This window comes from Heptranchias perlo, chromosome 39, assembly GCF_035084215.1.
Source record: "Heptranchias perlo isolate sHepPer1 chromosome 39, sHepPer1.hap1, whole genome shotgun sequence".
Taxonomy (NCBI): Eukaryota; Metazoa; Chordata; class Chondrichthyes; order Hexanchiformes; family Hexanchidae; genus Heptranchias; species Heptranchias perlo.
In genome coordinates this window covers 20981156-21053244 of record NC_090363.1, presented here as the reverse complement: position 1 = coordinate 21053244, position 72089 = coordinate 20981156, and positions in this window count along the sequence as shown.

Here is a 72089-nt window from a genome sequence, read left to right as displayed (position 1 = left end):
CTCTCTCACTGATCCACTCTCTCTCTCTGATCCACTCTCTCTCACTGATCCACCCGCTCACTGATCCACTCTCTCTCTCTGATCCACTCTCTCTCACTGATCCACTCTCTCTCTCTGATCCACTCTCTCTCTCTGATCCACCCTCTCACTGATCCACGCTCTCTCACTGATCCACTCTCTCTCTCTGATCCACTCTCTCTCACTGATCCACTCTCTCTCTCTGATCCACTCTCTCTCACTGATCCACTCTCTCTCACTGATCCACTCTCTCACTGATCCACTCTCTCTCACTGATCCACTTTTTCTCACTGATCCACTCTCTCAGTGATCCACTCTCTCTCTCTGATCCACTCTCTCACACTGATCCACTCTCTCTCACTGATCCACTCTCTCTCTCTCTGATCCACTCTCTCTCACTGATCCACTCTCTCACTGATCCACTCTCTCTCTGATCCACTCTCTCTCACTGATCCACTTTTTCTCACTGATCCACTCTCTCACGGATCCACTCTCTCTCTGATCCACTCTCTCTCACTGATCCACTCTCTCTCACTGATCCACTCTCTCTCTCTCTGATCCACTCTCTCTCTCTGATCCACTCTCACTCACTGATCCACTCTCTCTCTGATCCACTCTCTCTGATTCACTCTGATCCACTCTCCCTATGATCCACCTCTCCTATCCTCTCTTTCTGATCCACTCTCTCACTGATCCACTCTCTCTCACTGATCCACTCTCTCTCACTGATCCACTCTCTCTCTGATCCACTCTCTCACTGATCCACTCTCTCTCACTGATCCACTCTCTCTCACACATCCACTCTCTCTCACAGATCCACACTCTCTCACTGATCCACTCTCTCTCACTGATACACTCTCTCTCACTGATCCACTCTCTCTCTCTGATCCACTCTCTCTCACTGATCCACCCTCTCACTGATCCACTCTCTCTCTCTCTGATCCACTCTCTCTCACTGATCCACTCGCTCTCACTGATCCACTCTCTCTCACTGATCCATCCTCTCACTGATCCACTCTCTCACACTGATCCACTCTCTCTCTCTGATCCACACTCTCTCTCTGATCGACTCTCTCTCACTGATCCACTCTCTCTCACTGATCCACCCTCTCACTGATCCCCTCTCTCTCACTGATCCACTCTCTCTCTCTGATCCACTCTCTCTCACTGATCCACTCTCTCTCACTGATCCACACTCTCACTGATCCACTCTCTCTCACTTATCCACTCTCTCTCTGATCCACTCTCTCTCACTGATCCACTCTCTCTCACTGATCCACTCTCCCTCACTGATCCACTCTCTCTCAATGATCCACTCTTTCTCACTGATCCACTCTCTCACTGATCCACTCTCTCTCTCTGATCCACTCTCCCTCACTGATCCACTCTCTCTCACTGATCCACTCTCTCACTGATCCACTCTCTCTCTGATGCACTCTCTCTCACTGATCCACTCTCTCTCACTGATCCACTCCCTCTCACTGATCCACTCTCTCACTGATCCACTCTCTCACTGATCCACTCTCTCTCTGATCCACTCTCTCTCACAGATCAACTCACTCTCACTGATCCACTCTCTATCTCTGATCCACACTCTCTCACTGATCCACTCTCTCTCACTGATCCACTCTCTCTCACTGATCCACCCTCTCACTGATCCACTCTCTCTCACTGATCCACTCTCTCTCTGATCCACCCTCTCACTGATCCACTCTCTCTCACTGATCCACTCTCTCTCACTGATCCACTCTCTCACTGATCCACTCTCTCTCACTGATCCACTCTCTCAATGATCCACTCTCTCTCTCTGATCCACTCTCTCTCACTGATCCACTCTCTCTCACTGATCCACTCTCTCTCTCAGATCCACACTCTCTCACTGATCCACTCTCTCTCACTGATCCACTCTCTCTCACTGATCCACTCTCTCACTGATCCACTCTCTCTCACTGATCCACTCTCTCACTGATCCACTCTCTCTCTCTGATCCACTCTCTCTCACTGATCCACTCTCTCTCTCTGATCCACTCTCTCTCACTGATCCACTCTTTCTCACTGATCCACTCTCTCTCACTGATCCACTCTCTCTCACTGATCCACTCTCTCTCTCTGATCCACTCTCTCTCACTGATCCACACTCTCTCACTGATCCACTCTCTCTCTGATCCACTCTCTCTCTCTGATCCACTCTCTCTCACTGATCCACTCTTTCTCACTGATCCACTCTCTCACTGATCCACTCTCTCTCTCTGATCCACTCTCCCTCACTGATCCACTCTCTCTCACTGATCCACTCTTTCTCACTGATCCACTCTCTCACTGATCCACTCTCTCTCTCTGATCCACTCTCTCTCACTGATCCACTCTCTCTCACTGATCCACACTCTCTCACTGATCCACTCTCTCTCACTGATCCACACTCTCTCACTGATCCAATCTCTCTCTGATCCATTCTCTCTCTCTGATCCACACTCTCACTGATCCACTCTCTCTCTCTGATCCACTCTCTCTCACTGATCCACTCTCTCTCTGATGCACTCTCTCTCACTGATCCACTCTCTCTCACTGATCCACTCCCTCTCACTGATCCACTCTCTCACTGATCCACTCTCTCACTGATCCACTCTCTCTCACTGATCCACTCTCTCTCACAGATCAACTCACTCTCACTGATCCACTCTCTCTCTCTGATCCACACTCTCTCACTGATCCACTCTCTCTCACTGATCCACTCCCTCTCACTGATCCACTCTCTCACTGATCCACTCTCTCACTGATCCACTCTCTCTCACTGATCCACTCTCTCTCACAGATCAACTCACTCTCACTGATCCACTCTCTCTCTCTGATCCACACTCTCTCACTGATCCACTCTCTCTCACTGATCCACTCTCTCTCACTGATCCACTCTCTCTCACTGATCCACCCTCTCACTGATCCACTCTCTCTCACTGATCCACTCTCTCTCTGATCCACCCTCTCACTGATCCACTCTCTCTCACTGATCCACTCTCTCTCACTGATCCACTCTCTCACTGATCCACTCTCTCTCACTGATCCACTCTCTCACTGATCCACTCTCTCTCTCTGATCCACTCTCTCTCACTGATCCACTCTCTCTCACTGATCCACTCTCTCACTGATCCACTCTCTCTCTCTGATCCACTCTCTCTCACTGATCCACTCTCTCTCACTGATCCACTCTCTCACTGATCCACTCTCTCTCACTGATCCACTCTCTCACTGATCCACTCTCTCTCTCTGATCCACTCTCTCTCACTGATCCACTCTCTCTCTCTGATCCACTCTCTCTCACTGATCCACTCTTTCTCACTGATCCACTCTCTCTCACTGATCCACTCTCTCTCTCTGATCCACTCTCTCTCACTTATCCACACTCTCTCATTGATCCACTCTCTCTCTGATCCACTCTCTCTCTCTGATCCACTCTCTCTCACTGATCCACTCTTTCTCACTGATCCACTCTCTCACTGATCCACTCTCTCTCTCTGATCCACTCTCTCTCACTGATCCACTCTCTCTCACTGATCCACTCTATCTCACTGATCCACACTCTCTCACTGATCCACTCTCTCTCACTGATCCACACTCTCTCACTGATCCAATCTCTCTCTGATCCATTCTCTCTCTCTGATCCACACTCTCACTGATCCACTCTCTCTCTGATCCACCCTCTCACTGATCCACTCTCTCTCACTGATCCACTCTCTCACTGATCCACTCTCTCTCACTGATCCACTCTCTCACTGATCCACTCTCTCTCTCTGATCCACTCTCTCTCACTGATCCACTCTCTCTCACTGATCCACTCTCTCACTGATCCACTCTCTCTCTCTGATCCACTCTCTCTCACTGATCCACTCTCTCACTGATCCACTCTCTCACTGATCCACTCTCTCTCTCTGATCCACTCTCTCTCACTGATCCACTCTCTCTCACTGATCCACTCTTTCTCACTGATCCACTCTCTCACTGATCCACTCTCTCTCTCTCTGATCCACTCTCTCTCACTGATCCACTCTCTCTCACTGATCCACTCTCTCACTGATCCACTCTCTCTCACTGATCAACTCTTTCTCACTGATCCACTCTCTCTCTGATCCACTCTCTCTCACTGATCCACTCTCTCTCACTGATCCACTCTCTCTCTCTCTGATCCACTCTCTCTCCCTGATCCACTCTCTCTCACTGATCCACTCTCTCTCACTGATCTACACTCTCTCACTGATCCACTCTCTCTCTGATCCACTCTCTCTCTCTGATCCACTCTCTCACTGATCCACTCTCTCTCTCTGATCCACTCTCTCTCACTGATCCACTCTCTCTCACTGATCCACTCTCTCACTGATCCACTCTCTCTCACTGATCAACTCTTTCTCACTGATCCACTCTCTCTCTGATACACTCTCTCTCACTGATCCACTCTCTCTCTCTGATCCACTCTCTCTCACTGATCCACCCGCTCACTGATCCACTCTCTCTCTCTGATCCACTCTCTCTCACTGATCCACTCTCTCTCACTGATCCACTCTCTCTCTCTGATCCACTCTCTCTCTCTGATCCACCCTCTCACTGATCCACGCTCTCTCACTGATCCACTCTCTCTCTCTGATCCACTCTCTCTCACTGATCCACTCTCTCTCTCTGATCCACTCTCTCTCACTGATCCACTCTCTCTCACTGATCCACTCTCTCACTGATCCACTCTCTCTCACTGATCCACTTTTTCTCACTGATCCACTCTCTCAGTGATCCACTCTCTCTCTCTGATCCACTCTCTCACACTGATCCACTCTCTCTCACTGATCCACTCTCTCTCTCTCTGATCCACTCTCTCTCACTGATCCACTCTCTCACTGATCCACTCTCTCTCTGATCCACTCTCTCTCACTGATCCACTTTTTCTCACTGATCCACTCTCTCACAGATCCACTCTCTCTCTGATCCACTCTCTCTCACTGATCCACTCTCTCTCACTGATCCACTCTCTCTCTCTCTGATCCACTCTCTCTCTCTGATCCACTCTCACTCACTGATCCACTCTCTCTCTGATCCACTCACTCTGATTCACTCTGATCCACTCTCCCTATGATCCACCTCTCCTATCCTCTCTTTCTGATCCACTCTCTCACTGATCCACTCTCTCTCACTGATCCACTCTCTCTCACTGATCCACTCTCTCTCTGATCCACTCTCTCACTGATCCACTCTCTCTCACTGATCCACTCTCTCTCACACATCCACTCTCTCTCACAGATCCACACTCTCTCACTGATCCACTCTCTCTCACTGATACACTCTCTCTCACTGATCCACTCTCTCTCTCTGATCCACTCTCTCTCACTGATCCACCCTCTCACTGATCCACTCTCTCTCTCTCTGATCCACTCTCTCTCACTGATCCACTCGCTCTCACTGATCCACTCTCTCTCACTGATCCATCCTCTCACTGATCCACTCTCTCACACTGATCCACTCTCTCTCTCTGATCCACACTCTCTCTCTGATCGACTCTCTCTCACTGATCCACTCTCTCTCACTGATCCACCCTCTCACTGATCCCCTCTCTCTCACTGATCCACTCTCTCTCTCTGATCCACTCTCTCTCACTGATCCACTCTCTCTCACTGATCCACACTCTCACTGATCCACTCTCTCTCACTGATCCACTCTCTCTCTGATCCACTCTCTCTCACTGATCCACTCTCTCTCACTGATCCACTCTCCCTCACTGATCCACTCTCTCTCAATGATCCACTCTTTCTCACTGATCCACTCTCTCACTGATCCACTCTCTCTCTCTGATCCACTCTCCCTCACTGATCCACTCTCTCTCACTGATCCACTCTCTCACTGATCCACTCTCTCTCTGATGCACTCTCTCTCACTGATCCACTCTCTCTCACTGATCCACTCTCTCTCACTGATCCACTCCCTCTCACTGATCCACTCTCTCACTGATCCACTCTCTCACTGATCCACTCTCTCTCTGATCCACTCTCTCTCACAGATCAACTCACTCTCACTGATCCACTCTCTCTCTCTGATCCACACTCTCTCACTGATCCACTCTCTCTCACTGATCCACTCTCTCTCACTGATCCACCCTCTCACTGATCCACTCTCTCTCACTGATCCACTCTCTCTCTGATCCACCCTCTCACTGATCCACTCTCTCTCACTGATCCACTCTCTCTCACTGATCCACTCTCTCACTGATCCACTCTCTCTCACTGATCCACTCTCTCACTGATCCACTCTCTCTCTCTGATCCACTCTCTCTCACTGATCCACTCTCTCTCTCTGATCCACTCTCTCTCACTGATCCACTCTTTCTCACTGATCCACTCTCTCTCACTGATCCACTCTCTCTCACTGATCCACTCTCTCTCTCTGATCCACTCTCTCTCACTGATCCACACTCTCTCACTGATCCACTCTCTCTCTGATCCACTCTCTCTCACTGATCCACTCTCTCTCTCTGATCCACTCTCTCTCACTGATCCACTCTTTCTCACTGATCCACTCTCTCTCACTGATCCACTCTCTCTCTCTGATCCACTCTCTCTCACTGATCCACACTCTCTCACTGATCCACTCTCTCTCTGATCCACTCTCTCTCTCTGATCCACTCTCTCTCACTGATCCACTCTTTCTCACTGATCCACTCTCTCACTGATCCACTCTCTCTCTCTGATCCACTCTCCCTCACTGATCCACTCTCTCTCACTGATCCACTCTTTCTCACTGATCCACTCTCTCACTGATCCACTCTCTCTCTCTGATCCACTCTCTCTCACTGATCCACTCTCTCTCACTGATCCACACTCTCTCACTGATCCACTCTCTCTCACTGATCCACACTCTCTCACTGATCCAATCTCTCTCTGATCCATTCTCTCTCTCTGATCCACACTCTCACTGATCCACTCTCTCTCTCTGATCCACTCTCTCTCACTGATCCACTCTCTCTCTGATGCACTCTCTCTCACTGATCCACTCTCTCTCACTGATCCACTCCCTCTCACTGATCCACTCTCTCACTGATCCACTCTCTCACTGATCCACTCTCTCTCACTGATCCACTCTCTCTCACAGATCAACTCACTCTCACTGATCCACTCTCTCTCTCTGATCCACACTCTCTCACTGATCCACTCTCTCTCACTGATCCACCCTCTCACTGATCCACTCTCTCTCACTGATCCACTCTCTCTCTGATCCACCCTCTCACTGATCCACTCTCTCTCACTGATCCACTCTCTCTCACTGATCCACTCTCTCACTGATCCACTCTCTCTCACTGATCCACTCTCTCACTGATCCACTCTCTCTCTCTGATCCACTCTCTCTCACTGATCCACTCTCTCTCACTGATCCACTCTCTCACTGATCCACTCTCTCTCTCTGATCCACTCTCTCTCACTGATCCACTCTCTCTCACTGATCCACTCTCTCACTGATCCACTCTCTCTCACTGATCCACTCTCTCACTGATCCACTCTCTCTCTCTGATCCACTCTCTCTCACTGATCCACTCTCTCTCTCTGATCCACTCTCTCTCACTGATCCACTCTTTCTCACTATCCACTCTCTCTCACTGATCCACTCTCTCTCACTGATCCACTCTCTCTCTCTGATCCACTCTCTCTCACTGATCCACACTCTCTCACTGATCCACTCTCTCTCTGATCCACTCTCTCTCTCTGATCCACTCTCTCTCACTGATCCACTCTTTCTCACTGATCCACTCTCTCACTGATCCACTCTCTCTCTCTGATCCACTCTCTCTCACTGATCCACTCTCTCTCACTGATCCACTCTATCTCACTGATCCACACTCTCTCACTGATCCACTCTCTCTCACTGATCCACACTCTCTCACTGATCCAATCTCTCTCTGATCCATTCTCCCTCTCTGATCCACACTCTCACTGATCCACTCTCTCTCTCTGATCCACTCTCTCTCACTGATCCACTCTCTCTCTGATGCACTCTCTCTCACTGATCCACTCTCTCTCACTGATCCACTCCCTCTCACTGATCCACTCTCTCACTGATCCACTCTCTCACTGATCCACTCTCTCTCACTGATCCACTCTCTCTCACAGATCAACTCACTCTCACTGATCCACTCTCTCTCTCTGGTCCACACTCTCTCACTGATCCACTCTCTCTCACTGATCCACTCTCTCTCACTGATCCACCCTCTCACTGATCCACTCTCTCTCACTGATCCACTCTCTCTCTGATCCACCCTCTCACTGATCCACTCTCTCTCACTGATCCACTCTCTCTCACTGATCCACTCTCTCACTGATCCACTCTCTCTCACTGGTCCACTCTCTCACTGATCCACTCTCTCTCTCTGATCCACTCTCTCTCACTGATCCACTCTCTCTCACTGATCCACTCTCTCACTGATCCACTCTCTCTCTCTGATCCACTCTCTCTCACTGATCCACTCTCTCTCACTGATCCACTCTCTCACTGATCCACTCTCTCTCACTGATCCACTCTCTCACTGATCCACTCTCTCTCTCTGATCCACTCTCTCTCACTGATCCACTCTCTCTCTCTGATCCACTCTCTCTCACTGATCCACTCTTTCTCACTGATCCACTCTCTCTCACTGATCCACTCTCTCTCTCTGATCCACTCTCTCTCACTGATCCACACTCTCTCACTGATCCACTCTCTCTCTGATCCACTCTCTCTCACTGATCCACTCTTTCTCACTGATCCACTCTCTCACTGATCCACTCTCTCTCTCTGATCCACTCTCTCTCACTGATCCACTCTCTCTCACTGATCCACTCTATCTCACTGATCCACACTCTCTCACTGATCCACTCTCTCTCACTGATCCACACTCTCTCACTGATCCAATCTCTCTCTGATCCATTCTCTCTCTCTGATCCACACTCTCACTGATCCACTCTCTCTCTGATCCACCCTCTCACTGATCCACTCTCTCTCACTGATCCACTCTCTCACTGATCCACTCTCTCTCACTGATCCACTCTCTCACTGATCCACTCTCTCTCTCTGATCCACTCTCTCTCACTGATCCACTCTCTCTCACTGATCCACTCTCTCACTGATCCACTCTCTCTCTCTGATCCACTCTCTCTCACTGATCCACTCTCTCACTGATCCACTCTCTCTCTCTCTGATCCACTCTCTCTCACTGATCCACTCTCTCTCACTGATCCACTCTTTCTCACTGATCCACTCTCTCACTGATCCACTCGCTCTCTCTGATCCACTCTCTCTCACTGATCCACTCTCTCTCACTGATCCACTCTCTCACTGATCCACTCTCTCTCACTGATCAACTCTTTCTCACTGATCCACTCTCTCTCTGATCCACTCTCTCTCACTGATCCACTCTCTCTCACTGATCCACTCTCTCTCTCTGATCCACTCTCTCTCCCTGATCCACTCTCTCTCACTGATCCACTCTCTCTCACTGATCTACACTCTCTCACTGATCCACTCTCTCTCTGATCCACTCTCTCTCTCTGATCCACTCTCTCACTGATCCACTCTCTCTCTGTTCCACTCTCGATCTCTCGGATTCTCTCCCCCTCTATTTTGCTCTCTTTCTCTCTGAACCTCTCTGATCCATTCCAAATCTCTTACTCTGATCCACTCAATCTCTCTCTGATGCTCTCTCTCAGATCCACTCTCTCTCTCTGATCCACTCTCTTTCTCTGATTCAGTCTCTCTGATCCTCTGATCCACACTCTCTCTCTGATCCACACTCTCTCTCTGATCCACTCTCTCTCTGATCCACACTCTCTCTCTGATCCACACTCTCTCTCTGATCCACTCTCTCTGTCTGATCCACACTCTCTCTCAGATCCACTCTCTCTCACTGATCCACTCTCTCTCTCTGATCCACACTCTCTCTCTGATCCACTGTCTCTCTGATCCACTCTCTCTCTCTGATCCAATCTCACTCTCTGATCCACTCTTTCTCACTGATTCTCTCTGATCCACTCTCCCTCTGATCCACCTCTCCAATCCTCTCTTTCTGATTCACTCTCTCACTGATCCACTCTCTCTCTCTGATCCACTCTCTCTCACTGATCCACTCTCTCACTGATCCACTCTCTCTCACTGATCCACTCTCTCTCACAAATCCACTCTCTCTCACAGATCCACTCTCTCTCACTGATCCACTCTCTCTCACTGATACACTCTCTCTCACTGATCCACTCTCTCTCTCTGATCCACTCTCTCTCACTGATCCACCCTCTCACTGATCCACTCTCTCTCTCTGATCCACTCTCTCTCACTGATCCACTCTCTCTCACTGATCCACTCTCTCTCTCTGATCCACCCTCTCACTGATCCACTCTCTCTCACTGATCCACTCTCTCTCACTGATCCACTCTCTCTCACTGATCCACTCTCTCTCTCTGATCCACTCTCTCTCACTGATCCACTCTCTCACTGATACACTCTCTCTCACTGATCCACTCTCTCTCTCTGATCCACTCTCTCTCTCTGATCCACCCTCTCACTGATCCACTCTCTCTCACTGATCCACTCTCTCTCTCTGATCCACTCTCTCTCTCTGATTCACTCTCTCTCACTGATCTACTCTATCTCACTGATCCACCCTCTCACTGATCCACTCTCTCTCACTGATCCACTCTCTCTCTCTGATCCACTCTCTCTCTCTGATCCACTCTCTCTCACTGATCCACTCTCTCACTGATCCACTCTCTCTCTGATCCACTCTCTCTCACTGATCCACTTTTTCTCACTGATCCACTCTCTCAGTGATCCACTCTCTCTCACTGATCCACTCTCTCTCACTGATCCACTCTCTCTCACTGATCCACTCTTTCTCACTGATCCACTCTCTCTCTATCTGATCCACTCTCTCTTTCTGATCCACTCTCACTCACTGATCCACTCTCTCTCTGATCCACTCTCTCTGATTCTCTCTGATCCACTCTCCCTCTGATCCACCTCTCCTATCCTCTCTTTCTTATCCACTCTCTCACTGATCCACTCTCTCTCACTGATCCACTCTCTCTCTGATCCACTCTCTCTCACTGATCCACACTCTCTCACTGATCCACTCTCTCTCTCTGATCCACTCTCTCTCACTGATCCACTCTCTCTCACTGATCCACTCTCTCACTGATCCACTCTCTCTCTGATCCACTCTCTCTCACTGATCCACTTTTTCTCACTGATCCACTCTCTCAGTGATCCACTCTCTCTCTCTGATCCACTCTCTCTCACTGATCCACTCTCTCTCACTGATCCACTCTTTCTCACTGTTCCACTCTCTCTCTATCTGATCCACTCTCTCTCTCTGATCCACTCTCACTCACTGATCCACTCTCTCTCTGATCCACTCTCTCTGATTCTCTCTGATCCACTCTTCCTCTGATCCACCTCTCCTACCCTCTCTTTCTGATCCACTCTCTCACTGATCCACTCTCTCTCACTGATCCACTCTCTCTCTCTGATCCACTCTCTCTCACTGATCCACACTCTCTCACTGATCCACTCTCGCTCACTGATCCACTCTCTCTCTGATCCACTCTCTCACTGATCCTCTCTCTCTCACTGATCCACTCGCTCTCACTGATCCACTCTCTCTCTCTGATCCACACTCTCTCACTGATCCACTCTCTCTCACTGATCCACTCTCTCACTGATCCACTCTCTCTCACTCATCCACTCTCTCTCTCTGATCCACTCTCTCTCACTGATCCACTCTCTCTCTCTGATCCACTCTCCCTCACTGATCCACTCTCTCTCACTGATCCACTCTTGCTCACTGATCCACTCTCTCACTGATCCACTCTCTCTCTCTCTGATCCACTCTCCCTCACTGATCCACTCTCTCTCACTGATCCACTCTTTCTCACAGATTCCCTCTCTCACTGATCCACTCTCTCTCTCTGATCCACTCTCTCACTGATCCACTCTTTCTCACTGATCCACTCTCTCTCACTGATCCACTCTCTCTCACTGATTCACTCTCTCTCTCCGATCCACTCTCTCTCACTGATCCACTCTCTCTCTCACTGATCCACTCTCTCACTGATCCACTCTCTCTCTGATCCACTCTCTCTCACTGATCCACTCTTTCTCACTGATCCACTCTCTCACTGATCCACTCTCTCTCTCTGATCCACTCTCTCTCACTGATCCACTCTCTCTCACTGATCCACTCCAACTCACTCATCGACTCTTTCTCACTGATCCACTCTCTCTCTCTGATCCACTCTCTCTCTCTGATCCACTCTCAATCACTGATCCACTCTCTCACTGATCCACTATCTCTCTCTGATCCACTCTCTCACACTGATCCACTCTCTCACTGCTCCACTCTCTCTCTCTGATCCACTCTCTCTCACTGATCCACTCTCTCACTGATCCACTCTCTCTCTGATCCACTCTCTCTCACTAATCCACTCTCTCTCACTGATCCACTCTCTCTCTCTGATACACTCTCTCTCTCTGATCCACACTCTCTCACTGATCCACTCTCTCTCACTGATCCACACTCTCTCACTGATCCACTCTCTCTATGATCCATTCTCTCTCTCTGATCCACTCTCTCACTGATCCACTCTCTCTCTGATCCACTCTCTCTCACTGATCCACTCTCTCTCACTGATCCACTCTCTCTCACTGATCCACTCTCTCTCACTGATCCACTCTCTCACTGATCCACTCTCTCTCTCTCTGATCCACTCTCTCTCTCTGATCCACTCACACTCACTGATCCACTCTCTCACTGATCCACTATCTCTCTCTGATCCACTCTCTCTCACTGATCCACTCTCTCACTGATCCACTCTCTCTCTCTGATCCACTCTCTCTCACTGATCCACTCTCTCTCACTGATCCACTCTTTCACTGATCCACTCTCTCTCTGATCCACTCTCTCTCACTGATCCACTCTCTCTCACTGATCCACTCTCTCTCACTGATCCACTCTCTCTCTCTGATCCACACTCTCTCACTGATCCACTCTTTCTCACTGATCCACACTCTCTCACTGATCCACTCTCTCTTTGATCCATTCTCTATCTCTGATCCACTCTCTCACTGATCCACTCTCTCTCTCTCTGATCCACTCTCTCTCACTGATCCACTCTCTCTCTATGATCCACTCTCTCTCACTGATCCACTCTCTCTCACTGATTCACTCTCTCTCACTGATCCACTCCCTCTCACTGATCCACTCTCTCACTGATCCACTCTCTCACTGATCCACTCTCTCTCACTGATCCACTCTCTCTCTCTGATCCACTCTCACTCACTGATCCACTCTCTCACTGATCCACTATCTCTCTCTGATCCACTCTCTCTCACTGATCCACTCTCTCACTGATCCACTCTCTCTCTCTGATCCACTCTCTCTCACTGATCCACTCTCTCTCTCTGATCCACTCTCTCTCACTGATCCACTCTCTCTCACTGATTCACTCTCTCTCACTGATCCACTCCCTCTCACTGATCCACTCTCTCACTGATCCACTCTCTCACTGATCCACTCTCTCTTACTGATCCACTCTCTCTCTCTGATCCACTCTCACTCACTGATCCACTGTCTCACTGATCCACTCTCTCTCACTGATCCACTCTTTCACTGATCCACTCTCTCTCACTGATCCACTATCTCTCTGATCCACTCTCTCTCACTGATCCACTCTCTCTCACTGATCCACTCCCTCTCACTGATCCACTCTCTCACTGATCCACTCTCTCACTGATCCACTCTCTCTCACTGATCCACTCTCTCTCACAAATCCACTCACTCTCACTGATCCACTCTCTCTCTCTCTGATCCACACTCTCTCACTGATCCACTCTCTCTCACTGATCCACTCTCTCTCACTGATCCACCCTCCCACTGATCCACTCTCTCTCACTGATCCTCTCTCTCTCTGATCCACCCTCTCACTGATCCACTCTCTCTCACTGATCCACTCTCTCTCACTGATCTACCCTCTCACTGATCCACTCTCTCTCACTGATCCACTCTCTCTCACTGATCCACTCTCTCACTGATCCACTCTCTCTCACTGATCCACCCTCCCACTGATCCACTCTCTCTCACTGATCCACTCTCTCTCTGATCCACCCTCTCACTGATCCACTCTCTCTCACTGATCCACTCTCTCTCACTGATCTACCCTCTCACTGATCCACTCTCTCTCACTGATCCACTCTCTCTCTCTGATCCACCCTCTCACTGATCCACTCTCTCTCACTGATCCACTCTCTCTCACTGATCTACCCTCTCACTGATCCACTCTCTCTCACTGATCCACTCTCTCTCTCTCTGATCCATCCTCTCACTGATCCTCTCTCTCTCACTGATCCACTCTCTCTCAGTGATCCACTCTCTCACTGATCCACTCTCTCTCACTGATCCACTCTCTCACTGATCCACTCTCTCTCACTGATCCACTCTCTCTCACTGATCCACTCTCTCACTGATCCACTCTCTCTCTCTGATCCACTCTCTCTCACTGATCCACTCTCTCTCACTGATCCACCCTCTCACTGATCCACTCTTTCTCACTGATCCACTCTCTCTGATCCACCCTCTCACTGATCCACTCTCTCTCACTGATCCACTCTCTCTCACTGATCCACTCTCTCACTGATCCACTCTCTCACTGATCCACTCTCTCTCTCTGATCCACTCTTTCTCACTGATCCACTCTCTCTCACTGATCCACTCTCTCACTGATCCACTCTTTCTCACTGATCCACTCTCTCTCACTGATCCACTCTCTCTCTCTGATCCACTCTCTCTCACTGATCCACTCTCTCTCACTGATCCACTCTTTCTCACTGATCCACTCTCTCACTGATCCACTCTTTCTCTCTGATCCACTCTCTCACTGATCCACTCTCTCACTGATCCACTCTCTCTCACTGATCAACTCTTTCTCACTGATCCACTCTCTCTCACTGAACCACTCTCTCTATCTGATCCACTCTCTCTCACTGATCCACTCTCTCTCTGATCCACTCTCTCTCTCTGATCCACTCTCTCTCACTGATCCACTCTCTCTCACTGATCCACACTCTCTCACTGATCCACTCTCTCTCTGATCCACTCTCGATCTCTCGGATTCTCTCCCCCTCTATTTTGCTCTCTTTCTCTCTGAACCTCTCTGATCCATTCCAACTCTCTTTCTCTGATCCACTCAATCTCTCTCTGATCTCTCTCTGATCCTCTCTCTCAGATCCACTCTCTCTCTCTGATCCACTCTCTTTCTCTGATTCAGTCTCTCTGATCCTCTGATCCACACTCTCTGTCTGATCCACTCTCTCTCTGATCCACACTCTCTCTCTGATCCACACTCTCTCTCTGATCCACTCTCTCTCTGATCCACCCTCTCTCACTGATCCACTCTCTCTCACTGATCCACTCCCTCTCACTGATCCACTCTTTCACTGATTCACACTCTCTCACTGATCCACTCTCTCTCACAAATCCAGTCTCTCTCACTGATCCACACTCTCTCTCTGATCCACACTCTCTCACTGATCCACTCTCTCTCACTGATGCACTCCCTCTCACTGATCCACTCTCTCTCACTGATCCACTCTCTCTCACTGATCCACTCTCTCACTGTGAGAGAGTGGATCAGAGAGAGAGAGACTGGATCAGTGAGAGAGTGGATCAGTGAGAGAGAGTGGATCAGTGAGAGAGTGGATCAGTGAGAGAGAGTGGATCAGTGAGAGAGAGTGGATCAGTGAGAGAGTGTGGATCAGTGATCCACTCTCTCTCTGATCCACTCTCTATCTCTGATCCACTCTCTCACTGATCCACTCTCTCTCTGATCCACTCTCGATCTCTCGGATTCTCTCCCCCTCTATTTTGCTCTCTTTCTCTCTGAACCTCTCTGATCCATTCCAAATCTCTCTCTCTGATCCACTCAATCTCTCTCTGATCTCTCTCTGATTCTCTCTCTCAGATCCACTCTCTCTCTCTGATCCACTCTCTTTCTCTGATTCAGTCTCTCTGATCCTCTGATCCACACTCTCTGTCTGATCCACTCTCTCTCATCCACTCTCTCTCTGATCCACACTCTCTCTCTGATCCACACTCTCTCTCTGATCCACTCTCTCTCTGATCCACTCTCTCTCACTGATCCACTCTCTCTCTCTGATCCACTCTCTCTCTCTGATCCACACTCTCTCTCTGATCCACTCTCTCTCTCTGATCCACTCTCTCTCTCTCTGATCCACTCTCTCTCTCTCTGATCCACCCTCTCTCACTGATCCACTCTCTCAATGATCCACTCTCTCTCTCTGATCCACTCTCTCTCAGTGATCCACTCTCTCTCACTGATCCACTCTCTCTCTCTGATCCACTCTCTCTCAGTGATCAACTCTCTCTCACTGATCCACTCTCTCAATGATCCACTCTCTCTCAGATCCACACTCTCTCTCTGATCCACACTCTCTCTCTGATCCACACTCTCTCTCTGATCCACACTCTCTCTCTGATCCACTCTCTCTCTCTGATCCACACTCCCTCTCTGATCCACTCTCTCTCACTGATCCACTCTCTCTCTGATCCACTCTCTCTCTCTGATCCACACTCTCTCTCTGATCCACACTCTCTCTCTGATCCACACTCTCTCTCTGATCCACTCTCTCTCTCTGATCCACACTCCCTCTCTGATCCACTCTCTCTCACTGATCCACTCTCTCTCTGATCCACTCTCTCTCTCTGATCCACTCTCTCTCTCTGATCCACTCTCTCTCACTGATCCACTCCCTCTCACTGATACACACTCTCTCACTGATCCACTCTCTCACTGATCCACTCTCTCTCTGATCCACTCTCTCTCACAAATCCAGTCTCTCTCACTGAACCACACTCTCTCTCTGATCCAAACTCTCTCTCTGATCCAAACTCTCTCACTGATACACTCTCTCTCACTGATACACACTCTCTCACTGATCCACTCTCTCACTGATCCACTCTCTCTCACAAATCCAGTCTCTCTCACTGAACCACACTCTCTCTCTGATCCAAACTCTCTCTCTGATCCAAACTCTCTCACTGATACACTCTCTCTCACTGATCCACTCCCTTTCACTGATCCACTCTCTCTCACTGATCCACTCTCATTCTGATCAACCCTCTCACTGATCCACTCTCTCTCACTGATCCACTCTCTCTCACTGATCCACTCTCTCACTGATCCACTCTCTCTCACTGATCCACTCTCTCACTGATCCAGTCTCTCTCTCTCTGATCCACTCTCTCACAGTGATCCACTCTCTCTCACTGATCAACTCTCTCTCTGATCCACTCTCTCTCAGTGATCCACTCTCTCTCACTGATCCACTCTCTCACTGATCCACTCTCTCTCTCTGATCCACTCTCTCTCACTGATCCACTCTCTCTCACTGATCCACTCTTTCTCACTGATCCACTCTCTCACTGATCCACTCTCTCTCTCTCTCTGATCCACTCTCTCTCACTGATCCACTCTCTCTCACTGATCCACTCTCTCACTGATCCACTCTCTCTCACTGATCCACTCTCTCACTGATCCACTCTCTCTCTATGATCCACTCTCTCTCTCTGATCCACTCTCTCTCACTGATCCACTCTCTCTCTGATCCACTCTCTCTCACTGATCCACTCTTTCTCACTGATCCACTCTCTCACTGATCCACTCTCTCTCTGATCCACTCTCTCTTCCTGATCCACTCTCTCTCACTGTCCACTCTCTCTCTCTGATCCACTCTCTCTCTCTGATCCACTCTCTCTCACTGATCCACCCTCTCTCAATGATCCACTCTCTCTCACTGATCCACTCTCTCTCTCTGATCCACTCTCTCTCACTGATCCACACTCTCTCTCTGATCCATTCTCTATCACTGATCCACTCTCTCTCACTGATCCACTCTCTCTCACTGATCCACACTCTCTCACTGATCCACTCTCTCTCTGATCCACTCTCTATCTCTGATCCACTCTCTCACTGATCCACTCTCTCTCTGATCCACTCTCGATCTCTCGGATTCTCTCCCCCTCTATTTTGCTCTCTTTCTCTCTGAACCTCTCTGATCCATTCCAAATCTCTCTCTCTGATCCACTCAATCTCTCTCTGATCTCTCTCTGATTCTCTCTCTCAGATCCACTCTCTCTCTCTGATCCACTCTCTTTCTCTGATTCAGTCTCTCTGATCCTCTGATCCACACTCTCTGTCTGATCCACTCTCTCTCATCCACTCTCTCTCTGATCCACACTCTCTCTCTGATCCACACTCTCTCTCTGATCCACTCTCTCTCTGATCCACTCTCTCTCACTGATCCACTCTCTCTCTCTGATCCACTCTCTCTCTCTGATCCACACTCTCTCTCTCTGATCCACTCTCTCTCTCTGATCCACTCTCTCTCTCTCTGATCCACTCTCTCTCTCTCTGATCCACTCTCTCACACTGATCCACTCCCTCTCACTGATCCACATTCTCTCACTGATCCACTCTCTCTCACAAATCCAGTCTCTCTCACTGATCCACACTCTCTCTCTGATCCACACTCTCTCACTGATCCACTCTCTCTCAGTGATCCACTCCCTCTCACTGATCCACTCTCTCTCACTGATCCACTCTCTCTCTCATCCACCCTCTCACTGATCCACTCTCTCTCACTGATCCACTCTCTCTCACTGATCCACTCTCTCACTGATCCACTCTCTCTCACTGATCCACTCTCTCACTGATCCACTCTCTCTCTCTGATCCACTCTCTCTCAGTGATCCACTCTCTCTCTCTCTGATCCACTCTCTCTCAGTGATCCACTCTCTCTCACTGATCAACTCTCTCTCTGATCCACACTCTCTCTCTGATCCACACTCTCTCTCTGATCCACTCTCTCTCTGATCCACACTCTCTCTCTGATCCACTCTCTCTCACTGATCCACTCCCTCTCACTGATCCACTCTCTCTCACTGATCCACTCTCTCTCTGATCCACCCTCTCACTGATCCACTCTCTCTCACTGATCCACTCTCTCTCACTGATCCACTCTCTCACTGATCCACTCTCTCTCACTGATCCACTCACTCACTGATCCACTCTCTCTCAGTGATCCACTCTCTCTCAGTGATCCACTCTCTCTCTGATCCACTCTCTCTCTCTGATCCACTCTCTCTCACTGATCCACTCTCTCTCACTGATCCACTCTTTCTCACTGATCCACTCCCTCTCTCTGATCCACTCTCTCTCACTGATCCACTCTCTCTCACTGATCCACTCTCTCACTGATCCACTCTCTCTCACTGATCCACTCTCTCTCACTGATCCTCTCTCTCTCTATGATCCACTCTCTCTCTCTGATCCACTCTCTCTCACTGATCCACTCTCTCTCTGATCCACTCTCTCTCACTGATCCACTCTTTCTCACTGATCCACTCTCTCTCACTGATCCACTCTCTCACTGATCCACTCTCTCTCTGATCCACTCTCTCTTCCTGATCCACTCTCTCTCTCTGATCCACTCTCTCTCACTGATCCACTCTCTCACTGATCCACTCTCTCTCACTGATCCACTCTCTCTCACTAATCCATTCTCTCTCTATGATCCACTCTCTCTCTCTGATGCACTCTCTCTCACTGATCCACTCTCTCTCTGATGCACTCTCTCTCACTGATCCACTCTTTCTCACTGATCCACTCTCTCTCATTGATCCACTCTCTCACTGATCCACTCTCTCTCTGATCCACTCTCTCTTCCTGATCCACACTCTCTCACTGATCCACTCTCTCTCTCTGATCCACTCTCTCTCTCTGATCCACTCTCTCTCACTGATCCACCCTCTCTCAATGATCCACTCTCTCTCACTGATCCACTCTCTCTCTCTGATCCACTCTCTCTCACTGATCCACACTCTCTCTCTGATCCACTCTCTCTCACTGATCCACTCTCTCTCACTGATCCACTCTCTCTCACTGATCCACTCTCTCTCTGATCCACTCTCTCTCTCTGATCCACTCTCTCACTGATCCACTCTCTCTCTGATCCACTCTCGATCTCTCGGATTCTCTCCCCCTCTATTTTGCTCTCTTTCTCTCTGAACCTCTCTGATCCATTCCAACTCTCTCTCTCTGATCCACTCAATCTCTCTCTGATCTCTCTCTGATTCTCTCTCTCAGATCCACTCTCTCTCTCTGATCCACTCTCTTTCTCTGATTCAGTCTCTCTGATCCTCTGATCCACACTCTCTGTCTGATCCTCTCTCTCTCTGATCCACTCTCTCTCTGATCCACACTCTCTCTCTGATCCACACTCTCTCTCTGATCCACTCTCTCTCTCTGATCCACACTCTCTCTGATCCTCTCTCTCTCACTGATCCACTCTCTCTCTCTGATCCACTCTCTCTCTCTGATCCACACTCTCTCTCTGATCCACTCTCTCTCTCTGATCCACTCTCTCTCTCTGATCCACTCTCTCTCACTGATCCACTCCCTCTCACTGATCCACAGTCTCTCTCAAATCCAGTCTCTCTCACTGATCCACACTCTCTCTCTGATCCACACTCTCTCACTGATCCACTCTCTCTCACTGATCCACTCCCTCTCACTGATCCACTCTCTCTCACTGATCCACTCTCTCTCTCATCCACCCTCTCACTGATCCACTCTCTCTCACTGATCCACTCTCTCTCACTGATCCACTCTCTCACTGATCCACTCTCTCTCACTGATCCACTCTCTCACTGATCCACTCTCTCTCTCTGATCCACTCTCTCTCAGTGATCCACTCTCTCTCTCTCTGATCCACTCTCTCTCAGTGATCCACTCTCTCTCACTGATCCACTCTCTCACTGATCCACTCTCTCTCTGATCCACACTCTCTCTCTGATCCACACTCTCTCTCTGATCCACTCTCTCTCTGATCCACTCTCTCTCTCTGATCCACTCTCTCTCTGATCCACTCTCTCTCTCTGATCCATTCTCTCTCACTGATCCACTCTCTCTCTCTGATCCACTCTCTCTCTCTGATCCACACTCTCTCTCTGATCCACTCTCTCTCTCTGATCCACTCTCTCTCTCTGATCCACTCTCTCTCACTGATCCACTCCCTCTCACTGATCCACTCTCTCACTGATCCACACTCTCTCACTGATCCACTCTCTCTCACAAATCCAGTCTCTCTCACTGATCCACACTCTCTCTCTGATCCACACTCTCTCACTGATCCACTCTCTCTCTGATGCTCCCTCTCACTGATCCACTCTCTCTCACTGATCCACTCTCTCTCACTGATCCACTCTCTCACTGATACACTCTCTCTCACTGATCCACTCTCTCACTGATCCACTCTCTCTCAGTGATCCACTCTCTCTCTGATCCACTCTCTCTCAGTGAACCACTCTCTCTCACTGATCCACTCTCTCACTGATCCACACTCTCTCTCTGATCCACACTCTCTCTCTGATCCACACTCTCTCTCTGATCCACTCTCTCTCTCTGATCCACACTCCCTCTCTGATCCACTCTCTCTCACTGATCCACTCTCTCTCTGATCCACTCTCTCTCTCTGATCCACTCTCTCTCTCTGATCCACTCTCTCTCACTGATCCACTCCCTCTCACTGATACACACTCTCTCACTGATCCACTCTCTCACTGATCCACTCTCTCTCTGATCCACTCTCTCTCACAAATCCAGTCTCTCTCACTGAACCACACTCTCTCTCTGATCCAAACTCTCTCTCTGATCCAAACTCTCTCACTGATACACTCTCTCTCACTGATACACACTTTCTCACTGATCCACTCTCTCACTGATCCACTCTCTCTCACAAATCCAGTCTCTCTCACTGAACCACACTCTCTCTCTGATCCAAACTCTCTCTCTGATCCAAACTCTCTCACTGATACACTCTCTCTCACTGATCCACTCCCTCTCACTGATCCACTCTCTCTCACTGATCCACTCTCATTCTGATCAACCCTCTCACTGATCCACTCTCTCTCACTGATCCACTCTCTCTCACTGATCCACTCTCTCACTGATCCACTCTCTCTCACTGATCCACTCTCTCACTGATCCAGTCTCTCTCTCTCTGATCCACTCTCTCACAGTGATCCACTCTCTCTCACTGATCAACTCTCTCTCTGATCCACTCTCTCTCAGTGATCCACTCTCTCTCACTGATCCACTCTCTCACTGATCCACTCTCTCTCTCTGATCCACTCTCTCTCACTGATCCACTCTCTCTCACTGATCCACTCTTTCTCACTGATCCACTCTCTCACTGGTCCACTCTCTCTCTCTCTCTGATCCACTCTCTCTCACTGATCCACTCTCTCTCACTGATCCACTCTCTCACTGATCCACTCTCTCTCACTGATCCACTCTCTCACTGATCCACTCTCTCTCTATGATCCACTCTCTCTCTCTGATCCACTCTCTCTCACTGATCCACTCTCTCTCTGATCCACTCTCTCTCACTGATCCACTCTTTCTCACTGATCCACTCTCTCACTGATCCACTCTCTCTCTGATCCACTCTCTCTTCCTGATCCACTCTCTCTCACTGTCCACTCTCTCTCTGATCCACTCTCTCTCTCTGATCCACTCTCTCTCACTGATCCACCCTCTCTCAATGATCCACTCTCTCTCACTGATCCACTCTCTCTCTCTGATCCACTCTCTCTCACTGATCCACACTCTCTCTCTGATCCATTCTCTATCACTGATCCACTCTCTCTCACTGATCCACTCTCTCTCACTGATCCACACTCTCTCACTGATCCACTCTCTCTCTGATCCACTCTCTATCTCTGATCCACTCTCTCACTGATCCACTCTCTCTCTGATCCACTCTCGATCTCTCGGATTCTCTCCCCCTCTATTTTGCTCTCTTTCTCTCTGAACCTCTCTGATCCATTCCAAATCTCTCTCTCTGATCCACTCAATCTCTCTCTGATCTCTCTCTGATTCTCTCTCTCAGATCCACTCTCTCTCTCTGATCCACTCTCTTTCTCTGATTCAGTCTCTCTGATCCTCTGATCCACACTCTCTGTCTGATCCATTCTCTCTCATCCACTCTCTCTCTGATCCACACTCTCTCTCTGATCCACACTCTCTCTCTGATCCACTCTCTCTCTGATCCACTCTCTCTCTCTGATCCACTCTCTCTCTCTGATCCACACTCTCTCTCTGATCCACTCTCTCTCTCTGATCCACTCTCTCTCTCTCTGATCCACTCTCTCTCACTCTGATCCACTCTCTCACACTGATCCACTCCCTCTCACTGATCCACATTCTCTCACTGATCCACTCTCTCTCACAAATCCAGTCTCTCTCACTGATCCACACTCTCTCTCTGATCCACACTCTCTCACTGATCCACTCTCTCTCAGTGATCCACTCCCTCTCACTGATCCACTCTCTCTCACTGATCCACTCTCTCTCTCATCCACCCTCTCACTGATCCACTCTCTCTCACTGATCCACTCTCTCTCACTGATCCACTCTCTCACTGATCCACTCTCTCTCACTGATCCACTCTCTCACTGATCCACTCTCTCTCTCTGATCCACTCTCTCTCAGTGATCCACTCTCTCTCTCTGATCCACTCTCTCTCAGTGATCCACTCTCTCTCACTGATCAACTCTCTCTCTGATCCACACTCTCTCTCTGATCCACACTCTCTCTCTGATCCACTCTCTCTCTGATCCACACTCTCTCTCTGATCCACTCTCTCTCACTGATCCACTCCCTCTCACTGATCCACTCTCTCTCACTGATCCACTCTCTCTCTGATCCACCCTCTCACTGATCCACTCTCTCTCACTGATCCACTCTCTCTCACTGATCCACTCTCTCACTGATCCACTCTCTCTCACTGATCCACTCACTCACTGATCCACTCTCTCTCAGTGATCCACTCTCTCTCAGTGATCCACTCTCTCTCTGATCCACTCTCTCTCTCTGATCCACTCTCTCTCACTGATCCACTCTCTCTCACTGATCCACTCTTTCTCACTGATCCACTCCCTCTCTCTGATCCACTCTCTCTCACTGATCCACTCTCTCTCACTGATCCACTCTCTCACTGATCCACTCTCTCTCACTGATCCACTCTCTCTCACTAATCCTCTCTCTCTCTATGATCCACTCTCTCTCTCTGATCCACTCTCTCTCACTGATCCACTCTCTCTCTGATCCACTCTCTCTCACTGATCCACTCTTTCTCACTGATCCACTCTCTCTCACTGATCCACTCTCTCACTGATCCACTCTCTCTCTGATCCACTCTCTCTTCCTGATCCACTCTCTCTCTCTGATCCACTCTCTCTCACTGATCCACTCTCTCACTGATCCACTCTCTCTCACTGATCCACTCTCTCTCACTAATCCATTCTCTCTCTATGATCCACTCTCTCTCTCTGATGCACTCTCTCTCACTGATCCACTCTCTCTCTGATGCACTCTCTCTCACTGATCCACTCTTTCTCACTGATCCACTCTCTCTCATTGATCCACTCTCTCACTGATCCACTCTCTCTCTGATCCACTCTCTCTTCCTGATCCACACTCTCTCACTGATCCACTCTCTCTCTCTGATCCACTCTCTCTCTCTGATCCACTCTCTCTCACTGATCCACCCTCTCTCAATGATCCACTCTCTCTCACTGATCCACTCTCTCTCTCTGATCCACTCTCTCTCACTGATCCACACTCTCTCTCTGATCCACTCTCTCTCACTGATCCACTCTCTCTCACTGATCCACTCTCTCTCACTGATCCACTCTCTCTCTGATCCACTCTCTCTCTCTGATCCACTCTCTCACTGATCCACTCTCTCTCTGATCCACTCTCGATCTCTCGGATTCTCTCCCCCTCTATTTTGCTCTCTTTCTCTCTGAACCTCTCTGATCCATTCCAACTCTCTCTCTCTGATCCACTCAATCTCTCTCTGATCTCTCTCTGATTCTCTCTCTCAGATCCACTCTCTCTCTCTGATCCACTCTCTTTCTCTGATTCAGTCTCTCTGATCCTCTGATCCACACTCTCTGTCTGATCCACTCTCTCTCTGATCCACTCTCTCTCTGATCCACACTCTCTCTCTGATCCACACTCTCTCTCTGATCCACTCTCTCTCTCTGATCCACACTCTCTCTGATCCACTCTCTCTCACTGATCCACTCTCTCTCTCTGATCCACTCTCTCTCTCTGATCCACACTCTCTCTCTGATCCACTCTCTCTCTCTGATCCACTCTCTCTCTCTGATCCACTCTCTCTCACTGATCCACTCCCTCTCACTGATCCACAGTCTCTCTCAAATCCAGTCTCTCTCACTGATCCACACTCTCTCTCTGATCCACACTCTCTCACTGATCCACTCTCTCTCACTGATCCACTCCCTCTCACTGATCCACTCTCTCTCACTGATCCACTCTCTCTCTCATCCACCCTCTCACTGATCCACTCTCTCTCACTGATCCACTCTCTCTCACTGATCCACTCTCTCACTGATCCACTCTCTCTCACTGATCCACTCTCTCACTGATCCACTCTCTCTCTCTGATCCACTCTCTCTCAGTGATCCACTCTCTCTCTCTCTGATCCACTCTCTCTCAGTGATCCACTCTCTCTCACTGATCCACTCTCTCACTGATCCACTCTCTCTCTGATCCACACTCTCTCTCTGATCCACACTCTCTCTCTGATCCACTCTCTCTCTGATCCACTCTCTCTCTCTGATCCACACTCTCTCTCTGATCCACACTCTCTCTCTGATCCATTCTCTCTCACTGATCCACTCTCTCTCTCTGATCCACTCTCTCTCTCTGATCCACACTCTCTCTCTGATCCACTCTCTCTCTCTGATCCACTCTCTCTCTCTGATCCACTCTCTCTCACTGATCCACTACCTCTCACTGATCCACTCTCTCACTGATCCACACTCTCTCACTGATCCACTCTCTCTCACAAATCCAGTCTCTCTCACTGATCCACACTCTCTCTCTGATCCACACTCTCTCACTGATCCACTCTCTCTCTGATGCTCCCTCTCACTGATCCACTCTCTCTCACTGATCCACTCTCTCTCACTGATCCACTCTCTCACTGATCCACTCTCTCTCACTGATCCACTCTCTCACTGATCCACTCTCTCTCAGTGATCCACTCTCTCTCTGATCCACTCTCTCTCAGTGAACCACTCTCTCTCACTGATCCACTCTCTCACTGATCCACTCTCTCTCTCTGATCCACTCTCTCTCACTGATCCACTCTCTCTCTCTGTTCCACTCTCTCTCAGTGATCCACTCTCTCTCACTGATCCACTCTCTCACTGATCCACTCTCTCTCTGATCCACACTCTCTCTCTGATCCACACTCTCTCTCTGATCCACTCTCTCTCTGATCCACTCTCTCTCTCTGATCCACACTCTCTCTCTGATCCACACTCTCTCTCTGATCCACTCTCTCTCTCTGATCCACACTCTCTCTCTGATCCATTCTCTCTCACTGATCCACTCTCTCTCTGATCCACACTCTCTCTCTGATCCACACTCTCTCTCTGATCCACTCTCTCTCTGATCCACTCTCTCTCTCTGATCCACACTCTCTCTCTGATCCACACTCTCTCTCTGATCCATTCTCTCTCACTGATCCACTCTCTCTCACTGATCCACTCTCTCTCACTGATCCACTCTCGCACTGATCCACTCTCTCTCACTGATCCACTCACTCACTGATCCACTCTCTCTCAGTGATCCACTCTCTCTCAGTGATCCACTCTCTCTCTGATCCACTCTCTCTCTCTGATCCACTCTCTCTCACTGATCCACTCTCTCTCACTGATCCACTCTTTCTCACTGATCCACTCCCTCTCTCTGATCCACTCTCTCTCACTGATCCACTCTCTCTCACTGATCCACTCTCTCACTGATCCACTCTCTCTCACTGATCCACTCTCTCTCACTGATCCTCTCTCTCTCTATGATCCACTCTCTCTCTCTGATCCACTCTCTCTCACTGATCCACTCTCTCTCTGATCCACTCTCTCTCACTGATCCACTCTTTCTCACTGATCCACTCTCTCTCACTGATCCACTCTGTCACTGATCCACTCTCTCTCTGATCCACTCTCTCTTCCTGATCCACTCTCTCTCTGATCCACTCTCTCTCACTGATCCACTCTCTCACTGATCCACTCTCTCTCACTGATCCACTCTCTCTCACTAATCCATTCTCTCTCTATGATCCACTCTCTCTCTCTGATGCACTCTCTCTCACTGATCCACTCTCTCTCTGATGCACTCTCTCTCACTGATCCACTCTTTCTCACTGATCCACTCTCTCTCATTGATCCACTCTCTCACTGATCCACTCTCTCTCTGATCCACTCTCTCTTCCTGATCCACACTCTCTCACTGATCCACTCTCTCTCTCTGATCCACTCTCTCTCTCTGATCCACTCTCTCTCACTGATCCACCCTCTCTCAATGATCCACTCTCTCTCACTGATCCACTCTCTCTCTCTGATCCACTCTCTCTCACTGATCCACACTCTCTCTCTGATCCACTCTCTCTCACTGATCCACTCTCTCTCACTGATCCACTCTCTCTCACTGATCCACTCTCTCTCTGATCCACTCTCTCTCTCTGATCCACTCTCTCACTGATCCACTCTCTCTCTGATCCACTCTCGATCTCTCGGATTCTCTCCCCCTCTATTTTGCTCTCTTTCTCTCTGAACCTCTCTGATCCATTCCAACTCTCTCTCTCTGATCCACTCAATCTCTCTCTGATCTCTCTCTGATTCTCTCTCTCAGATCCACTCTCTCTCTCTGATCCACTCTCTTTCTCTGATTCAGTCTCTCTGATCCTCTGATCCACACTCTCTGTCTGATCCACTCTCTCTCTGATCCACTCTCTCTCTGATCCACACTCTCTCTCTGATCCACACTCTCTCTCTGATCCACTCTCTCTCTCTGATCCACACTCTCTCTGATCCACTCTCTCTCACTGATCCACTCTCTCTCTCTGATCCACTCTCTCTCTCTGATCCACACTCTCTCTCTGATCCACTCTCTCTCTCTGATCCACTCTCTCTCTCTGATCCACTCTCTCTCACTGATCCACTCCCTCTCACTGATCCACAGTCTCTCTCAAATCCAGTCTCTCTCACTGATCCACACTCTCTCTCTGATCCACACTCTCTCACTGATCCACTCTCTCTCACTGATCCACTCCCTCTCACTGATCCACTCTCTCTCACTGATCCACTCTCTCTCTCATCCACCCTCTCACTGATCCACTCTCTCTCACTGATCCACTCTCTCTCACTGATCCACTCTCTCACTGATCCACTCTCTCTCACTGATCCACTCTCTCACTGATCCACTCTCTCTCTCTGATCCACTCTCTCTCAGTGATCCACTCTCTCTCTCTCTGATCCACTCTCTCTCAGTGATCCACTCTCTCTCACTGATCCACTCTCTCACTGATCCACTCTCTCTCTGATCCACACTCTCTCTCTGATCCACACTCTCTCTCTGATCCACTCTCTCTCTCTGATCCACACTCTCTCTCTGATCCACACTCTCTCTCTGATCCATTCTCTCTCACTGATCCACTCTCTCTCTCTGATCCACTCTCTCTCTCTGATCCACACTCTCTCTCTGATCCACTCTCTCTCTCTGATCCACTCTCTCTCTCTGATCCACTCTCTCTCACTGATCCACTCCCTCTCACTGATCCACTCTCTCACTGATCCACACTCTCTCACTGATCCACTCTCTCTCACAAATCCAGTCTCTCTCACTGATCCACACTCTCTCTCTGATCCACACTCTCTCACTGATCCACTCTCTCTCTGATGCTCCCTCTCACTGATCCACTCTCTCTCACTGATCCACTCTCTCTCACTGATCCACTCTCTCACTGATCCACTCTCTCTCACTGATCCACTCTCTCACTGATCCACTCTCTCTCAGTGATCCACTCTCTCTCTGATCCACTCTCTCTCAGTGAACCACTCTCTCTCACTGATCCACTCTCTCACTGATCCACTCTCTCTCTCTGATCCACTCTCTCTCACTGATCCACTCTCTCTCTCTGATCCACTCTCTCTCAGTGATCCACTCTCTCTCACTGATCCACTCTCTCACTGATCCACTCTCTCTCTGATCCACACTCTCTCTCTGATCCACACTCTCTCTCTGATCCACTCTCTCTCTGATCCACTCTCTCTCTCTGATCCACACTCTCTCTCTGATCCACACTCTCTCTCTGATCCACTCTCTCTCTCTGATCCACACTCTCTCTCTGATCCATTCTCTCTCACTGATCCACTCTCTCTCTCTGATCCACTCTCTCTCTGATCCACACTCTCTCTCTCTGATCCACTCTCTCTCTCTGATCCACTCTCTCTCTCTGATCCACTCCCTCTCACTGATCCACTCTCTCACTGATCCACACTCTCTCACTGATCCACTCTCTCTCACAAATCCAGTCTCTCTCACTGATCCACACTCTCTCTCTGATCCACACTCTCTCACTGATCCACTCTCTCTCTCTGATCCACACTCTCTCTCTCTGATCCACTCTCTCTCTCTGATCCACTCTCTCTCTGATCCACTCTCTCTCACTGATCCACTCCCTCTCATTGATCCACTCTCTCTCACTGATCCACTCTCTCTCAGTGATCCACTCTCTCTCAGTGATCCACTCTCTCTCTGATCCACTCTCTCTCAGTGATCCACTATCTCTCACTGATCCACTCTCTCACTGATCCACTCTCTCACTGATCCACTCTCTCTCTCTGATCCACTCTCTCACTGATCCACTCTCTCTCACTGATCCACTCTTTCTCACTGATCTACTCTCTCACTGACCCACTCTCTCTCACTGATCCACTCTCTCACTGATCCACTCTCTCTCACTGATCCACTCTCACTCTCTGATCCACTCTCTCTCTCTGATCCACTCTCTCTCACTGATCCAATCTCTCTCTGATCCACTCTCTCTCACTGATCCACTCTCTCTCACTGATCCACTCTTTCTCACTGATCCACTCTCTCTCACTGATCCACTCTCTCACTGATCCACTCTCTCTGATCCACACTCTCTTACTGATCCACTCTCTCTCACTGATCCACTCTCTCTCTGATCCACCCTCTCACTGATCCACTCTCTCTCACTGATCCACTCTCTCTCACTGATCCACTCTCTCACTGATCCACTCTCTCTCACTGATCCACTCACTCACTGATCCACTCTCTCTCAGTGATCCACTCTCTCTCAGTGATCCACTCTCTCTCTGATCCACTCTCTCTCTCTGATCCACTCTCTCTCACTGATCCACTCTCTCTCACTGATCCACTCTTTCTCACTGATCCACTCCCTCTCTCTGATCCACTCTCTCTCACTGATCCACTCTCTCTCACTGATCCACTCTCTCACTGATCCACTCTCTCTCACTGATCCACTCTCTCTCACTGATCCTCTCTCTCTCTATGATCCACTCTCTCTCTCTGATCCACTCTCTCTCACTGATCCACTCTCTCTCTGATCCACTCTCTCTCACTGATCCACTCTTTCTCACTGATCCACTCTCTCTCACTGATCCACTCTCTCACTGATCCACTCTCTCTCTGATCCACTCTCTCTTCCTGATCCACTCTCTCTCTCTGATACACACTCTCTCACTGATCCACTCTCTCACTGATCCACTCTCTCTCACTGATCCACTCTCTCTCACTAATCCATTCTCTCTCTATGATCCACTCTCTCTCTCTGATGCACTCTCTCTCACTGATCCACTCTCTCTCTGATGCACTCTCTCTCACTGATCCACTCTTTCTCACTGATCCACTCTCTCTCATTGATCCACTCTCTCACTGATCCACTCTCTCTCTGATCCACTCTCTCTTCCTGATCCACACTCTCTCACTGATCCACTCTCTCTCTCTGATCCACTCTCTCTCTCTGATCCACTCTCTCTCACTGATCCACCCTCTCTCAATGATCCACTCTCTCTCACTGATCCACTCTCTCTCTCTGATCCACTCTCTCTCACTGATCCACACTCTCTCTCTGATCCACTCTCTCTCACTGATCCACTCTCTCTCACTGATCCACTCTCTCTCACTGATCCACTCTCTCTCTGATCCACTCTCTCTCTCTGATCCACTCTCTCACTGATCCACTCTCTCTCTGATCCACTCTCGATCTCTCGGATTCTCTCCCCCTCTATTTTGCTCTCTTTCTCTCTGAACCTCTCTGATCCATTCCAACTCTCTCTCTCTGATCCACTCAATCTCTCTCTGATCTCTCTCTGATTCTCTCTCTCAGATCCACTCTCTCTCTCTGATCCACTCTCTTTCTCTGATTCAGTCTCTCTGATCCTCTGATCCACACTCTCTGTCTGATCCACTCTCTCTCTGATCCACTCTCTCTCTGATCCACACTCTCTCTCTGATCCACACTCTCTCTCTGATCCACTCTCTCTCTCTGATCCACACTCTCTCTGATCCACTCTCTCTCACTGATCCACTCTCTCTCTCTGATCCACTCTCTCTCTCTGATCCACACTCTCTCTCTGATCCACTCTCTCTCTCTGATCCACTCTCTCTCTCTGATCCACTCTCTCTCACTGATCCACTCCCTCTCACTGATCCACAGTCTCTCTCAAATCCAGTCTCTCTCACTGATCCACACTCTCTCTCTGATCCACACTCTCTCACTGATCCACTCTCTCTCACTGATCCACTCCCTCTCACTGATCCACTCTCTCTCACTGATCCACTCTCTCTCTCATCCACCCTCTCACTGATCCACTCTCTCTCACTGATCCACTCTCTCTCACTGATCCACTCTCTCACTGATCCACTCTCTCTCACTGATCCACTCTCTCACTGATCCACTCTCTCTCTCTGATCCACTCTCTCTCAGTGATCCACTCTCTCTCTCTCTGATCCACTCTCTCTCAGTGATCCACTCTCTCTCACTGATCCACTCTCTCACTGATCCACTCTCTCTCTGATCCACACTCTCTCTCTGATCCACACTCTCTCTCTGATCCACTCTCTCTCTGATCCACTCTCTCTCTCTGATCCACACTCTCTCTCTGATCCACACTCTCTCTCTGATCCATTCTCTCTCACTGATCCACTCTCTCTCTCTGATCCACTCTCTCTCTCTGATCCACACTCTCTCTCTGATCCACTCTCTCTCTCTGATCCACTCTCTCTCACTGATCCACTCCCTCTCACTGATCCACTCTCTCACTGATCCACACTCTCTCACTGATCCACTCTCTCTCACAAATCCAGTCTCTCTCACTGATCCACACTCTCTCTCTGATCCACACTCTCTCACTGATCCACTCTCTCTCTGATGCTCCCTCTCACTGATCCACTCTCTCTCACTGATCCACTCTCTCTCACTGATCCACTCTCTCACTGATCCACTCTCTCTCACTGATCCACTCTCTCACTGATCCACTCTCTCTCAGTGATCCACTCTCTCTCTGATCCACTCTCTCTCAGTGAACCACTCTCTCTCACTGATCCACTCTCTCACTGATCCACTCTCTCTCTCTGATCCACTCTCTCTCACTGATCCACTCTCTCTCTCTGATCCACTCTCTCTCAGTGATCCACTCTCTCTCACTGATCCACTCTCTCACTGATCCACTCTCTCTCTGATCCACACTCTCTCTCTGATCCACACTCTCTCTCTGATCCACTCTCTCTCTGATCCACTCTCTCTCTCTGATCCACACTCTCTCTCTGATCCACACTCTCTCTCTGATCCACTCTCTCTCTCTGATCCACACTCTCTCTCTGATCCATTCTCTCTCACTGATCCACTCTCTCTCTCTGATCCACTCTCTCTCTCTGATCCACTCTCTCTCTCTGATCCACTCCCTCTCACTGATCCACTCTCTCACTGATCCACACTCTCTCACTGATCCACTCTCTCTCACAAATCCAGTCTCTCTCACTGATCCACACTCTCTCTCTGATCCACACTCTCTCACTGATCCACTCTCTCTCTCTGATCCACACTCTCTCTCTCTGATCCACTCTCTCTCTCTGATCCACTCTCTCTCTGATCCACTCTCTCTCACTGATCCACTCCCTCTCATTGATCCACTCTCTCTCACTGATCCACTCTCTCTCAGTGATCCACTCTCTCTCAGTGATCCACTCTCTCTCTGATCCACTCTCTCTCAGTGATCCACTATCTCTCACTGATCCACTCTCTCACTGATCCACTCTCTCACTGATCCACTCTCTCTCTCTGATCCACTCTCTCACTGATCCACTCTCTCTCACTGATCCACTCTTTCTCACTGATCTACTCTCTCACTGACCCACTCTCTCTCACTGATCCACTCTCTCACTGATCCACTCTCTCTCACTGATCCACTCTCACTCTCTGATCCACTCTCTCTCTCTGATCCACTCTCTCTCACTGATCCAATCTCTCTCTGATCCACTCTCTCTCACTGATCCACTCTCTCTCACTGATCCACTCTTTCTCACTGATCCACTCTCTCTCACTGATCCACTCTCTCACTGATCCACTCTCTCTCTGATCCACACTCTCTTACTGATCCACTCTCTCTCACTGATCCACTCTCTCTCTCTGATCCACTCTCTCTCTCTGATCCACTCTCTCTCACTGATCCACCCTCTCTCACTGATCCACTCTCTCTCACTGATCCACTCTCTCACTCTGATCCACTCTCTCTCACTGATCCACACTCTCTCTCTGATCTACTCTCTCTCACTGATCCACTCTCTCTCACTGATCCACACTCTCTCACTGATCCACTCTCTCTCTGATCCACTCTCTCTCTCTGATCCACCCTCTCACTGATCCACTCTCTCTCTGATCCACTCTCGATCTCTCGGATTCTCTCCCCCTCTATTTTGCTCTCTTTCTCTCTGAACCTCTCTGATCCATTCCAACTCTCTCTCTCTGATCCACTCAATCTCTCTCTGATCTCTCTCTGATCCTCTCTCTCAGATCCACTCTCTCTCTGATCCACTCTCTTTCTCTGATTCAGTCTCTCTGATCCTCTGATCCACACTCTCTGTCTGATCCACTCTCTCACTGATCCACTCTCTCACTGATCCACTCTCTCTCACTGATCCACTCTCTCTCACTGATCCACTCTCTCTCTCATCCACCCTCTCACTGATCCACTCTCTCTCACTGATCCACTCTCTCTCACTGATCCACTCTCTCTCACTGATCCACTCTCTCACTGATCCACTCTCTCTCTCTGATCCACTCTCTCTCAGTGATCCACTCTCTCTCTCTCTGATCCACTCTCTCTCAGTGATCCACTCTCTCTCACTGATCCACTCTCTCACTGATCCACTCTCTCTCTGATCCACACTCTCTCTCTGATCCACACTCTCTCTCTGATCCACTCTCTCTCTGATCCACTCTCTCTCTCTGATCCACACTCTCTCTCTGATCCACACTCTCTCTGATCCATTCTCTCTCACTGATCCACTCTCTCTCTCTGATCCACTCTCTCTCTCTGATCCACACTCTCTCTCTGATCCACTCTCTCTCTCTGATCCACTCTCTCTCTCTGATCCACTCTCTCTCACTGATCCACTCTCTCACTGATCCACACTCTCTCACTGATCCACTCTCTCTCACAAATCCAGTCTCTCTCACTGATCCACACTCTCTCTCTGATCCACACTCTCTCACTGATCCACTCTCTCTCTGATGCTCCCTCTCACTGATCCACTCTCTCTCACTGATCCACTCTCTCTCACTGATCCACTCTCTCACTGATCCACTCTCTCTCACTGATCCACTCTCTCACTGATCCACTCTCTCTCAGTGATCCACTCTCTCTCTGATCCACTCTCTCTCAGTGAACCACTCTCTCTCACTGATCCACTCTCTCACTGATCCACTCTCTCTCTCTGATCCACTCTCTCTCACTGATCCACTCTCTCTCTCTGATCCACTCTCTCTCAGTGATCCACTCTCTCTCACTGATCCACTCTCTCACTGATCCACTCTCTCTCTGATCCACACTCTCTCTCTGATCCACACTCTCTCTCTGATCCACTCTCTCTCTGATCCACTCTCTCTCTCTGATCCACACTCTCTCTCTGATCCACACTCTCTCTCTGATCCACTCTCTCTCTCTGATCCACACTCTCTCTCTGATCCATTCTCTCTCACTGATCCACTCTCTCTCTCTGATCCACTCTCTCTCTGATCCACACTCTCTCTCTCTGATCCACTCTCTCTTTCTGATCCACTCTCTCTCTCTGATCCACTCCCTCTCACTGATCCACTCTCTCACTGATCCACACTCTCTCACTGATCCACTCTCTCTCACAAATCCAGTCTCTCTCACTGATCCACACTCTCTCTCTGATCCACACTCTCTCACTGATCCACTCTCTCTCTCTGATCCACACTCTCTCTCTCTGATCCACTCTCTCTCTCTGATCCACACTCTCTCACTGATCCACTCTCTCTCACAAATCCAGTCTCTCTCACTGATCCACACTCTCTCTCTGATCCACACTCTCTCACTGATCCACTCTCTCTCTCTGATCCACACTCTCTCTCTCTGATCCACTCTCTCTCTCTGATCCACTCTCTCTCTGATCCACTCTCTCACTGATCCACTCTCTCACTGATCCACTCTCTCTCTCTGATCCACTCTCTCACTGATCCACTCTCTCTCACTGATCCACTCTTTCTCACTGATCTACTCTCTCACTGACCCACTCTCTCTCACTGATCCACTCTCTCACTGATCCACTCTCTCTCACTGATCCACTCTCACTCTCTGATCCACTCTCTCTCTCTGATCCACTCTCTCTCACTGATCCAATCTCTCTCTGATCCACTCTCTCTCACTGATCCACTCTCTCTCACTGATCCACTCTTTCTCACTGATCCACTCTCTCTCACTGATCCACTCTCTCACTGATCCACTCTCTCTGATCCACACTCTCTTACTGATCCACTCTCTCTCACTGATCCACTCTCTCTCTGATCCACCCTCTCACTGATCCACTCTCTCTCACTGATCCACTCTCTCTCACTGATCCACTCTCTCACTGATCCACTCTCTCTCACTGATCCACTCACTCACTGATCCACTCTCTCTCAGTGATCCACTCTCTCTCAGTGATCCACTCTCTCTCTGATCCACTCTCTCTCTCTGATCCACTCTCTCTCACTGATCCACTCTCTCTCACTGATCCACTCTTTCTCACTGATCCACTCCCTCTCTCTGATCCACTCTCTCTCACTGATCCACTCTCTCTCACTGATCCACTCTCTCACTGATCCACTCTCTCTCACTGATCCACTCTCTCTCACTGATCCTCTCTCTCTCTATGATCCACTCTCTCTCTCTGATCCACTCTCTCTCACTGATCCACTCTCTCTCTGATCCACTCTCTCTCACTGATCCACTCTTTCTCACTGATCCACTCTCTCTCACTGATCCACTCTCTCACTGATCCACTCTCTCTCTGATCCACTCTCTCTTCCTGATCCACTCTCTCTCTCTGATACACACTCTCTCACTGATCCACTCTCTCACTGATCCACTCTCTCTCACTGATCCACTCTCTCTCACTAATCCATTCTCTCTCTATGATCCACTCTCTCTCTCTGATGCACTCTCTCTCACTGATCCACTCTCTCTCTGATGCACTCTCTCTCACTGATCCACTCTTTCTCACTGATCCACTCTCTCTCATTGATCCACTCTCTCACTGATCCACTCTCTCTCTGATCCACTCTCTCTTCCTGATCCACACTCTCTCACTGATCCACTCTCTCTCTCTGATCCACTCTCTCTCTCTGATCCACTCTCTCTCACTGATCCACCCTCTCTCAATGATCCACTCTCTCTCACTGATCCACTCTCTCTCTCTGATCCACTCTCTCTCACTGATCCACACTCTCTCTCTGATCCACTCTCTCTCACTGATCCACTCTCTCTCACTGATCCACTCTCTCTCACTGATCCACTCTCTCTCTGATCCACTCTCTCTCTCTGATCCACTCTCTCACTGATCCACTCTCTCTCTGATCCACTCTCGATCTCTCGGATTCTCTCCCCCTCTATTTTGCTCTCTTTCTCTCTGAACCTCTCTGATCCATTCCAACTCTCTCTCTCTGATCCACTCAATCTCTCTCTGATCTCTCTCTGATTCTCTCTCTCAGATCCACTCTCTCTCTCTGATCCACTCTCTTTCTCTGATTCAGTCTCTCTGATCCTCTGATCCACACTCTCTGTCTGATCCACTCTCTCTCTGATCCACTCTCTCTCTGATCCACACTCTCTCTCTGATCCACACTCTCTCTCTGATCCACTCTCTCTCTCTGATCCACACTCTCTCTGATCCACTCTCTCTCACTGATCCACTCTCTCTCTCTGATCCACTCTCTCTCTCTGATCCACACTCTCTCTCTGATCCACTCTCTCTCTCTGATCCACTCTCTCTCTCTGATCCACTCTCTCTCACTGATCCACTCCCTCTCACTGATCCACAGTCTCTCTCAAATCCAGTCTCTCTCACTGATCCACACTCTCTCTCTGATCCACACTCTCTCACTGATCCACTCTCTCTCACTGATCCACTCCCTCTCACTGATCCACTCTCTCTCACTGATCCACTCTCTCTCTCATCCACCCTCTCACTGATCCACTCTCTCTCACTGATCCACTCTCTCTCACTGATCCACTCTCTCACTGATCCACTCTCTCTCACTGATCCACTCTCTCACTGATCCACTCTCTCTCTCTGATCCACTCTCTCTCAGTGATCCACTCTCTCTCTCTCTGATCCACTCTCTCTCAGTGATCCACTCTCTCTCACTGATCCACTCTCTCACTGATCCACTCTCTCTCTGATCCACACTCTCTCTCTGATCCACACTCTCTCTCTGATCCACTCTCTCTCTGATCCACTCTCTCTCTCTGATCCACTCTCTCTCTCTGATCCACTCTCTCTCTCTGATCCACTCTCTCTCACTGATCCACTCCCTCTCACTGATCCACTCTCTCACTGATCCACACTCTCTCACTGATCCACTCTCTCTCACAAATCCAGTCTCTCTCACTGATCCACACTCTCTCTCTGATCCACACTCTCTCACTGATCCACTCTCTCTCTGATGCTCCCTCTCACTGATCCACTCTCTCTCACTGATCCACTCTCTCTCACTGATCCACTCTCTCACTGATCCACTCTCTCTCACTGATCCACTCTCTCACTGATCCACTCTCTCTCAGTGATCCACTCTCTCTCTGATCCACTCTCTCTCAGTGAACCACTCTCTCTCACTGATCCACTCTCTCACTGATCCACTCTCTCTCTCTGATCCACTCTCTCTCACTGATCCACTCTCTCTCTCTGATCCACTCTCTCTCAGTGATCCACTCTCTCTCACTGATCCACTCTCTCACTGATCCACTCTCTCTCTGATCCACACTCTCTCTCTGATCCACACTCTCTCTCTGATCCACTCTCTCTCTGATCCACTCTCTCTCTCTGATCCACACTCTCTCTCTGATCCACACTCTCTCTCTGATCCACTCTCTCTCTCTGATCCACACTCTCTCTCTGATCCATTCTCTCTCACTGATCCACTCTCTCTCTCTGATCCACTCTCTCTCTCTGATCCACTCTCTCTCTCTGATCCACTCCCTCTCACTGATCCACTCTCTCACTGATCCACACTCTCTCACTGATCCACTCTCTCTCACAAATCCAGTCTCTCTCACTGATCCACACTCTCTCTCTGATCCACACTCTCTCACTGATCCACTCTCTCTCTCTGATCCACACTCTCTCTCTCTGATCCACTCTCTCTCTCTGATCCACTCTCTCTCTGATCCACTCTCTCTCACTGATCCACTCCCTCTCATTGATCCACTCTCTCTCACTGATCCACTCTCTCTCAGTGATCCACTCTCTCTCAGTGATCCACTCTCTCTCTGATCCACTCTCTCTCAGTGATCCACTATCTCTCACTGATCCACTCTCTCACTGATCCACTCTCTCACTGATCCACTCTCTCTCTCTGATCCACTCTCTCACTGATCCACTCTCTCTCACTGATCCACTCTTTCTCACTGATCTACTCTCTCACTGACCCACTCTCTCTCACTGATCCACTCTCTCACTGATCCACTCTCTCTCACTGATCCACTCTCACTCTCTGATCCACTCTCTCTCTCTGATCCACTCTCTCTCACTGATCCAATCTCTCTCTGATCCACTCTCTCTCACTGATCCACTCTCTCTCACTGATCCACTCTTTCTCACTGATCCACTCTCTCTCACTGATCCACTCTCTCACTGATCCACTCTCTCTCTGATCCACACTCTCTTACTGATCCACTCTCTCTCACTGATCCACTCTCTCTCTCTGATCCACTCTCTCTCTCTGATCCACTCTCTCTCACTGATCCACCCTCTCTCACTGATCCACTCTCTCTCACTGATCCACTCTCTCACTCTGATCCACTCTCTCTCACTGATCCACACTCTCTCTCTGATCTACTCTCTCTCACTGATCCACTCTCTCTCACTGATCCACACTCTCTCACTGATCCACTCTCTCTCTGATCCACTCTCTCTCTCTGATCCACCCTCTCACTGATCCACTCTCTCTCTGATCCACTCTCGATCTCTCGGATTCTCTCCCCCTCTATTTTGCTCTCTTTCTCTCTGAACCTCTCTGATCCATTCCAACTCTCTCTCTCTGATCCACTCAATCTCTCTCTGATCTCTCTCTGATCCTCTCTCTCAGATCCACTCTCTCTCTGATCCACTCTCTTTCTCTGATTCAGTCTCTCTGATCCTCTGATCCACACTCTCTGTCTGATCCACTCTCTCACTGATCCACTCTCTCACTGATCCACTCTCTCTCACTGATCCACTCTCTCTCACTGATCCACTCTCTCTCTCATCCACCCTCTCACTGATCCACTCTCTCTCACTGATCCACTCTCTCACTGATCCACTCTCTCTCACTGATCCACTCTCTCACTGATCCACTCTCTCTCTGATCCACACTCTCTCTCTGATCCACACTCTCTCTCTGATCCACTCTCTCTCTGATCCACTCTCTCTCTCTGATCCACACTCTCTCTCTGATCCACACTCTCTCTGATCCATTCTCTCTCACTGATCCACTCTCTCTCTCTGATCCACTCTCTCTCTCTGATCCACACTCTCTCTCTGATCCACTCTCTCTCTCTGATCCACTCTCTCTCTCTGATCCACTCTCTCTCACTGATCCACTCTCTCACTGATCCACACTCTCTCACTGATCCACTCTCTCTCACAAATCCAGTCTCTCTCACTGATCCACACTCTCTCTCTGATCCACACTCTCTCACTGATCCACTCTCTCTCTGATGCTCCCTCTCACTGATCCACTCTCTCTCACTGATCCACTCTCTCTCACTGATCCACTCTCTCACTGATCCACTCTCTCTCACTGATCCACTCTCTCACTGATCCACTCTCTCTCAGTGATCCACTCTCTCTCTGATCCACTCTCTCTCAGTGAACCACTCTCTCTCACTGATCCACTCTCTCACTGATCCACTCTCTCTCTCTGATCCACTCTCTCTCACTGATCCACTCTCTCTCTCTGATCCACTCTCTCTCAGTGATCCACTCTCTCTCACTGATCCACTCTCTCACTGATCCACTCTCTCTCTGATCCACACTCTCTCTCTGATCCACACTCTCTCTCTGATCCACTCTCTCTCTGATCCACTCTCTCTCTCTGATCCACACTCTCTCTCTGATCCACACTCTCTCTCTGATCCACTCTCTCTCTCTGATCCACACTCTCTCTCTGATCCATTCTCTCTCACTGATCCACTCTCTCTCTCTGATCCACTCTCTCTCTGATCCACACTCTCTCTCTCTGATCCACTCTCTCTCTCTGATCCACTCTCTCTCTCTGATCCACTCCCTCTCACTGATCCACTCTCTCACTGATCCACACTCTCTCACTGATCCACTCTCTCTCACAAATCCAGTCTCTCTCACTGATCCACACTCTCTCTCTGATCCACACTCTCTCACTGATCCACTCTCTCTCTCTGATCCACACTCTCTCTCTCTGATCCACTCTCTCTCTCTGATCCACTCTCTCTCTGATCCACTCTCTCTCACTGATCCACTCCCTCTCATTGATCCACTCTCTCTCACTGATCCACTCTCTCTCAGTGATCCACTCTCTCTCAGTGATCCACTCTCTCTCTGATCCACTCTCTCTCAGTGATCCACTATCTCTCACTGATCCATTCTCTCACTGATCCACTCTCTCACTGATCCACTCTCTCTCTCTGATCCACTCTCTCACTGATCCACTCTCTCTCACTGATCCACTCTTTCTCACTGATCTACTCTCTCACTGACCCACTCTCTCTCACTGATCCACTCTCTCACTGATCCACTCTCTCTCACTGATCCACTCTCTCTCTCTGATCCACTCTCTCTCTCTGATCCACTCTCTCTCACTGATCCAATCTCTCTCTGATCCACTCTCTCTCACTGATCCACTCTCTCTCACTGATCCACTCTTTCTCACTGATCCACTCTCTCTCACTGATCCACTCTCTCACTGATCCACTCTCTCTCTGATCCACACTCTCTTACTGATCCACTCTCTCTCACTGATCCACTCTCTCTCTCTGATCCACTCTCTCTCTCTGATCCACTCTCTCTCACTGATCCACCCTCTCTCACTGATCCACTCTCTCTCACTGATCCACTCTCTCACTCTGATCCACTCTCTCTCACTGATCCACACTCTCTCTCTGATCTACTCTCTCTCACTGATCCACTCTCTCTCACTGATCCACACTCTCTCACTGATCCACTCTCTCTCTGATCCACTCTCTCTCTCTGATCCACCCTCTCACTGATCCACTCTCTCTCTGATCCACTCTCGATCTCTCGGATTCTCTCCCCCTCTATTTTGCTCTCTTTCTCTCTGAACCTCTCTGATCCATTCCAACTCTCTCTCTCTGATCCACTCAATCTCTCTCTGATCTCTCTCTGATCCTCTCTCTCAGATCCACTCTCTCTCTGATCCACTCTCTTTCTCTGATTCAGTCTCTCTGATCCTCTGATCCACACTCTCTGTCTGATCCACTCTCTCTCTGATCCACTCTCTCGCTGATCCACACTCTCTCTCTGATCCACACTCTCTCTCTGATCCACTCTCTCTCTGATCCACACTCTCTCTGATCCACACTCTCTCTCTGATCCACTCTCTCTCTCTGATCCACTCTCTCTCTCTGATCCACACTCTCTCTCTGATCCACTCTCTCTCTCTGATCCTCACACTCTCTCTGATCCACACTCTGATCCACTCTTTCACTGATCCACTCACACTCTTTCTTTGATCGTCTCTCTCTCTGATCCTGTCTCTCTGATAGATTCCCACTCTCTCTCTCTGATCCACTCTCCCACTGATCCACACTGACTCTGATCCACTCTCTCCCTCTGATCCGCTCTCTCTCTGATACACTCTCCCTGATCCCCTCTCTCCCTGATTCTCTCTCTCTGATCCACTCTCTCTCTCTGATCCACTCTCTCTCTGATCCACTCTCTCTCTCTCTGATCCACTCACTCTCTCTCTGATCCACTCTCTCTCCGATCAACTCTCTCTCTTACCATCTCTTCCTGATCCACTCTCTCTTACCAACTCTCTCTCTGATCCACTCTCTATCTCTCAGATTCTCCCTCTATTTTGCTCTCCTTCTCTCTGAACCTCTCTCTCTGATCCACTCAAAATCTCTCTCTAACCCGCTCTCTCTGATCCACTCTCTCTGATTCTCTCTGATCCACTCTCCCTCTGATCCACCTCTCCTATCCTCTCTTTCTGATCCACTCTCTCTCTGATCCACTCTCTCTGATCCACTCTCCCTCTCATCCACCTCTCCTATCCTCTCTTTCTAATCCTCTCTCTCTCTGATCCACTCCCTCTTGTTCACTCTCTCTGATCCACTCTCTCTCACTGATCCCATCTCTCTCTCTGATCCACTCTCTCTCACTGGTCCACTCTCTCTCTCTGATCCACTCTCTCTCTCACTGATCCACTCTCTCACTGATCCACTCTCTCTCACTGATCCACTTTCTCTCACAAATCCACTCTCTCTCACAGATCCACTCTCTCTCACTGATCCACTCTCTCTCACTGATCCACCCTCTCACTGATCCACACTCTCTCACTGATCCACTCTCTCTCACTGATCCACTCTCTCTCTCTGATCCACTCTCTCATGATCCACTCTCTCTCTGATCCACTCTCTCTCACTGATCCACTCTCTCACTGATCCACTCTCTCTCACAAATCCACTCTATCTCACAGATCCACTCTATCTCACTGATCCACTCTCTCTCACTGATCCACCCTCTCACTGATCCACTCTCTCCCACTGATACACTCTCTCTCACTGATCCACTCTCTCTCTCTGATCCACTCTCTCACTGATCCACTCTCTCTCTGATCCACTCTCGATCTCTCGGATTCTCTCCCCCTCTATTTTGCTCTCTTTCTCTCTGAACCTCTCTGATCCATTCCAACTCTCTTTCTCTGATCCACTCAATCTCTCTCTGATCTCTCTCTGATCCTCTCTCTCAGATCCACTCTCTCTCTCTGATCCACTCTCTTTCTCTGATTCAGTCTCTCTGATCCTCTGATCCACACTCTCTGTCTGATCAACTCTCTCTCTGATCCACACTCTCTCTCTGATCCACTCTCTCTCTGATCCACTCTCTCTCTGATCCACACTCTCTCTCTGATCCACACTCTCTCTCTGATCCACACTCTCTCTCTGATCCACTCTCTCTCTCTGATCCACACTCTCTCTCTGATCCACTCTCTCTCTCTGATCCACTCTCTCTCTCTGATCAACTCTCTCTCACTGATCCACTCTCTCTCACTGATCCACTCTCTCTCACTGATCCACCCTCTCACTGATCCATTATCTCTCACTGATCCACTCTCTCTCTGATCCACCCTCTCACTGATCCACTCTCTCTCACTGATCCACTCTCTCTCACTGATTCACTCTCTCACTGATCCACTCTCTCTCACTGATTCACTCTCTCACTGATCCACTCTCTCTCACTGATCCACTCTCTCACTGATCCACTCTCTCTCTCTGATCCACTCTCTCTCACTGATCCACTCTCTCTCACTGATCCACTCTCTCACTGATCCACTCTCTCTCTCTGATCCACTCTCTCTCACTGATCCACTCTTTCTCACTGATCCACTCTCTCACTGATCCACTCTCTCTATCTGATCCACTCTCTCTCACTGATCCACTCTCTCTCACTGATCCACTCTTTCTCACTGATCCACTGTCTCTCTCTGATCCACTCTCTCTCACTGATCCACTCTCTCTCTGATCCACTCTCTTTCTCTGATTCAGTCTCTCTGATCCTCTGATCCACACTCTCTGTCTGATCCACTCTCTCTCTGATCCACTCTCTCTCTGATCCACACTCTCTCTCTGATCCACTCTCTCTCTGATCCACTCTCTCTCTGATCCACTCTTTCTCACTGATCCACTCTCTCTCACTGATCCACTCTCTCACTGATCCACTCTCTCTCTGATCCACTCTCTCTCACTGATCCACTCTCTCTCTGATCCACACTCTCTCTCTGATCCACACTCTCTCTGATCCACTCTCTCTCTGATCCACACTCTCTCTCTGATCCACACACTCTCTCTGATCCAAACTCTGATCCACTCTCTCTCTGATCGACACTCTCTCTCTGATCCACACTCTCTCTCTGATCCACACTCTCTCTCTGATCCACTCTCTCTCTGATCCACTCTCTCTCTGATCCACACACTCTCTCTGATCCACACTCTGATCCACTCTCTCACTGATCCACTCACACTCTTTCTTTGATCGTCTCTCTCTCTGATCCTGTCTCTCTGATAGATTCCCACTCTCTCTCTGATCCACTCTCTCACTGATCCACAATGACTCTGATCCACTCTCTCCCTCTGATCCGCTCTCTCTCTGATACACTCTCCCTGATCCCCTCTCTCCCTGATTCTCTCTCTCTGATCCACTCTCTCTCTCTGATCCACTCTCTCTCTGATCCACTCTCTCTCTGATCCACTCTTTCTCTCTTACCAACTCTTTCTCTCTGATCCACTCTCTCTCTCTCTGATCCACTCTCTCTCTCTCTGATCCACTCTCTCTCCGATCAACTCTCTCTCTTACGAACTCTTTCTGATCCACTCTCTCTCTTACCAACTCTCTCTCTGATCCACTCTCTATCTCTCGGATTCTCCCTCTATTTTGCTCTCCTTCTCTCTGAACCTCTCTCTCTGATCCACTCAAAATCTCTCTCTAACCCGCTCTCTCTGATCCACTCTCTCTGTTTCTCTCTGATCCACTCTCCCTCTGATCCACCTCTCCTATCCTCTCTTTCTGATCCACTCTCTCTCTGATCCACTCTCTTTCACTGATCCACTCTCTCTCTCTGGTCCACTCTCTCTCTCTGATCCACTCTCTCTCTGATCCACTCTCTCTGATCCACTCTTTCTCTCTGAACCACTCTCTCTGATCGACTCTCTATCTCTCTTACCAACTCTTTCTCTCTGATCCACTCTCTCTCTCTCTGATCCACTCTCTCTCTTAACAACTCTTTCTGATCCACTCTCTCTCTTACCAACTCTCTCTCTGATCCACTCTCTATCTCTCGGATTCTCGCTCTATTTTGCTCTCCTTCTCTCTGAACCTCTCTCTCTGATCCACTCAAAATCTCTCTCTAACCCGCTCTCTCTGATCCACTCTCTCTGATTCTCTCTGATCCACTCTCCCTCTGATCCACCTCTCCTATCCTCTCTTTCTGATCCACTCTCTCACTGATCCCATCTCTCTCTCTGTTCCACTCTCTCTGATTCTCTCTGATCCACTCTCTCTCTAATCCTCTCTCTCTCTGATCCACTCCCTCTTGTTCACTCTCTCTGATCCACTCTCTCACTGATCCCATCTCTCTCTCTGATCCACTCTCTCTCACTGATCCACTCTCTCTCTCTGATCCACTCTCTCTCTCACTGATCCAATCTCTCACAAATCCACTCTCTCTCACTGATCCACTCTCTCTCACTGATCCACTCTCTCACTCTGATCCACTCTCTCACTGATCCACTCTCTCTCTCTGATCCACTCTCTCTTACTGATCCACTCTCTCACTGATCCACACTCTCTCTCTGATCCACTCTCGATCTCTCGGATTCTCTCCCCCTCTATTTTGCTCTCTTTCTCTCTGAACCTCTCTGATCCATTCCAACTCTCTTTCTCTGATCCACTCAATCTCTCTCTGATCTCTCTCTGATCCTCTCTCTCAGATCCACTCTCTCTCTCTGATCCACTCTCCCTCTGATCCACTCTCTCTCTGATCCACACTCTCTCTCTGATCCACACTCTCTCTCTGATCCACACTCTCTCTCTGATCCACCCTCTCTCTGAACCACTCTCTCTCTGATCCACACTCTCTCTCTGATCCACACTCTCTCTCTGATCCATACTCTCTCTCTGATCCACTCTCTCTCTCTGATCCACTCTCTCTCTCTGATCCACTCTCTCTCACTGATCCACTCCCTCTCACTGATCCACTCTCTCACTGATCCACTCGCTCTCACTGATCCACTCTCTCTCACAAATCCACTCTCTCTCACTGATCCACTCTCTCTCACAAATCCACACTCTCTCTCTGATCCACACTCTCTCACTGATCCACTCTCTCTCACTGATCCACTCTCTCTCACTGATCCACCCTCTCACTGATCCACTCTCTCTCACTGATCCACTCTCTCTCTGATCCACCCTCTCACTGATCCACTCTCTCTCACTGATCCACTCCCTCTCACTGATTCACTCTCTCACTGATCCACTCTCTCTCACTGATCCACTTTCTCTCACTGATCCACTCTCTCTCTGATCCACCCTCTCACTGATCCACTCTCTCTCACTGATCCACTCTCTCTCACTGATTCACTCTCTCACTGATCCACTCTCTCTCACTGATCCACTCTCTCTCACTGATTCACTCTCTCACTGATCCACTCTCTCTCACTGATCCACTCTCTCACTGATCCACTCTCTCTCTCTGATCCACTCTTTCTCACTGATCCACTCTCTCTCACTGATCCACTCTCTCTCACTGATTCACTCTCTCACTGATCCACTCTCTCTCACTGATCCACTCTCTCACTGATCCACTCTCTCTCTCTGATCCACTCTTTCTCACTGATCCACTCTCTCTCACTGATCCACTCTTTCTCACTGATCCACTCTCTCACTGATCCACTCTCTCTCTCTGATCCACTCTCTCTCACTGATCCACTCTCTCTCACTGATCCACTCTCTCACTGATCCACTCTTTCTCACTGATCCACTCTCTCTCACTGATCCACTCTCTCTCTCTGATCCACTCTCTCTCACTGATCCACTCTCTCTCTGATCCACTCTCTCTCACTGATCCACTCTCTCTCTGATCCACTCTCTCTCTCTCTGATCCACTCTCTCTCACTGATCCACTCTCTCTCACTGATCCACTCTCTCTCACTGATCCACACTCTCTCACTGATCCACTCTCTCTCTGATCCACTCTCTCTCTCTTATCCACTCTCTCTGAACCTCTCTGATCCATTCCAACTCTCTCTCTCTGATCCACTCAATCTCTCTCTGATCACTCTCTGATCCTCTCTCTCAGATCGACTCTCTCTCTCTGATCCACTCTCTTTCTCTGATTCAGTCTCTCTGATCCTCTGATCCACACTCTCTGTCTGATCCACTCTCTCTCTGATCCACACTCTCTCTCTGATCAACACTATCTCTCTGATCCACTCTCTCTCTCTGATCCACACTCTCTCTCTGATACACACTCTCTCTGATCCACTCTCTCTCTGATCCACACTCTCTCTCTGATCCACACACTCTCTCTGATCCACACTCTCTGTCTGATCCACTCTCTCTCTGATCCACTCTCTCTGATTCTCTCTGATCCACTCTCCCTCTGATCCACCTCTCCTATCCTCCCTTTCTGTTCCACTCTCTCACTGATCCACTCTCTCTCACTGATCCACTCTCTCTCTCTGATCCACTCTCTCTCTCACTGATCCACTCTCTCACTGATCCACTCTCTCTCACTGATCCACTCTCTCTCACAAATCCACTCTCTCTCACAGATCCACTCTCTCTCACTGATCCACTCTCTCTCACTGATCCAACCTCTCACTGATCCACTCTCTCTCTCTGATCCACTCTCTCACTGATCCACCCTCTCAATGATCCACTCTCTCTCTCTGATCCACTCTCTCTCACTGATCCACTCTCTCTCACTGATCCACTCTCTCTCACTGATCCACTCTCTCACTCTGATTCACTCTCTCACTCTGATCCACTCTCTCTCACTGATCCACTCTCTCTCACTGATCCACTCTCTCTCTGATCCACTCTCTCTCACAAATCCACTCTATCTCACAGATCCACTCTATCTCACTGATCCACTCTCTCTCACTGATCCACCCTCTCACTGATCCACTCTCTCTCACTGATACACTCTCTCTCACTGATCCACTCTCTCTCTCTGATCCACTCTCTCACTGATCCACTCTCTCTCTGATCCACTCTCGATCTCTCGGATTCTCTCCCCCTCTATTTTGCTCTCTTTCTCTCTGAACCTCTCTGATCCATTCCAACTCTCTTTCTCTGATCCACTCAATCTCTCTCTGATCTCTCTCTGATCCTCTCTCTCAGATCCACTCTCTCTCTCTGATCCACTCTCTTTCTCTGATTCAGTCTCTCTGATCCTCTGATCCACACTCTCTGTCTGATCCACTCTCTCTCTGATCCACACTCTCTCTCTGATCCACTCTCTCTCTGATCCACTCTCTCTCTGATCCACACTCTCTCTCTGATCCACACTCTCTCTCTGATCCACTCTCTCTCTCTGATCCACACTCTCTCTCTGATCCACACTCTCTCTCTGATCCACTCTCTCTCTCTGATCCACCCTCTCACTGATCCACTCTCTCTCACTGATCCACTCTCTCTCACTGATTCACTCTCTCACTGATCCACTCTCTCTCACTGATCCACTCTCTCACTGATCCACTCTCTCTCTCTGATCCACTCTCTCTCACTGATCCACTCTCTCTCACTGATCCACTCTCTCACTGATCCACTCTCTCTCTCTGATCCACTCTCTCTCACTGATCCACTCTTTCTCACTGATTCACTCTCTCACTGATCCACTCTCTCTCTCTGATCCACTCTCTCTCACTGATCCACTCTCTCTCACTGATCCACTCTCTCACTGATCCACTCTCTCTCACTGATCCACTCTTTCTCACTGATCAACTGTCACTCTCTGATCCACTCTCTCTCACTGATCCACTCTCTCTCTGATCCACTCTGTTTCTCTGATTCAGTCTCTCTGATCCTCTGATCCACACTCTCTGTCTGATCCACTCTCTCCCTGATCCACTCTCTCTCTGATCCACACTCTCTCTCTGATCCACTCTCTCTCTGATCCACTCTCTCTCTGATCCACACTCTCTCTCTGATCCACTCTTTCTCACTGATCCACTCTCTCTCACTGATCCACTCTCTCACTGATCCACTCTCTCTCTGATCCACTCTCTCTCACTGATCCACTCTCTCTCTGATCCACACTCTCTCTCTGATCCACACTCTCTCTGATCCACTCTCTCTCTGATCCACACTCTCTCTGATCCACACACTCTCTCTGATCCAAACTCTGATCCACTCTCTCTCTGATCGACACTCTCTCTCTGATCCACACTCTCTCTCTGATCCACACTCTCTCTCTGATCCACTCTCTCTCTGATCCACTCTCTCTCTGATCCACACACTCTCTCTGATCCACACTCTGATCCACTCTCTCACTGATCCACTCACACTCTTTCTTTGATCGTCTCTCTCTCTGATCCTGTCTCTCTGATAGATTCCCACTCTCTCTCTGATCCACTCTCTCACTGATCCACAATGACTCTGATCCACTCTCTCCCTCTGATCCGCTCTCTCTCTGATACACTCTCCCTGATCCCCTCTCTCCCTGATTCTCTCTCTCTGATCCACTCTCTCTCTCTGATCCACTCTCTCTCTGATCCACTCTCTCTCTGATCCACTCTTTCTCTCTTACCAACTCTTTCTCTCTGATCCACTCTCTCTCTCTCTGATCCACTCTCTCTCTCTCTGATCCACTCTCTCTCCGATCAACTCTCTCTCTTACCAACTCTTTCTGATCCACTCTCTCTCTTACCAACTCTCTCTCTGATCCACTCTCTATCTCTCGGATTCTCCCTCTATTTTGCTCTCCTTCTCTCTGAACCTCTCTCTCTGATCCACTCAAAATCTCTCTCTAACCCGCTCTCTCTGATCCACTCTCTCTGTTTCTCTCTGATCCACTCTCCCTCTGATCCACCTCTCCTATCCTCTCTTTCTGATCCACTCTCTCTCTGATCCACTCTCTTTCACTGATCCACTCTCTCTCTCTGGTCCACTCTCTCTCTCTGATCCACTCTCTCTCTGATCCACTCTCTTTCACTGATCCACTCTCTCTCTCTGGTCCACTCTCTCTCTCTGATCCACTCTCTCTCTGAACCACTCTCTCTGATCCACTCTTTCTCTCTGAACCACTCTCTCTGATCCACTCTCTATCTCTCTTACCAACTCTTTCTCTCTGATCCACTCTCTCTCTCTCTGATCCACTCTCTCTCTTAACAACTCTTTCTGATCCACTCTCTCTTACCAACTCTCTCTCTGATCCACTCTCTATCTCTCGGATTCTCCCTCTATTTTGCTCTCCTTCTCTCTGAACCTCTCTCTCTGATCCACTCAAAATCTCTCTCTAACCCGCTCTCTCTGATCCACTCTCTCTGATTCTCTCTGATCCACTCTCCCTCTGATCCACCTCTCCTATCCTCTCTTTCTGATCCACTCTCTCACTGATCCCATCTCTCTCTCTGTTCCACTCTCTCTGATTCTCTCTGATCCACTCTCTCTCTAATCCTCTCTCTCTCTGATCCACTCCCTCTCACTGATCCACTCTCTCTCTCTGATCCACTCTCTCTCTCACTGATCCACTCTCTCTCACAAATCCTCTCGCTCTCACTGATCCACTCTCTCACTCTGATCCACTCTCTCACTGATCCACTCTATCTCTCTGATCCACTCTCTCTCTCTGATCCACTCTCTCTCTGATCCACTCTCTCTCTGATCCACACTCTCTCTCTGATCCACTCTTTCTCACTGATCCACTCTCTCTCACTGATCCACTCTCTCACTGATCCACTCTCTCTCTGATCCACTCTCTCTCACTGATCCACTCTCTCTCTGATCCACACTCTCTCTCTGATCCACACTCTCTCTGATCCACTCTCTCTCTGATCCACACTCTCTCTGATCCACACACTCTCTCTGATCCAAACTCTGATCCACTCTCTCTCTGATCGACACTCTCTCTCTGATCCACACTCTCTCTCTGATCCACACTCTCTCTCTGATCCACTCTCTCTCTGATCCACTCTCTCTCTGATCCACACACTCTCTCTGATCCACACTCTGATCCACTCTCTCACTGATCCACTCACACTCTTTCTTTGATCGTCTCTCTCTCTGATCCTGTCTCTCTGATAGATTCCCACTCTCTCTCTGATCCACTCTCTCACTGATCCACAATGACTCTGATCCACTCTCTCCCTCTGATCCGCTCTCTCTCTGATACACTCTCCCTGATCCCCTCTCTCCCTGATTCTCTCTCTCTGATCCACTCTCTCTCTCTGATCCACTCTCTCTCTGATCCACTCTCTCTCTGATCCACTCTTTCTCTCTTACCAACTCTTTCTCTCTGATCCACTCTCTCTCTCTCTGATCCACTCTCTCTCTCTCTGATCCACTCTCTCTCCGATCAACTCTCTCTCTTACCAACTCTTTCTGATCCACTCTCTCTCTTACCAACTCTCTCTCTGATCCACTCTCTATCTCTCGGATTCTCCCTCTATTTTGCTCTCCTTCTCTCTGAACCTCTCTCTCTGATCCACTCAAAATCTCTCTCTAACCCGCTCTCTCTGATCCACTCTCTCTGTTTCTCTCTGATCCACTCTCCCTCTGATCCACCTCTCCTATCCTCTCTTTCTGATCCACTCTCTCTCTGATCCACTCTCTTTCACTGATCCACTCTCTCTCTCTGGTCCACTCTCTCTCTCTGATCCACTCTCTCTCTGATCCACTCTCTTTCACTGATCCACTCTCTCTCTCTGGTCCACTCTCTCTCTCTGATCCACTCTCTCTCTGAACCACTCTCTCTGATCCACTCTTTCTCTCTGAACCACTCTCTCTGATCCACTCTCTATCTCTCTTACCAACTCTTTCTCTCTGATCCACTCTCTCTCTCTCTGATCCACTCTCTCTCTTAACAACTCTTTCTGATCCACTCTCTCTTACCAACTCTCTCTCTGATCCACTCTCTATCTCTCGGATTCTCCCTCTATTTTGCTCTCCTTCTCTCTGAACCTCTCTCTCTGATCCACTCAAAATCTCTCTCTAACCCGCTCTCTCTGATCCACTCTCTCTGATTCTCTCTGATCCACTCTCCCTCTGATCCACCTCTCCTATCCTCTCTTTCTGATCCACTCTCTCACTGATCCCATCTCTCTCTCTGTTCCACTCTCTCTGATTCTCTCTGATCCACTCTCTCTCTAATCCTCTCTCTCTCTGATCCACTCCCTCTCACTGATCCACTCTCTCTCTCTGATCCACTCTCTCTCTCACTGATCCACTCTCTCTCACAAATCCTCTCTCTCTCACTGATCCACTCTCTCTCACTGATCCACTCTCTCACTCTGATCCACTCTCTCACTGATCCACTCTATCTCTCTGATCCACTCTCTCTTACTGATCCACTCTCTCACTGATCCACACTCTCTCTCTGATCCACTCTCGATCTCTCGGATTCTCTCCCCCTCTATTTTGCTCTCTTTCTCTCTGAACCTCTCTGATCCATTCCAACTCTCTTTCTCTGATCCACTCAATCTCTCTCTGATCTCTCTCTGATCCTCTCTCTCAGATCCACTCTCTCTCTCTGATCCACTCTCCCTCTGATCCACTCTCTCTCTGATCCACACTCTCTCTCTGATCCACACTCTCTCTCTGATCCACTCTCTCTCTGAACCACTCTCTCTCTGATCCACACTCTCTCTCTGATCCACACTCTCTCTCTGATCCATACTCTCTCTCTGATCCACTCTCTCTCTCTGATCCACTCTCTCTCTCTGATCCACTCTCTCTCACTGATGCACTCCCTCTCACTGATCCACTCTCTCACTGATCCACTCTCTCTCACTGATCCACTCTCTCACTGATCCACTCTCTCTCACAAATCCACTCTCTCTCACTGATCCACTCTCTCTCACAAATCCACACTCTCTCTCTGATCCACACTCTCTCACTGATCCACTCTCTCTCACTGATCCACTCTCTCTCACTGATCCACCCTCTCACTGATCCACTCTCTCTCACTGATCCACTCTCTCTCTGATCCACCCTCTCACTGATCCACTCTCTCTCACTGATCCACTCTCTCTCACTGATTCACTCTCTCACTGATCCACTCTCTCTCACTGATCCACTCTCTCTCACTGATCCACTCTCTCTCTGATCCACCCTCTCACTGATCCACTCTCTCTCACTGATCCACTCTCTCTCACTGATCCACTCTCTCTCACTGATCCACTCTCTCACTGATCCACTCTCTCTCACTGATCCACTCTGTCACTGATCCACTCTCTCTCTCTGATCCACTCTCTCTCACTGATCCACTCTCTCTCACTGATCCACTCTTTCTCACTGATCCACTCTCTCACTGATCCACTCTCTCTCTCTGATCCACTCACTCTCACTGATCCACTCTCTCTCACTGATCCACTCTCTCACTGATCCACTCTTTCTCACTGATCCACTCTCTCTCACTGATCCACTCTCTCTCTCTGATCCACTCTCTCTCACTGATCCACTCTCTCTCTGATCCACTCTCTCTCACTGATCCACTCTCTCTCTCTGATCCACTCTCTCTCTCTGATCCACTCTCTCTCACTGATCCACTCTTTCTCACTGATCCACTCTCTCTTACTGATCCACTCTCTCACTGATCCACTCTCTCTGATTCTCTCTGATCCACTCTCCCTCTGATCCACCTTCTCTCTCTGATCCACTCTCTCTCTCACTGATCCACTCTCTCACTGATCCACTCTCTCTCACTGATCCACTCTCTCTCTCCGATCCACTCTCTCTCTCACTGATCCACTCTCTCACTGATCCACTCTCTCTCACTGATCCACTCTCTCTCACAAATCCACTCTCTCTCACAGATCCACTCTCTCTCACTGATCCACTCTCTCTCACTGATCCACCCTCTCACTGATCCACTCTCTCTCTCTGATCCACTCTCTCACTGATCCACCCTCTCAATGATCCACTCTCTCTCACTGATCCACTCTCTCTCACTGATCTACTCTCTCTCTCTGATCCACTCTCTCTCACTGATCCACTCTCTCTCACTGATCCACTCTCTCTCTCTGATCCACTCTCTCTCACTGATCCACTCTCTCTCACTGATCCACTCTCTCACTGATCCACTCTCTCTTACTGATCCACTCTCTCTCTCTGATCCACTCTCTCTCACTGATCCACTCTCTCACTGATCCACTCTCTCTCACTGATCCACTCTCTCTCACTGATCAACTCGCTCACTGATCCACTCTCTCTCACTGATCCACTCTCTCTCTCTGATCCACTCTCTCTCACTGATCCACTCTTTCTCACTGATCCACTCTCTCACTGATCCACTCTCTCTCTCTGATCCACTCTCTCTCACTGATCCACTCTCTCTCACTGATCCACACTCTCTAACTGATCCACTCTCTCTCACTGATCCACTCTCTCTCTCTGATCCACTCTCTCTCACTGATCCACTCTCTCTCTCTGATCCACTCTCTCTCTGATCCACTCTCTCTCACTGATCCACTCTCTCACTGATCCACTCTCTCTCTGATCCACTCTCTCTCACTGATCCACTCTTTCTCACTGATCCACCCTCTCACTGATCCACTCTCTCTCTCTGATCCACTCTCTCACTGATCCACCCTCTCAATGATCCACTCTCTCTCACTGATCCACTCTCTCTCACTGATCTACTCTCTCTCTCTGATCCACTCTCTCTCACTGATCCACTCTCTCTCACTGATCCACTCTCTCTCTCTGATCCACTCTCTCTCACTGATCCACTCTCTCTCACTGATCCACTCTCTCACTGATCCACTCTCTCTTACTGATCCACTCTCTCTCTCTGATCCACTCTCTCTCACTGATCCACTCTCTCACTGATCCACTCTCTCTCACTGATCCACTCTCTCTCACTGATCAACTCGCTCACTGATCCACTCTCTCTCACTGATCCACTCTCTCTCTCTGATCCACTCTCTCTCACTGATCCACTCTTTCTCACTGATCCACTCTCTCACTGATCCACTCTCTCTCTCTGATCCACTCTCTCTCTCTGATCCACTCTCTCTCACTGATCCACTCTCTCACTGATCCACTCTCTCTCTGATCCACTCTCTCTCACTGATCCACTCTTTCTCACTGATCCACTCTCTCACTGATCCACTCTCTCTATCTGATCCACTCTCTCTCACTGATCAACTCTCCCTCACTGATCCACTCTCTCTCAATGATCCACTCTTTCTCACTGATCCACTCTCTCTCTCTCTGATCCACTCTCTCTCACTGATCCACTCTCTCTCTCTCTGATCCACTCTCTCTCACTGATCCACTCTCTCTCACTGATCCACTCTCTCTCTCTGATCCACTCTCTCTCACTGATCCACTCTCTCTCACTGATCCACTCTCTCTCACTGATCCACTCTCTCTCTCTGATCCACACTCTCTCACTGATCCACTCTCTCTCTGATCCATTCTCTCTCTCTGATCCACTCTGTCACTGATCCACTCTCTCTCTCTGATCCACTCTCTCTCACTGATCCACTCTCTCTCTCTGATCCACTCTCTCTCACTGATCCACTCTCTCTCACTGATCCACTCTCTCACTGATCCACTCTCTCTCTCCGATCCACACTCTCTCACTGATCCACTCTCTCTTACTGATCCACTCTCTCTCACTGATCCATTCTCTCACTGATCCACTCTCTCTCTCTGATCCACACTCTCTCACTGATCCACTCTCTCTCACTGATCCACACTCTCTCACTGATCCACCCTCTCACTGATCCACTCTCTCTCACTGATCCACTCTCTCTCTGATCCACCCTCTCACTGATCCACTCTCACTGATCCACTCTCTCACTGATCCACTCTCTCTCACTGATCCACTCTCTCACTGATCCACTCTCTCTCTCTGATGCACTCTCTCTCACTGATCCACTCTCTCTCATTGATCCACTCTCTCACTGATCCACTCTATCTCTCTGATCCACTCTCTCTCACTGATCCACTCTCTCTCACTGATCCACTCTTTCTCACTGATCCACGCTCTCACTGATCCTCTCTCTCTCTCTGATCCACTCTCTCTCACTGATCCACTCTCTCTCTCACTGATCCACTCTCTCACTGATCCACTCTCTCTCACTGATCCACTCTTTCTCACTGATCCACTCTCTCTCACTGATCCACTCTCTCTCTCTGACCCACACTCTCTCACTGAGCCACTCTCTCTCTGATCCACTCTCTCTCACTGATCCAATCTCTCTCTGATCCACTTTCTCTCACTGATCCACTCTCTCTCTCTGATCCACTCTCTCTCACTGATCCACTCTCTCTCTCTGATCCACTCTCTCTCAATGATCCACTCTCTCTCACTGATCCACTCTCTCTCACTGATCCACACTCTCTCACTGATCCACTCTCTCTCGGATCCACTCTCGATCTCTCGGATTCTCTCCCCCTCTATTTTGCTCTCTTTCTCTCTGAACCTCTCTGATCCATTCCAACTCTATCTCTCTGATCCACTCAATCTCTCTCTGATCTCTCTCTGATCCACTCTCTCAGATCCACTCTCTCTCTCTGATCCTCTCTCTCAGATCCACTCTCTCTCTCTCTGATCCACTCTCTTTCTCTGATTCAGTCTCTCTGATCCTCTGATCCACACTCTCTCTCTCTGATCCACTCTCTCTCTGATCCACTCTCTCTCTGATCCACACTCTCTCTCTGATCCACACTCTCTCTCTGATCCACTCTCTCTCTGATCCACACTCTCTCTCTGATCCACACTCTCTCTCTGATCCACACTCTCTCTGATCCACTCTCTCTCTGATCCACACTCTCTCTCTGATCCACACACTCTCTCTGATCCACACTCTGATCCACTCTCTCACTGATCCACTCACACTCTTTCTTTGATCGTCTCTCTCTCTGATCCTGTCTCTCTGATAGATTCCCACTCTCTCTCTGATCCACTCTCTCACTGATCCACACTGACTCTGATCCACTCTCTCCCTCTGATCCGCTCTCTCTCTGATACACTCACCCCGATCCCCTCTCTCCCTGATTCTCTCTCTCTGATCCACTCTCTCTCTCTGATCCACTCTCTCTCTGATCCACTCTCTCTCTGATCCACTCTTTCTCTCTTACCAACTCTTTCTCTCTGATCCACTCTCTCTCTCTCTCTGATCCACTCTCTTTCTCTCTGATCCACTCTCCCTCTGATCCACCTCTCCTATCCTCTCTTTCTGATCCACTCTCTCACTGATCCACTCTCTCTCACTGATCCACTCTCTCTCTCTGATCCACTCTCTCTCTCACTGATCCACTCTCTCACTGATCCACTCTCTCACTGATCCAACCTCTCTCACTGATCCACTCTCTCTCACAGATCCACTCTCTCTCACTGATCCACTCTCTCTCACTGATCCACCCTCTCACTGATCTACTCTCTCTCACTGATACACTCTCTATCACTGATCCACTCTTTCCCTCTGATCCACTCTCTCACTGATCCACCCTCTCAATGATCCACTCTCTCTCTCTGATCCACTCTCTCTCACTGATCCACTCTCTCTCAATGATCCACTCTCTCTCAATGATCCACTCTCTCTCTGATCCACTCTCTCTCACTGATCCACTCTCTCTCTCTGATCCACTCTCTCACTGATCCACTCTCTCTCTCTGATCCACTCTCTCTCACTGATCCACTCGCTCTCACTGATCCACTCTCTCTCACTGATCCACTCTCTCTCTCTGATCCACTCTCTCTCACTGATCCACTCTCTCACTGATCCACTCTCTCTCTGATCCACTCTCTCTCACTGATCCACTCTTTCTCACTGATCCACTCTCTCTCACTGATCCACTCTTTCTCACTGATCCACTCTCTCTCTCTCTCTCTGATCCACTCTCTCTCACTGATCCACTCTCTCTCACTGATCCACTCTCTCTCACTGATCCACTCTCTCTCTCTGATCCACTCTCTCTCACTGATCCACTCTTTCTCACTGATCCACTCTCTCTTTCCTGAACCACTCTCTCACTGATCCACTCTCTCTGATTCTCTCTGATCCACTCTCCCTCTGATCCACCTTCTCTCTCTGATCCACTCTCTATCTCACTGATCCACTCTCTCACTGATCCACTCTCTCTCACTGATCCACTCTCTCTCTCTGATCCACTCTCTCTCTCACTGATCCACTCTCTCACTGATCCACTCTCTCTCACTGATCGACTCTCTCTCACAAATCCACTCTCTCTCACAGATCCACTCTCTCTCACTGATCCACTCTATCTCACTGATCCACCCTCTCACTGATCCACTCTCTCTCTCTGATCCACTCTCTCACTGATCCACCCTCTCAATGATCCACTCTCTCTCACTGATCCACTCTCTCTCACTGATCCACTCTCTCTCACTGATCCACTCTCTCTCTCTGATCCACTCTCTCTCACTGATCCACTCTCTCTCACTGATCCACTCTCTCACTGATCCACTCTCTCTTACTGATCCACTCTCTCTCTCTGATCCACTCTCTCTCACTGATCCACTCTCTCACTGATCCACTCTCTCTCACTGATCCACTCTCTCTCACTGATCAAATCGCTCACTGATCCACTCTCTCTCACTGATCCACTCTCTCTCTCTGATCCACTCTCTCTCACTGATCCACTCTTTCTCACTGATCCACTCTCTCACTGATCCACTCTCTCTCTCTGATCCACTCTCTCTCACTGATCCACTCTCTCTCACTGATCCACACTCTCTAACTGATCCACTCTCTCTCACTGATCCACTCTCTCTCTCTGATCCACTCTCTCTCATTGATCCACTCTCTCTCTCTGATCCACTCTCTCTCTCTGATCCACTCTCTCACTGATCCACTCTCTCTCTGATCCACTCTCTCTCACTGATCCACTCTTTCTCACTGATCCACTCTCTCACTGATCCACTCTCTCTATCTGATCCACTCTCTCTCACTGATCAACTCTCCCTCACTGATCCACTCTCTCTCAATGATCCACTCTTTCTCACTGATCCACTCTCTCTCTCTCTGATCCACTCTCTCTCTCTGATCCACTCTCACTCACTGATCCACTCTCTCACTGATCCACTCTCTCACTGATCCACTCTCTCTCTCTGATCCACTCTCTCTCACTGATCCACTCTCTCTCACTGATCCACTCTCTCTCTCTGATCCACTCTCTCTCACTGATCCACTCTCTCTCACTGATCCACTCTCTCTCACTGATCCACTCTCTCTCTCTGATCCACACTCTCTCACTGATCCACTCTCTCTCTGATCCATTCTCTCTCTCTGATCCACTCTGTCACTGATCCACTCTCTCTCTCTGATCCACTCACTCTCACTGATCCACTCTCTCTCTCTGATCCACTCTCTCTCACTGATCCACTCTCTCACTGATCCACTCTCTCTCTCCGATCCACACTCTCTCACTGATCCACTCTCTCTTACTGATCCACTCTCTCTCACTGATCCATTCTCTCACTGATCCACTCTCTCTCTCTGATCCACACTCTCTCACTGATCCACTCTCTCTCACTGATCCACTCTCTCTCACTGATCCACCCTCTCACTGATCCACTCTCTCTCACTGATCCACTCTCTCTCTGATCCACCCTCTCACTGATCCACTCTCACTGATCCACTCTCTCACTGATCCACTCTCTCTCACTGATCCACTCTCTCACTGATCCACTCTCTCTCTCTGATGCACTCTCTCTCACTGATCCACTCTCTCTCATTGATCCACTCTCTCACTGATCCACTCCATCTCTCTGATCCACTCTCTCTCACTGATCCACTCTCTCTCACTGATCCACTCTTTCTCACTGATCCACGCTCTCACTGATCCTCTCTCTCTCTCTCTGATCCACTCTCTCTCACTGATCCACTCTCTCTCTCACTGATCCACTCTCTCACTGATCCACTCTCTCTCACTGATCCACTCTTTCTCACTGATCCACTCTCTCTCACTGATCCACTCTCTCTCTCTGATCCACACTCTCTCACTGATCCACTCTCTCTCTGATCCACTCTCTCTCACTGATCCAATCTCTCTCTGATCCACTCTCTCTCACTGATCCACTCTCTCTCTCTGATCCACTCTCTCTCACTGATCCACTCTCTCTCTCTGATCCACTCTCTCTCAATGATCCACTCTCTCTCACTGATCCACTCTCTCTCACTGATCCACACTCTCTCACTGATCCACTCTCTCTCGGATCCACTCTCGATCTCTCGGATTCTCTCCCCCTCTATTTTGCTCTCTTTCTCTCTGAACCTCTCTGATCCATTCCAACTCTATCTCTCTGATCCACTCAATCTCTCTCTTATCTCTCTCTGATCCACTCTCTCAGATCCACTCTCTCTCTCTGATCCTCTCTCTCAGATCCACTCTCTCTCTCTCTGATCCACTCTCTTTCTCTGATTCAGTCTCTCTGATCCTCTGATCCACACTCTCTCTCTCTGATCCACTCTCTCTCTGATCCACTCTCTCTCTGATCCACACTCTCTCTCTGATCCACACTCTCTCTCTGATCCACTCTCTCTCTGATCCACACTCTCTCTCTGATCCACACTCTCTCTCTGATCCACACTCTCTCTGATCCACTCTCTCTCTGATCCACACTCTCTCTCTGATCCACACACTCTCTCTGATCCACACTCTGATCCACTCTCTCACTGATCCACTCACACTCTTTCTTTGATCGTCTCTCTCTCTGATCCTGTCTCTCTGATAGATTCCCACTCTCTCTCTGATCCACTCTCTCACTGATCCACACTGACTCTGATCCACTCTCTCCCTCTGATCCGCTCTCTCTCTGATACACTCACCCCGATCCCCTCTCTCCCTGATTCTCTCTCTCTGATCCACTCTCTCTCTCTGATCCACTCTCTCTCTGATCCACTCTCTCTCTGATCCACTCTTTCTCTCTTACCAACTCTTTCTCTCTGATCCACTCTCTCTCTCTCTCTGATCCACTCTCTTTCTCTCTGATCCACTCTCCCTCTGATCCACCTCTCCTATCCTCTCTTTCTGATCCACTCTCTCACTGATCCACTCTCTCTCACTGATCCACTCTCTCTCTCTGATCCACTCTCTCTCTCACTGATCCACTCTCTCACTGATCCAACCTCTCTCACTGATCCACTCTCTCTCACAGATCCAATCTCTCTCACTGATCCACTCTCTCACTGATCCACCCTCTCACTGATCTACTCTCTCTCACTGATCCACTCTCTCTCTGATCCACTCTCTCACTGATCCACACTGACTCTGATCCACTCTCTCCCTCTGATCCGCTCTCTCTCTGATACACTCACCCCGATCCCCTCTCTCCCTGATTCTCTCTCTCTGATCCACTCTCTCTCTCTGATCCACTCTCTCTCTGATCCACTCTCTCTCTGATCCACTCTTTCTCTCTTACCAACTCTTTCTCTCTGATCCACTCTCTCTCTCTCTCTGATCCACTCTCTTTCTCTCTGATCCACTCTCCCTCTGATCCACCTCTCCTATCCTCTCTTTCTGATCCACTCTCTCACTGATCCACTCTCTCTCACTGATCCACTCTCTCTCTCTGATCCACTCTCTCTCTCACTGATCCACTCTCTCACTGATCCAACCTCTCTCACTGATCCACTCTCTCTCACAGATCCAATCTCTCTCACTGATCCACTCTCTCACTGATCCACCCTCTCACTGATCTACTCTCTATCACTGATCCACTCTTTCCCTCTGATCCACTCTCTCACTGATCCACCCTCTCAATGATCCACTCTCTCTCTCTGATCCACTCTCTCTCACTGATCCACTCTCTCTCAATGATCCACTCTCTCTCAATGATCCACTCTCTCTCTGATCCACTCTCTCTCACTGATCCACTCTCTCTCTCTGATCCACTCTCTCACTGATCCACTCTCTCTCTCTGATCCACTCTCTCTCACTGATCCACTCTCTCTCACTGATCCACTCTCTCTCTCTGATCCACTCTCTCTCACTGATCCACTCTCTCACTGATCCACTCTCTCTCTGATCCACTCTCTCTCACTGATCCACTCTTTCTCACTGATCCACTCTCTCTCACTGATCCACTCTTTCTCACTGATCCACTCTCTCTCTCTGATCCACTCTCTCTCTCTGATCCACTCTCTCTCACTGATCCACTCTCGCTCACTGATCCACTATTTCTCACTGATCCACTCTCTCACTGATCCACTCTCTCTCTGATCCACTCTCTCTCAGTGATCCACTCTTTCTCACTGATCCACTCTCTCACTGATCCACTCTCTCTCTCTGATCCACTCTCTCTCACTGATCCACTCTCTCTCACTGATCCACTCTCTCTCTCTCTGATCCACTCTCTCTCTCTGATCCACTCTCACTCACTGATCCACTCTCTCACTGATCCACTCTCTCTCTCTGATCCACTCTCTCTCACTGATCCACTCTCTCACTGATCCACTCTCTCACTGATCCACTCTCTCTCACTGATCCTCTCTCTCTCTCTGATCCACTCTCTCACTGATCCACTCTCTCTCACTGATCCACTCTCTCACTGATCCACTCTCTCTCACTGATCCCCTCTCTCTCTCTGATCCACTCTCTCTCACTGATCCACTCTCTCTCACTGATCCACTCTCTCACTGATCCACTCTCTCTCACTGATCCACTCTTTCTCACTGATCCACTCTCTCTCACTGATCCACTCTCTCTCTCTGATCCACTCTCTCTCACTGATCCATTCTCTCTCTGATCCACTCTCTCTCTCACTGATCCACTCTCTCTCACTGATCCACTCTTTCTCACTGATCCACTCTCTCTCTCTCTGATCCACTCTCTCTCTCTGATCCACTCTCACTCACTGATCCACTCTCTCACTGATCCACTCTCTCTCTCTGATCCACTTTCTCTCACTGATCCACTCTCTCACTGATCCACTCTCTCACTGATCCACTCTCTCACTGATCCACTCTCTCTCACTGATCCTCTCTCTCTCTCTGATCCACTCTCTCACTGATCCACTCTCTCTCACTGATCCACTCTCTCTCACAAATCCACTCTCTCTCACTGATCCACTCTCTCTCACAAATCCACACTCTCTCTCTGATCCACACTCTCTCACTGATCCACTCTCTCTCACTGATCCACTCTCTCTCACTGATCCACCCTCTCACTGATCCACTCTCTCTCACTGATCCACTCTCTCTCTGATCCACCCTCTCACTGATCCACTCTCTCTCACTGATCCACTCTCTCTCACTGATTCACTCTCTCACTGATCCACTCTCTCTCACTGATCCACTCTCTCTCACTGATCCACTCTCTCTCTGATCCACCCTCTCACTGATCCACTCTCTCTCACTGATCCACTCTCTCTCACTGATACACTCTCTCTCACTGATCCACTCTCTCACTGATCCACTCTCTCTCACTGATCCACTCTGTCACTGATCCACTCTCTCTCTCTGATCCACTCTCTCTCACTGATCCACTCTCTCTCACTGATCCACTCTTTCTCACTGATCCACTCTCTCACTGATCCACTCTCTCTCTCTGATCCACTCACTCTCACTGATCCACTCTCTCTCACTGATCCACTCTCTCACTGATCCACTCTTTCTCACTGATCCACTCTCTCTCACTGATCCACTCTCTCTCTCTGATCCACTCTCTCTCACTGATCCACTCTCTCTCTGATCCACTCTCTCTCACTGATCCACTCTCTCTCTCTGATCCACTCTCACTCTCTGATCCACTCTCTCTCAGTGATCCACTCTTTCTCACTGATCCACTCTCTCTTACTGATCCACTCTCTCACTGATCCACTCTCTCTGATTCTCTCTGATCCACTCTCCCTCTGATCCACCTTCTCTCTCTGATCCACTCTCTCTCTCACTGATCCACTCTCTCACTGATCCACTCTCTCTCACTGATCCACTCTCTCTCTCTGATCCACTCTCTCTCTCACTGATCCACTCTCTCACTGATCCACTCTCTCTCACTGATCCACTCTCTCTCACAAATCCACTCTCTCTCACAGATCCACTCTCTCTCACTGATCCACTCTCTCTCACTGATCCACCCTCTCACTGATCCACTCTCTCTCTCTGATCCACTCTCTCACTGATCCACCCTCTCAATGATCCACTCTCTCTCACTGATCCACTCTCTCTCACTGATCTACTCTCTCTCTCTGATCCACTCTCTCTCACTGATCCACTCTCTCTCACTGATCCACTCTCTCTCTCTGATCCACTCTCTCTCACTGATCCACTCTCTCTCACTGATCCACTCTCTCACTGATCCACTCTCTCTTACTGATCCACTCTCTCTCTGATCCACTCTCTCTCACTGATCCACTCTCTCACTGATCCACTCTCTCTCACTGATCCACTCTCTCTCACTGATCAACTCGCTCACTGATCCACTCTCTCTCACTGATCCACTCTCTCTCTCTGATCCACTCTCTATCACTGATCCACTCTTTCTCACTGATCCACTCTCTCACTGATCCACTCTCTCTCTGATCCACTCTCTCTCACTGATCCACTCTCTCTCACTGATCCACACTCTCTAACTGATCCACTCTCTCTCACTGATCCACTCTCTCTCTCTGATCCACTCTCTCTCACTGATCCACTCTCTCTCTCTGATCCACTCTCTCTCTCTGATCCACTCTCTCTCACTGATCCACTCTCTCACTGATCCACTCTCTCTCTGATCCACTCTCTCTCACTGATCCACTCTTTCTCACTGATCCACCCTCTCACTGATCCACTCTCTCTCTCTGATCCACTCTCTCACTGATCCACCCTCTCAATGATCCACTCTCTCTCACTGATCCACTCTCTCTCACTGATCTACTCTCTCTCTCTGATCCACTCTCTCTCACTGATCCACTCTCTCTCACTGATCCACTCTCTCTCTCTGATCCACTCTCTCTCACTGATCCACTCTCTCTCACTGATCCACTCTCTCACTGATCCACTCTCTCTTACTGATCCACTCTCTCTCTCTGATCCACTCTCTCTCACTGATCCACTCTCTCACTGATCCACTCTCTCTCACTGATCCACTCTCTCTCACTGATCAACTCGCTCACTGATCCACTCTCTCTCACTGATCCACTCTCTCTCTCTGATCCACTCTCTCTCACTGATCCACTCTTTCTCACTGATCCACTCTCTCACTGATCCACTCTCTCTCTCTCTCTGATCCACTCTCTCTCACTGATCCACTCTCTCTCACTGATCCACACTCTCTAACTGATCCACTCTCTCTCACTGATCCACTCTCTCTCTCTGATCCACTCTCTCTCACTGATCCACTCTCTCTCTGATCCACTCTCTCTCTGATCCACTCTCTCTCACTGATCCACTCTCTCACTGATCCACTCTCTCTCTGATCCACTCTCTCTCACTGATCCACTCTTTCTCACTGATCCACTCTCTCACTGATCCACTCTCTCTATCTGATCCACTCTCTCTCACTGATCAACTCTCCCTCACTGATCCACTCTCTCTCAATGATCCACTCTTTCTCACTGATCCACTCTCTCTCTCTCTGATCCACTCTCTCTCACTGATCCACTCTCTCTCTCTGATCCACTCTCTCTCACTGATCCACTCTCTCTCACTGATCCACTCTCTCTCTCTGATCCACTCTCTCTCACTGATCCACTCTCTCTCACTGATCCACTCTCTCTCACTGATCCACTCTCTCTCTCTGATCCACACTCTCTCACTGATCCACTCTCTCTCTGATCCATTCTCTCTCTCTGATCCACTCTGTCACTGATCCACTCTCTCTCTCTGATCCACTCTCTCTCACTGATCCACTCTCTCTCTCTGATCCACTCTCTCTCACTGATCCACTCTCTCTCACTGATCCACTCTCTCACTGATCCACTCTCTCTTACTGATCCACTCTCTCTCTCTGATCCACTCTCTCTCACTGATCCACTCTCTCACTGATCCACTCTCTCTCACTGATCCACTCTCTCTCACTGATCAACTCGCTCACTGATCCACTCTCTCTCACTGATCCACTCTCTCTCACTGATCCACTCTCTCACTGATCCACTCTCTCTTACTGATCCACTCTCTCTCTCTGATCCACTCTCTCTCACTGATCCACTCTCTCACTGATCCACTCTCTCTCACTGATCCACTCTCTCTCACTGATCAACTCGCTCACTGATCCACTCTCTCTCACTGATCCACTCTCTCTCTCTGATCCACTCTCTCTCACTGATCCACTCTTTCTCACTGATCCACTCTCTCACTGATCCACTCTCTCTCTCTGATCCACTCTCTCTCACTGATCCACTCTCTCTCACTGATCCACACTCTCTAACTGATCCACTCTCTCTCACTGATCCACTCTCTCTCTCTGATCCACTCTCTCTCACTGATCCACTCTCTCTCTCTGATCCACTCTCTCTCTCTGATCCACTCTCTCTCACTGATCCACCCTCTCACTGATCCACTCTCTCTCTCTGATCCACTCTCTCTCACTGATCCACTCTTTCTCACTGATCCACCCTCTCACTGATCCACTCTCTCTCTCTGATCCACTCTCTCACTGATCCACCCTCTCAATGATCCACTCTCTCTCACTGATCCACTCTCTCTCACTGATCTACTCTCTCTCTCTGATCCACTCTCTCTCACTGATCCACTCTCTCTCACTGATCCACTCTCTCTCTCTGATCCACTCTCTCTCACTGATCCACTCTCTCTCACTGATCCACTCTCTCACTGATCCACTCTCTCTTACTGATCCACTCTCTCTCTCTGATCCACTCTCTCTCACTGATCCACTCTCTCACTGATCCACTCTCTCTCACTGATCCACTCTCTCTCACTGATCAACTCGCTCACTGATCCACTCTCTCTCACTGATCCACTCTCTCTCTCTGATCCACTCTCTCTCACTGATCCACTCTTTCTCACTGATCCACTCTCTCACTGATCCACTCTCTCTCTCTGATCCACTCTCTCTCACTGATCCACTCTCTCTCACTGATCCACACTCTCTAACTGATCCACTCTCTCTCACTGATCCACTCTCTCTCTCTGATCCACTCTCTCTCACTGATCCACTCTCTCTCTGATCCACTCTCTCTCTCTGATCCACTCTCTCTCACTGATCCACTCTCTCACTGATCCACTCTCTCTCTGATCCACTCTCTCTCACTGATCCACTCTTTCTCACTGATCCACTCTCTCACTGATCCACTCTCTCTATCTGATCCACTCTCTCTCACTGATCAACTCTCCCTCACTGATCCACTCTCTCTCAATGATCCACTCTTTCTCACTGATCCACTCTCTCTCTCACTGATCCACTCTCTCTCTCTGATCCACTCTCTCTCACTGATCCACTCTCTCTCACTGATCCACTCTCTCTCTCTGATCCACTCTCTCTCACTGATCCACTCTCTCTCACTGATCCACTCTCTCTCTCTGATCCACACTCTCTCACTGATCCACTCTCTCTCTGATCCATTCTCTCTCTCTGATCCACTCTGTCACTGATCCACTCTCTCTCTCTGATCCACTCTCTCTCACTGATCCACTCTCTCTATCTGATCCACTCTCTCTCACTGATCCACTCTCTCTCACTGATCCACTCTCTCACTGATCCACTCTCTCTCTCCGATCCACACTCTCACTGATCCACTCTCTCTTACTGATCCACTCTCTCTCACTGATCCATTCTCTCACTGATCCACTCTCTCTCTCTGATCCACACTCTCTCACTGATCTACTCTCTCTCACTGATCCACTCTCTCTCACTGATCCACCCTCTCACTGATCCACTCTCTCTCACTGATCCACTCTCTCTCTGATCCACCCTCTCACTGATCCACTTTCACTGATCCACTCTCTCACTGATCCACTCTCTCTCACTGATCCACTCTCTCACTGATCCACTCTCTCTCTCTGATGCACTCTCTCTCACTGATCCACTCTCTCTCATTGATCCACTCTCTCACTGATCCACTCTATCTCTCTGATCCACTCTCTCTCACTGATCCACTCTCTCTCACTGATCCACTCTTTCTCACTGATCCACGCTCTCACTGATCCTCTCTCTCTCTCTGATCCACTCTCTCTCACTGATCCACTCTCTCTCTCACTGATCCACTCTCTCACTGATCCACTCTCTCTCACTGATCCACTCTTTCTCACTGATCCACTCTCTCTCACTGATCCACTCTCTCTCTCTGACCCACACTCTCTCACTGAGCCACTCTCTCTCTGATCCACTCTCTCTCACTGATCCAATCTCTCTCTGATCCACTCTCTCTCACTGATCCACTCTCTCTCTCTGATCCACTCTCTCTCACTGATCCACTCTCTCTCTCTGATCCACTCTCTCTCAATGATCCACTCTCTCTCACTGATCCACTCTCTCTCACTGATCCACACTCTCTCACTGATCCACTCTCTCTCGGATCCACTCTCGATCTCTCGGATTCTCTCCCCCTCTATTTTGCTCTCTTTCTCTCTGAACCTCTCTGATCCATTCCAACTCTATCTCTCTGATCCACTCAATCTCTCTCTGATCTCTCTCTGATCCACTCTCTCAGATCCACTCTCTCTCTCTGATCCTCTCTCTCAGATCCACTCTCTCTCTCTCTGATCCACTCTCTTTCTCTGATTCAGTCTCTCTGATCCTCTGATCCACACTCTCTCTCTCTGATCCACTCTCTCTCTGATCCACTCTCTCTCTGATCCACACTCTCTCTCTGATCCACACTCTCTCTCTGATCCACTCTCTCTCTGATCCACACTCTCTCTCTGATCCACACTCTCTCTCTGATCCACACTCTCTCTGATCCACTCTCTCTCTGATCCACACTCTCTCTCTGATCCACACACTCTCTCTGATCCACACTCTGATCCACTCTCTCACTGATCCACTCACACTCTTTCTTTGATCGTCTCTCTCTCTGATCCTGTCTCTCTGATAGATTCCCACTCTCTCTCTGATCCACTCTCTCACTGATCCACACTGACTCTGATCCACTCTCTCCCTCTGATCCGCTCTCTCTCTGATACACTCACCCCGATCCCCTCTCTCCCTGATTCTCTCTCTCTGATCCACTCTCTCTCTCTGATCCACTCTCTCTCTGATCCACTCTCTCTCTGATCCACTCTTTCTCTCTTACCAACTCTTTCTCTCTGATCCACTCTCTCTCTCTCTCTGATCCACTCTCTTTCTCTCTGATCCACTCTCCCTCTGATCCACCTCTCCTATCTTCTCTTTCTGATCCACTCTCTCACTGATCCACTCTCTCTCACTGATCCACTCTCTCTCTCTGATCCACTCTCTCTCTCACTGATCCACTCTCTCACTGATCCAACCTCTCTCACTGATCCACTCTCTCTCACAGATCCACTCTCTCTCACTGATCCACCCTCTCACTGATCTACTCTCTCTCACTGATACACTCTCTATCACTGATCCACTCTTTCCCTCTGATCCACTCTCTCACTGATCCACCCTCTCAATGATCCACTCTCTCTCTCTGATCCACTCTCTCTCACTGATCCACTCTCTCTCAATGATCCACTCTCTCTCAATGATCCACTCTCTCTGATCCACTCTCTCTCACTGATCGACTCTCTCTCTCTGATCCACTCTCTCACTGATCCACTCTCTCTCTCTGATCCACTCTCTCTCACTGATCCACTCGCTCTCACTGATCCACTCTCTCTCACTGATCCACTCTCTCTCTCTGATCCACTCTCTCTCACTGATCCACTCTCTCACTGATCCACTCTCTCTCTGATCCACTCTCTCTCACTAATCCACTCTTTCTCACTGATCCACTCTCTCTCACTGATCCACTCTTTCTCACTGATCCACTCTCTCTCTCTCTCTCTGATCCACTCTCTCTCACTGATCCACTCTCTCTCACTGATCCACTCTCTCTCACTGATCCACTCTCTCTCTCTGATCCACTCTCTCTCACTGATCCACTCTTTCTCACTGATCCACTCTCTCTTTCCTGAACCACTCTCTCACTGATCCACTCTCTCTGATTCTCTCTGATCCACTCTCCCTCTGATCCACCTTCTCTCTCTGATCCACTCTCTATCTCACTGATCCACTCTCTCACTGATCCACTCTCTCTCACTGATCCACTCTCTCTCTCTGATCCACTCTCTCTCTCACTGATCCACTCTCTCACTGATCCACTCTCTCTCACTGATCCACTCTCTCTCACAAATCCACTCTCTCTCACAGATCCACTCTCTCTCACTGATCCACTCTCTCTCACTGATCCACCCTCTCACTGATCCACTCTCTCTCTCTGATCCACTCTCTCACTGATCCACCCTCTCAATGATCCACTCTCTCTCACTGATCCACTCTCTCTCTCTGATCCACTCTCTCTCACTGATCCACTCTCTCTCACTGATCCACTCTCTCTCTCTGATCCACTCTCTCTCACTGATCCACTCTCTCTCACTGATCCACTCTCTCACTGATTCTCTCTCTCTTACTGATCCACTCTCTCTCTCTGATCCACTCTCTCTCACTGATCCACTCTCTCACTGATCCACTCTCTCTCACTGATCCACTCTCTCTCACTGATCAACTCGCTCACTGATCCACTCTCTCTCACTGATCCACTCTCTCTCTCTGATCCACTCTCTCTCACTGATCCACTCTTTCTCACTGATCCACTCTCTCACTGATCCACTCTCTCTCTCTGATCCACTCTCTCTCACTGATCCACTCTCTCTCACTGATCCACACTCTCTAACTGATCCACTCTCTCTCACTGATCCACTCTCTCTCTCTGATCCACTCTCTCTCACTGATCCACTCTCTCTCTCTGATCCACTCTCTCTCTCTCTGATCCACTCTCTCTCACTGATCCACTCTCTCACTGATCCACTCTCTCTCTGATCCACTCTCTCTCACTGATCCACTCTTTCTCACTGATCCACTCTCTCACTGATCCACTCTCTCTATCTGATCCACTCTCTCTCACTGATCAACTCTCCCTCACTGATCCACTCTCTCTCAATGATCCACTCTTTCTCACTGATCCACTCTCTCTCTCTCTGATCCACTCTCTCTCTCTGATCCACTCTCACTCACTGATCCACTCTCTCACTGATCCACTCTCTCACTGATCCACTCTCTCTCTCTGATCCACTCTCTCTCACTGATCCACTCTCTCTCACTGATCCACTCTCTCTCTCTGATCCACTCTCTCTCACTGATCCACTCTCTCTCACTGATCCACTCTCTCTCACTGATCCACTCTCTCTCTCTGATCCACACTCTCTCACTGATCCACTCTCTCTCTGATCCATTCTCTCTCTCTGATCCACTCTGTCACTGATCCACTCTCTCTCTCTGATCCACTCACTCTCACTGATCCACTCTCTC